This window comes from Cervus canadensis, chromosome 29 (assembly GCF_019320065.1).
Source record: "Cervus canadensis isolate Bull #8, Minnesota chromosome 29, ASM1932006v1, whole genome shotgun sequence".
NCBI lineage: Eukaryota > Metazoa > Chordata > Mammalia > Artiodactyla > Cervidae > Cervus > Cervus canadensis.
Window position 1 is genome coordinate 36,333,918 of NC_057414.1, and position 68,576 is coordinate 36,402,493.

At 42.2% G+C, this 68,576-nt stretch overlaps 1 pseudogene; it reads right to left on the reverse strand.

Moving 5' to 3' along the window:
- Positions 1–15,300: 15,300 nt before the first annotated feature.
- Positions 15,301–60,122, reverse strand: LOC122430730 (annotated as a pseudogene).
- Positions 60,123–68,576: the final 8,454 nt, after the last annotated feature.

The window sequence follows — 68,576 nt, forward strand, 5'->3', positions numbered from 1 at the left end:
GCGAGGGGTAGCTCCTCACGTCCACGCTTCTGTGTGCTCCATCACAGCCAGCGCACTTCTGCGTGGTCTATTGCAGCCTACACGCTTCCAGAGGGTTTTCTTCCAGAGACTATCCTAAAGCTGGATACATTATTGTTATATAATCCTAAGGAATGTAGAGGGACAAGAAAAGTTTGTCCTTTCTTCCTCCTTGAGAATTCCAGACCTCTCTCTCTTTGGGGACCCCTGGACTTCTTATCAATCTGCCTAGGAATTGACTCTCTCATTCCCCACTTTTCTGTTATGAAAATTATGTTGCCAAGGGACAGGGCCTTCGTTTTCATTCCATAACTACTTCCTGCTGTTTAGGGGTGTGGCCCCTAAATTGTTAAGGCAACATATTCTCCTAACACTCATATTGAGGGTCTCTGATCCAGGGACCCCAAATAATAGTTGGAGGAGGCTGTGGCACTCATAAGAGCTCAGGCTTTGTAACTTAAAAGCCTTCATTCAACTAGAAACAAATCCAATAATGTAGTTACAGAGGCAGGGAACAAAAATAGAACAATCAGAATTATTGTCATTAAGATAGTTTTCCACCATGGGGAACTAGTTAACATCTCCCAAAGTAAGGCAATTGAGGCTTCAGGAGTCTCCATAGCCCCAGTCATCTTGGTCATGTGTTTAGTAAAATGAGTAACATCAGTGCTCATATCAGGTATATAAGTATAGCATTGGGTATGAATAATGGTGCAAGTTCCTCCTTGCACAGCTGGCAGAATATCTAAAGCTAATCTGTTTTGTAAAATACCTTTTTAATTCGTGCTTGTTCAGCGTTAAGAGCTAAAATAGCTTTTTGAGAATCTTGTAATGCCTGTTGAGTAAAATTAGTCAAAGCATCTACTCATAGCATAACATCTGTAGTTCCCAAAGAGGGGACAAACACTGCAGCCAAATAATCATACCAGTGAAATACAGACCTTGCCCACTGGCTTTTAAGGTGGGGTAAATTAGCAGGTTTTTCCGGACGCTCTGAAAATATAAAGCCGTGAGTAAAGGCTAGACCTAGGGTGCATCTCCCTATCCAACCAGGGGTAGCCATGCCCATAGGTGAGAGCCACATATCCAATAAGTCCCGATTGGAGCAAGCCAGTGTGACTGATATATCCAGTCCCAATCAGTGCCTGGCCAGACAAGGGAGGACGTGAATTGGGGTTGAAACACATGGGGATGATTATACTGCATATTTCCTGAGGCAAAAATCCCAAGCGTTTCGTATCACTGTAATTAAGTTGCTAACTAACTTCTGGGGATGGCTCTCTTTGTTCAAATAGGGGCAGTAGATATTAGACGTCCTTTTTCAAGAGTTAACCATATAACCTCATCCCATATTTGATAGATGTCAGGTAAAAAAACATTAGATCTAGACCTATTTGCCTTATATGTGGCAAACTCGTCATTGAACTGAGACAATGAATAATCAAAATTAAAAGTCACATTATATCCATAGTTAAAGCACAACGTGTTGCACCCGTCCATTTTAGGGTTCTTAAATGTCTTCAGATGAAGAAGAGGCACCGCATATGATTGCTTTCAAAGGTATTCACAGACTTCGAGAAAGTATTTCCTTGAAGTAGAGATGTTCCCCATGGGAAACCTTCCACTGATGAGGACGGGAGTGCTCCACAGACCCAGCAGTTAGACTGATTGTGAAATGCTGTATAGGAGTGAGCCCAGGACATGAAGGCTTTGTCTTGAGGATCAAACAACAGACTCAGGGTTTTTGGAATCAGCATAAGTAGACTCACATAGATTATCAGGCCCATCTGAAAAGTACAAAGTCAGAGCAGAGAAAGTAAAGACATAAAATGAAGTCACTTTGTTCTGGTCAGGGCGCCACGTCTAACTCGAGTGTGATGTACCCATGAATCCATTCCTGACACTTTGACAGCTATGGGAGAAGAAAGAATAACCTGGTAAGGGCCTTCCAGCAGGGCTCGAGGGATCGGCCCCTAGGCCCGATTGTTTTTATGGGGACCTCTGTTCCTGGCTCAAATAGAGGCTTGCTTGACTCAGAGGCTGGGTCAGGAGTCGTCTCTGGGAGTTCTGTTAATGCCTGTTGAAAAACTGAGAGCTGAGTTACATAACTTGTTAATTCCAAGGCTTCAGGGTCTATAACAATGTCTGTGCATAAGAAAGGCCTTCCATAAATAGTTTAAAAGGGGGACAGTCCTTCCTTTGTAGAGGCAGTTCAAGCCCTCATTAAAGCTATGGGTAGGGCTTTAAAACAATTGTCCTGGGTCTCTTGAGTTAATTTGCACCCATGTCTTTTGATCATGTCATTAGCTTTTTCAACTTTTCCTGAGGATTGGGGTCTCCAGGAACAGTGTAAGTGATACTCTATTCCCAGAGCTTTAGACATCCCCTGAGTTACAGCAGCTTTAAAGGAGGAGCCATTGTCACACTGAAGGCTTGGTGGCAGTCCAAACCTGGGGATAATTTCATGGATTAAAATCTTTATAACCTCCTTAGCTTGTTCACTACGACATGGAAAAGCCTCAATCCATCCAGTAAAAGTATCCACCCAAACTTTTAAGCAAAAATATTCGTTAGCTTTTGGCATATGAGTAAAATCAATTTCCCAGTCCTCTCCAGGATACTTTCCACTTCATTGTAATCCAGATTTTGCCAGCTTTTCAGTCTTTGGGTTATTTTTCTGACATACCTCACACCTTTTGATAATGGTCTTTAAAGTTTTCATTACATTTTTACCTTCAAACAAACGAGAAACCATTTGGTAAGTACTCTCGGCACTCAAATGAAAACTCTGGTGTAAACCCTTAAGAAGTTCCCATTGAGCACTTTCAGGAATTATTAATCGTCCATCCTCAGACTGTAACCATCCTTTATCAGTAAGCTTTGCTCCTGTTTTCTCACATCTTTCTAATTCTTCCTCAGTATATTGTGGTTTTTCCTGTTCCACAGGACCTGTCCAGATCAAAGGCATCTGTAGTGAGGGGTTTTGTAAAGTGCCGCTTTTCTGGCTTGACAGTCACCCAACTGATTCCTTTCAGCTACTTTTCTCCCATCCCTGTTGTGTCCTTTGCAATGCACAATAGCTACTTCTTTAGGGCAATATATAGCAGTTAAAAGTCTCTCAATCTCTCTGAAATGTTTAATAACTTCTCTTGTTGCTGTTTTAAACTGTCTTTTTTCCATATTGGACCATGAGCATGTGAAAAAAAAACCAAAACTCTAGAATCAAAAACTCTAGAGCTCGGGTCAGAGCCACAAGCTCCGCTAACTGAGCACTGGTTCCCTGGGGGAAAGATTTTGCTTCTAAAACCTGTTCATCAGTCACCACGGTGTAACCTGCTTTATGCTTTCCATCTGGAACAAGAGAGCTGCCATCACGTCAGGATGGTCTAATGGGGTATCCATTAGATCCTCCCGAGCTGCATAGGTTAAAGTTAGGAATTGGAAACAATCGTGATCAGGTGTTTCATTTTCCTTCTCAGTAAGGAAAGTGGCAGGATTTAAATTTCTACAAACTTTAAGCTTAGTTACTGGTCCTTCTAAGAACAATGACTAATATTTAAGAAGCCTACTGTCTGTCATCCAAATATTAACCTTAGAATTTAAGATTCCACTCACACCATGAGAAGTCAATACAGCAACGTTTTGCCCATTAATTATTTTAATATTAATTAATATTTAATTAAATTAATTAATATTTATTTAATTAATTAAATTAAATTAATTAATATTTATTTAATTAATTAAATTAAATTAATTAATATTTATTTAATTAATTAAATTAAATTAATTAATATTTATTTAATTAATTAATATTTATTTAATTAATTTAATTAATATTTATTTAATTAATTTAATTAATATTAATTATTAGCTTCAGGTGCTAATAAAGATTTTGCCCCAATTACTCTTAGACAGTGAGGCCACCCACATGAAATTACATCTAATTCTCTGCATAGATAAGCAATAGGTTGCTGGTTAGGCCCTCGGGGTTGTGTCAAAACTCCCAAAGCCACACCTTTTCTTTCAGTGACAAACAAATTAAATTCTGACCCTGTGGGCAAGCTCAGAGCAGGAGCTTGCAGGAGGGCAATCTGAAGAACCTTAAAAGCCTTCTGAGTTATCTGGAGACCAAACCAGTTTGTCAGTTTGGGCCTGCTGACTTTCAGCTATAAGTTTATATAAAGAATGGGCAGGTTACCCATAAGCTGGAATCCACATGTGACAGTAGCCAGTGATTCCCCAAAATCCTCTCAATTCTCTTAAAGTCATAGGTAGGGGATGATTTATTATAGGTTTAATTCTCTCAGGGCCTATGGCCCTAGTCCCTTCTGATATGATTAGGCCCAGATATCTAACAGATTGTTGACAAAGCTGAGCCTTCTTTCTTGATACTTTGTAACTGCAACCTGCCAGAAAGTTTAAGAAGTCTTCTGAGGCTGGTGAACAAGCTTCCTGTATCTCAGTACAGAGCAAAATGTCATCTACAAATTGTAACACCACCGCTTCGGAGCTTTTAAATTTGTGTAGAGCCCGTGAGAAACTTTGTCCAAATAAGTGAGGGCTGTCACGAAATCCCTGGGGGAAAACTGTCCAGGTTAACTGAGAAGCTGGCTGTGTAGGGTCCTCAAGGGCAAATAGAAATTGACTTACCAAAGGCACTGAATAGAAGGCATCTTTCAAATCAATTACCGAGAAATATTTGACATATTCAGGAATTTCAGACAATAGCATATAAGGATTAGCCACCATGAGGTGTAAAGGAACTACAGCCTCATTTATTATTTTAAATCTTAAATGAGTCTCCATTTACCATTTGATTTATTTATACCCAAAATAGGAGTATTGCATCAACTCTTACACTGAATTAATCGTCCCTGCTACTTTAAATTCTCAGTGATGGATTTTAACCCTTCCTTAACCTCAGGTTTCAGTGGATACTGCTTCTTATGTGGAAATAAGTGTGAGTCTTTGAGCCTGACAACTACAGGAATAGCATTTTTTGCTCGACCCGCAGATTTTCCATCAACCCATACTCCAGGATTCTCATTTTGTTCAATCAAAGGGAGAGAAAGGGAAGGCTCCATATTCATGAAAACAGGCATGGACCTTGCTCAGTATACACCCCCCCTCAAAGGGGTGAGGGAAACTCTGGCACAACCAGAAACACATGTGAAAATAGCACAGAGTAACTAACAACTTACAAAAAACTGAAGGAATACCTTTTGGCTCATCCAGACAGTCCCATTACGGAAGCAGATAGGGAAGAAAGTGGGCCAGGAGCTTCAATAAGCAAGGAGTAAGTTGCCCCAGTATCTAAAAGGAAATCAATGGTTTGGCCCCACACAGTTATTAATGTCCAGGGTTCCTCAGGTGTAATTAGGAAGTGAGCTTGTGTGGGGACCTGCGGGCACGTTCAGTCCTGATTGTCTTGAGAGTCTGACCCCTGAAAACTATGCCTCTGGGGGCCATCTCTTCCAGTGTGGTCCCTTGCGGACCCAACATGGAGCCGGGGGCGGCTTGGATGCTTGAGGGCAATCCTGCTTGAGGTGTGCCTCTTTTCCACAGTAATAGTAAGCCCATCCCTTTTCACCTAGATCCCTCTGTGCATTTTTCTCAGGCTGTTTAAGAACGGTTTTCATAGCCATTGTGAGGGCTTCTGCCTGTCCCCTTGTCCTTTTCTGCCTTTATTTCGTTTCCTCATTTTCCCTATCATAATAGAGTGTCTAAGCCAGTTGTAACAGAGCATGTAAAGACTGATTTAGTCCATACGCACGTTTTAGTAGCTTACAGCAGATATCTAGAAGCAACTGAGTGACAAAACTATCCTTTAAGATGACTTGTCCCTCTTCACTTTTGGGATCAATCTCGGTGAATCTGCAAAGGGGTTCTCTCAGTCTATATAGGAATTTACCTGGAGCTTCCTTCTCCTCCGGTTCTATGTCTGCTAATTTGCCATAATTTAAAGGTCAAGCCAGGCTTCAGCAATTCGTGAACTGTGAACTTCCAGATGTTCAAGCTGGTTTTAGAAAAGGCAGAGGAACCAGAGATCAAATTGCCAACATCTGCTAGATCATAGAAAAAGCAAGAAAGTTCCAGAAAAACATTTATTTCTGCTTTATTGACGACACCAAAGCCTTCAACTGTGTGGATCACAATAAACTGTGGAAAATTATTCAAGAGATGGGAATACCAGGCCACCTGACCTGCCCATTGAGAAATCCGTATGCAGGTCAGGAAGCAACAGTTAGAACTGGACATGGAACAACAGACTGGTTCCCAACAGGAAAAGGAGTACATCAAGGCTGTATATTGACACCTTGCTTATTTAACATATATGCAGAGTACATCATGAGAAATGCTGGGCTGGAAGAAGCACAAGCTGAAATCAAGATTGTCAGGAGAAACATCAATAACCTCAGATATGCAGATGACACCACCCTTATGGCAGAAAGTGAAGAGGAACTAAAAAGCCTCTTGATGAAAGTGAAAGAGGAGAATGAAAAAGTTGGCTTAAAGCTTAACATTCAGAAAACTACAATCATGGCATCTGGTCCCATCGCCTCGTGGGAAATAGATGGGGAGACAGTGGAAACACTGTCAGACTTTATTTTGGGGGGCTCCAAAATCACGGCAGATGGTGACTGCAGCCATGAAATTAAAAGACGCTTACTCCTTGGAAGGAAAGTTATGACCAACCTAGATATCATATTATAAAGCAGAGAAATTATTTTGCCGATAAAGGTCTGTCTGGTCAAGTCTATTTTTCCAAGAGTCCAGTATGTATGTCAGAGTTGGACTGTGAAGAAAGCTGAGTGCCCCCAAATTGCTGCTTTTGAACTATGGTGTTGGAGAATACTCTTGAAAGTCCGTTGGACTGCAAGGAGATCCAACCAGTCCATCCTAAAGATCACTCCTGGGTGTTCATTGGAAGGACTGATGCTGAGGCTGAAACTCAAGTACTTTGGCCACCTCATGCAAGGAGTTGACTCATTGGAAGGGACCCTGATGCTGGGAAGGATTGGGGGCAGGAGGAGAAGGGGACGGCAGAGGATGAGATGGCTGGATGGCATCACCGACTCGATGGACATGAGTTTGAGTAAACTCCAGGTGTTGGTGATGGACAGGGAGGCCTGGCATGCTGCAATTCATGTAGTTGCAGAGTCGGACACAACTGAGCGACTGAACTGAACTGTATTGAACTGAACTGAAAGGCTTAGCATGTGCCTGCCTGAGTCCTTCAAGAACACATCTGACAAAATGACTCTGATCCCATCTTCCTTTAGCTGTGTTGTAGTCCCAGTCTGGTTCTGTAGTTCAGACTGCCTGATTTCCAGTGGGGGGCGGGGGGCAGTTATCTCATCCTCTCTCTTCCGTACTGATTCATTAACAAACTATTCATCCCCATAAGCATCCGCTTTCCCCAAAATTCAAGTCTTTGATTCAGGAGTCAGTGTTTGCCCCAAGACATACATCACATCCTTCCAAGTAAGGTCATAAAGCAGAGTAACACCTTTAAAAGCTCTAACATATTTTTCTGTGTCCTCTAGATAGTCTCCCAGATTCTCCTTGATTTTTTTGTATTTCTTGATAAGAAAAAGGCTTATTAACTCTCATAGACTGATTATTTCTCCTGGTGGGTACTTCCTGAAGAGGCAACAATTTGTGTGGCTGTTCCTCAGTCTCTCTGGCTGCTCTGTGCATATGATCCTAGGGATAGATTGGAGAAACCTGCCTTTCTTTATCTCTTTGTCTCCTGTCCTCCATCTCATCTAGCAAAATAGGAGGACAGGAAGGAGCTGAAGAGGTCACACCCAAATTTATACCCTTAGGACCTAACTCTTGCATATTTCTCAGACAGAAAAAGGGCAACACATATGCTACGTCTACCCATTTTCCTTGTTTTCTACAGAATTGGTCTAATTGTAAAACAGTATTATACTTAAGAGACCCTCCAGTTGGCCACCATTTGCTGTCCTCCAATGGATACTGTGGCCATGAAGTATCACATAGGAAGACAAGGTGTGTCTTCTTTAAGCCCTGGGGATCAAATCTATCCCAGTTTTTCAGGATACAGTTCAAAGTAGTGAGGCTGGAATTGTTAGATCCCATCTGTAAGAGAGAAAAAAAGCGACCAGCACCCTCTTTCTACCAGAGGCATTCCTCCCTGCTCTAGATGGGAGTATAGAAAGATTTCACACCAAAGCGTTTCTTTCCTGGTCGAACTTAGTCTGTCCCTTACTGACTCAGGCAACCTACTCATCCCTCCCGGTTCTACCACTGAGATGGGGTAGAGATGCACCAGGGGCAGACCTGATGGCATCCCTTACTGACGTCCAGCTCCTAAACATAAAAACCTTGATTGCCTCTGATGCCACCTGGGGTGCAATCAGAGTAACCATCCAGAATGCCTCCCAGGCTTAACTGCTGGGGGGACAATTCTCGTCACCTGAGTGCCTGTGTACGACCCTGAGTACATTCCTGACCACAATACTACTGATATGAACATAAAACTGAGGTGTTCCTTCCAAGCCTCACCATACCAATATAAGAGCCTCCTAAGTGTCACCAAACCAGTATAAGAGTCTCCTCTGGCCCACTAAAAGCCAGCGTTACCAAAGGGGGGAAAAAAAAAAAAAAACATTGCCGTTCCAATCTGAGTAACCTTTAACCTCAGAGATGTTCTTGAAGCTAGAGTTCCATCTGGCTTCCAAACTTTGCATGCCTAGCAAGGCTAGGCACTTCCTGACCACCAATCCAAGTTTGGGTCCAAAGTCATCATACACAGTAATAGCATAGATCACAAGTCCCTTGACAGTCTATGATCCGAAAGATTAGGTTAGTACTTCTAATTCCAAGGAGTTCTGAAATGGTCAAAGAGACCAAAAAATTTGACTGGAAAGGAGAGTTCAGTCCACACGCTTTGCCCGTTTCTAGTGGGTCCCCCAAAGGAGCTATGGGTGTCTCTTGGCATTGACAGGTCGGTATAAACCCCCAACAGGTATCTGCCATAAGCTGTGTGAGGTCACGACGGACCCACAGAGCAGGGCTTCACACGTGCTTTGTGCAGGGCGTGTCATTCATTCACACAAGCACACCATAGAATGAGTAAAGTAGAGCAGGAAATATGTTCGCTAGGAGAACAAGGAGCTAGAGCTCCAAACATCCTTACCTTATCCTGAAGAATCCCCCCCAGGATGAAAAGTTGTTGCTGAATCATGCAAAGATGCCGGGATTCTTGGACTCCAGAGGAGGAGAATTCAATCCGGGGCCCAAGATGACTCTTGAACACTCAAAACTTTTGTGTAATAAAGTATAAAGTATAAAAAAAAGTATAAAATATAAAGGAGATAGAGAAAACTACTGACATAAGCATCAGAAGGGGGCAGAAAGAGTACCCCCTTGCTAGTGTTAGCCATGGAGTTATATACTCTCTTATTAGTTATTACAGTGAATCAAAAGAATGTCTGGAGGTTGTAAAGACTTTAGTTGACCTACTCCCATAATGTACACCTTAAGATAACAGGATTAGCCAGAAGGTTTTTTTATTTTTATTTTTTTTTTTCCCCAGAGACTGTCCTCAAGTAAGATACATTATTGTTATATAATCCTAAGGAATGTAGAGGGACAAAGGAAGTTTGTCCTTTCTTCCTCCTTGAGAATTCCAGACCCCTCTCTCCTTGGGGATCTCTGGACTTCTTATCAATCTGCTTAGGAATTGACTCTGTCAACAATATACAGCCTTTACATACTCCTTTCCTGATTTGGAACCAGTCTGTTTTTCCATGTTCAGTTCTATCTGTTGCTTCTTGACCTGCATTCAGATTTCTCAGAAGGAAGGTAAGATGGTCTGGTATTCCAATCTCTGTAAGTTTGCCAGAGTTTGTTGTGATCCACAGTCAAAGGCTTTTGCATGGTCAATAAAGCAGAAGTAGGTGTATTTCTGGAATTCTCTTACTTTTTTTCTGATCCAGTGGATGTTGGCAATTTGATCCCTGGTTCCTCTGCCTTTTCTAAATCCAGCTTGAACATATAGAATTTCACAGTTCATGTACTATTGAAGACTTGCTTGGGGAAATTACTTTGTTAACACGTCAGATGAGTGCAAATGTGTGGTAGTTTAACATTCTCTGAAATCGCCTTTCTTTGGGATTGCAATCAAAACGACATTTCCAGTCCTGTGTCCACTGCTGAGTTTTCCAAATTTGCTGGCATATTGACTGCAGCACTTTAACTGCATCATTTCTTAGGACTTCAAATAGTTCAACTGCAATCACCCCCACTAGCTTTGCTTGTAGTTATGCTTCTGAAGGTCCCCTTGACTTTGCATTACAGGATGTCTAGCCCTAGGTGAGTTATCACACCATCGTGGTTATCTGGGTTATTAATATCTTTTTTGTATAGTTCTTCTATATATTCTTTCAACCTCTTAACATATTCTCCTTTGCTAGAACCATGCCATTTCTGGCTTTCATTGTGCCCATCTTGCATGTAATATTCCTTCCCTAGCTCTAATTTTCTTGAGCAGATCTGTGATCTTTCCCATTCTATTGTTCCTCTATTTCTTTGCACTGATCACCTAGGAAGGCTTTTTTTTTTTTTTTTTAATCTCTTCTTGCTATTCTTTGGACTCTACATTCACAGGGTATGTCTTTCTTTTCTCTTTTGACTTTTGCTTATATTCTTTCATAAGTTATTTGTAAGGTCCTCACACAATCATTTTGCCTTTTTGCATTTCATTTTCTTGAGCATGTCTTTGATGTGGTATGTACAGTTCAAACAACAAGGATAATTGCATCCAGTTTCATTACTTCATGGCACATACAGGGAGAAAAAATTAAAACAGTGAAAGACGTTAATTTCCTGGTATCCAAATTCATTGCAGATAGTGACTGCCGCTGTGGGGGGAAAAAAAAAAAAAGGCACTTGCTCCTTGGGGGGTGGGGGGAAACTATGAAAAACCTTGACAGCATACTAAAATGTAGAGACATTCCTTTACCAGTAACCCTCTGTATAGTCAAAGCTATGTTTTTTTTTTCATAAGTCGTGGGTGGATGTGAGAGTTGGACCATAAAGAAAGCTGAGTACCAAAGAACTGATGCTTTTGAACTGTCGTGTTGGACAAGACTCTTGAGAGTCACTTGAACTGCAAGGAGATTCAACCAGTCCATCCTAAAGGAAATCAGTCATGATTATTCTTTGAATGGACCAATGCCGAAGCTGAACCTCCAATACTTTGACCACCTGATGGGAAGAACTGAATCATTAGAAAATACCCTGATACTGGTAAAGATTAAAGACAAGAGGCAAAGGGGAAGACAGAAGATGAAATTGTTGGGTGGCATCACCATGAGTTTGAGAAAGCTGTGGGAGCTGACAATGGACAGGAAACTCTACCGTGCTGCACCCCATGATATAGAAAAGAGTTGGACATGACTGAGAGACTGAACTGAACTGATGTACAGAGGACAATCAGGGAGCAGGTAAAAGTCTTTGGGGAAGGAGGAGGGAACAATTCCTAGATAGCTGACAATGATGGGTCAGCAGGACGTTTCAAGCTGGAGAAGCAGAAAGAAAGCAATTTATGCCAGGTAGAGAGAATGGTAAGAGAAAGGCAGGGCAGCAGTGCTGGGATTACCCAGAGGACAAGATCCTTGTTCTGTTAAATTTTATCAATGCTCAATTTTGTTAGATGATTCGAAACATGAGTTTTGTTTAGGAAGTGGTGAGCAATATTCAGTGGAAGGACTGATGCTGAAGATGAAGCTCCAACACTCACACCATCTGCTGTGAATAACCAGTTCATTGGAAGAGACCCTGATACTATGAAAGATTGTAGGCAGAAGGAGAGGGATCAAAGGGATGATATGGTGAGATGGCATCACCGACTCAATGGACATGAGTTTGAGGAAAAACTACACAAAATAGTGAAGACAGGGAAGCCTGTTCTGTTGCCCTACATGTAATCACAAAGAGTCAGACATGACTTAGCAACTGAATAATACCAATGAAAAGAGAGGGTCCAGTGAAGCCTCTGGCCCTGGTGGGAGTGGAGAAAGATTTAGGTGGAAGGGGAGGCTCCCCATTCTCTGGTGCAGGTCCTTGAATCCAAGGCAAGGAGCACAAGATATTGAATGTGTTACCAAACATTATTTTCTAAACAAACAAACAAACAAACAAAAGTCTCCTGCAGGAGTGAGAGCTTTGAATGGGATTGTGCTCTAGATTTTACTGAGGGAATGTGGAAGGAAACTGGAGTGGGCTGAGTCTGCAAAATGCAGGTGACCAGCTACTGGAGGGTGAGGCATTTGGTAAACATTCTTCACTAGGTTGAAAACGAATCCAGAAAAACGTCCCTTCTGGAGTGTACATGCCAACGTTTCCCTTTGTTGCAGCAGATCACTTCAATGGTATTTTGGGGCAAGTGAGAAATGCATGATGGGTGGTTTGCTTTTGTCAATTCCTGTGGGTAGTTAGTTGACACAGTGTCTGGTTACTTCACTACATGGTTGGAATCATGCTTGGGAAAGAAAGCTAGATGAGGTCCACACATATTTTGTCATTAAACAGCAAGCATAGGAAGGTTTCTAAGGCAACTGTAGGTACTTTCAACATAAGGGGCCAAATAGGGGTAGTTTCATTTAACAGGCTGAGATTGGACTCTACAGGTTGCCATAGTTGTTGCTATGACAAGTAGCCAAAACAGCTACTTGTTGCTATGCTGGAGATGTGGGAAACTGACAAGAGACCAAAAGCCTTACAACTCTCCGTGCACTGTGTTTTTAAACCAGAAGTAGTTGGCAAGGAAACGCTGACAGGTAAGGCTGGGAAGGGAGTAATCTGAGCCAGTAGTCATTAGCTCTTGTTGGAGCCCAGAAAACAGAAGCATCGACTCAGTCAGAATTCTGTGTCATGGTTCAGAAATAGAGGTCATTTGGCTTGAATAAATATTTAGCCTTGGGGATGGGAGCCATAGCCTCTAAACAGAAAATTTCCTTCTCCCCAGGTGGGAGGATAATTCATATTTGTTCCAGACTCAGGAACCCAGAAAGCCCTATCAGCACCACTTGTTCTTAGCAGGCACACATGCAATCTAAATGGTGGAATTATCATCATGGTGCCCATTTTCCAGATGAGACAACTGAGGTTAAGGGACTTGATCAAGTTCACACACCTATACACATGGATCGCCAAGCAAAAACCCAGAGCAACAGTCCTCAATTTGTGTGTTTTTGCTCCACACCCACTGGGAGTGGTGGGTGGTGATCTGGCACCAATGTATACGCAGAAGCAAGCAATATTAAGGCTTAAATTGAAGAAAGTAAGGAAAACCACTAGAACATACAGCTATGACCTGAATCATATCCCTAATGATTATATAGTGGAGATGAAAAATAGATTCATGGGATTAGGTCTGGTTGCCTGAAGAACTATGGTTGGAGGTTTGTAACATTGTAGGGCGGTGGTCACCAAAACCATCCCCAAGAAAACCAAATATGAGAAGGAAAAGTGGTTGCCTGAGGAGGTCTTAAAAACAGCTGAGAAAACAAGAGAGGTGAAAGGCAAAGGAGAAAGGGCAAGATATACCCAATGGAATGCAGACCTCCAGAGAAAAGCAAGGAGAGATAAGAAAGACTTCGTAAGTGAACAGTGCAAGAATTAGAGGAAAATAATAGAATTGCCAGCATGGCGTGGCATCTCCACATTTATTTCAGGATGATCAGTGTCCCAGACGGCCCTTTAGTCCCACTTAGTTGGTTTTGTGAGAGGCATTGGCCCAGCCACAAGGCTCAGCAGCATCTGCAATGGTGTGACATGGCCTGCAGAGGGCGCCCTCCCCCCAGCAGCAGCACAGGGGTTCCTGCAAGCTCCAGTTTGAGAACCAACCCTTAGTATTTTCCCCTCACCTTGATGGTGTAAGCTTGAGCTGGCAGTGGGTAGTTGATGCCTTTGATGGAGAAGATAATAGAGGGCAGGGTATTGATAGCAAAACATGAAACGTAGTGCTGTTAGAGAAGGAGAGAGAGATGTTGGCCTTGGAGATGCTTGTTGTATGTGGAGACTGGGAGTGACCCTGGGGCATGACCTTTCAGCTCAGAACCCTGTGGCGTGGCACCGAGGAGTCTCAGGATGTTATTGACCAGTCTTCATGGGCCAATGATCAGTGACGTCCTGGTGTCCACAAGGGCCTCAAAGCCACCATTACAGCAAAAATATATCTTCCCATGGAGATCCTGAGAGACAGTGGAACAAAGTGGGCACCATGGTCACTCTGAGTCTCCCCAGAGCTGCCCCCTTCCTGACTGTCTCCTAAACAGCCCTTTGTCTCTTGCCCTGACTCTCTTCATCTGCTCTCGACACGGCACCTCTCTTGACATCCTTGAATGCAGTTCTTGAATACACCAGGATTTTTTGTACCTTGACACAAGCTGGCCTTCCTTCCTAGAACACTCCCCTCCCCTTTGACTAGCAAAGTTCTTCTCATCTTGCAGATTCCAGCTTAATTGTATTGTTTTCAAGGAAGACTTTCCCCCGGAGTTTATCAGTCTCCTCTCTTGGTCACTCTCTGTAGACCCTTCCCCACGACTAGCATGTACCAAAGTCACAATTCACTAAGTGTGTGTGTCATTTCTGTGCATCTGCCTTCTTAGATGTGAGGGCAAGTTTTATTTTCATTGCCTCCCTAAAGTGCCTGGCACACAGTGGATGCCCAATATTTGTCTGTTCAATAAGTGAATGAAGACTTTGAAAATAATGAGGAACATCTAGAGAGCTGTATCTGGTGGGGAACAAATAATGGATCGAACACAGAGTGAAGATGGAGATTTTCAGGGGCAGCAGATTCTCATAGTGGGGGGAGAGAGGGGCTCCTCTGGGGGAGGGAGTCTCCCATCACTGCTCCTACAACCAGCTCAGACCCTGAGATCCTGGCCAGGAAATACATGACTAGCCCACGGAAACTCCAAAGGACAGGTCAGCATTTGTCTGAGCGTATCACACAGAATCCTATCAGTTATTGACTCTTGTCCTCAGGTCACCCCTGGATCCCACCTTCCTGATTCTCTCAGTTATAGCCCCTGTCCCACTCTGTGCCCAGGGACGTGGGGTGCCTTTTTTATTAGTTGCTTTCACATCTTAAGACTTCAGCCAACCTCTCTCCACTGCTGGGTAGCTTCTCCATAAGGAGAACAGTTTTCCCCATTTTCTCAGGACTTTCCCTGTTTTTAAACTGATATTTATCTGTATTGAGAACTTGCTTGGTCCCAGGTAGCCCTGGACAGTTGGTCATCTTGTAACTCTGTCCAGGCTGGTGAAATCCTCCCTGATCCTGTTCACCACACTGCAGAGTCCTCTGACCATGCTCCCCGCCTCACAGGGCAGCAGGTTTAGTGCTCTCCCAGCTGCACAGACCTCTCTGGACCCTGTGAGGACCGTGGTCAGAGCCCTGGTCAGGAGGCCTGGGGATTATGAATCCATGGGCTGTTTGTATATCTGTGTGCTTGCATGTTTGTTTGTATAAGTGTTTGTATGTGTCTCTGTGTCTTCTTCTGTGTCTCTGACTAGCTACGCATGTTTGTATGTGTCTCTGTGTATGTGTATATGTGTCTGCTTGTGTGTTTCCATATGTCTGTGTGCCTGTTTGCATCATTGTGGATGGTGTATATATTTGTGTGACTATGTGTCTGAGAATCCATTTGTGTATGTCTGCCTGTGTCCATGTACTGATGTGGAGCATCCCTTGGGCTGGCCCTCAGAGGGAGAGACTTTCCAGTCCATGTGTACATGCCAGTCGCCTGCTTGGATCAATGGTACCCAGTTGAGCGCTCCCTGGTAGTAGGATTCATCCACTCCACCAAACATCACCACACTCCCCTCTGGCTTACCTCTGTAGAGAGAAGACTGTGGGGGGTATCCTTGGAAGACTGTAACAACAGCACTGTCTGAGAGCTTTGCTTCTCCACCCATCAAGACCCTAATAAGGTCCCCATCTACAGATGCAGAAAAGAGGCTAGGAGCAATTGAGAACCAGACTGAGGTCGGTTACTGGCTAATGAGTGGCACAGATGAGGGTAGAACCTGAGTCACCTGGCTGGGCTCCACCCACTATATCTTCTGAAGATGCCCTGGACCTCCTCTGACATGAGTGCTCAGACACTCTCAGAGGACAGGGTGCTGAAGCATTTTGGCTTTCCCCTTGTCCACTTTGTCATTTTTCATGAAAATCAAGGCCTGGGAGTGCTAAGGGTGTGGGATCAGGTCACCCAGAGTTGGCTTCAATGGCCTGTGACGTCCACTGTCTAAAGGGCCCCAAACTCAGAAGGGACCCCACCTCTGCTCTCATGTCTTGAAATGCCTAATATTTCTTGAACAAGGGGTCTCATATTTTGTTTTGTGTCCCACATTTTCGTTTCTCACTGGCTCCTGCAAATTGGGTAGCTGGTCCTGGGCTTGCAGTGAAATGCTTATGAGGAAGGAAAGGTATCCACCATCCTTCTCCTTCCATATCAAATCCATAAGCAAATCCTAATGCATTTTCCATCAGCTTGTTTCCTGTTGACTTCCATTAGTTTTCCTCCTCACTCATCCCCCTAGACCAAGGTACTGATCTTCAGCCCAGGAGCAGGGTTATGTTCCAAACAAACATTATTTATAAAAGCCAGTGGTGAAGCCAGGTAGAGCCCTGGGACCATAGTTATCCTGGATTAGATTATCTCTCAGGATACTTCTTTATCAAGTTTTCTATAAATTTCCTACAACTGAAAGTAAATTACAGCTAATTTGGATAAACGAATTGTCCATCTCAGACTTACTTGCTCAGGCAGAAGGCAAAAACAGGCTCAGAAACGGCACCTTGATTCTTCGGGTTGTCAAAGATGGGGATGCATCCAGTGAGAGATATGTTGGGGTAGCTCAAGCCCAAGATACCATCAAAAGGCTTTCCCTCAAACCCAGAATGATTCACGTTTAGAATAAAAGGCTGGTCAGTACTTACAAGTTCCCCAATCTGTGGGAGAGAAGAGTGATCCCACTTACAGATACGTGAAGTGGGGCTACGACTGGGCTGGGGTGCATTGGCATTAGATCCTCAGAGAATAATTGAGGCTGGTATGTGTCTTCAGTGGACCTCATGCGTTTAGACCAAACTGGGAGGGGAATTTGGGTTCCATTGGAAAGAGGCTGTGAATTTTAAAACATCTGCCCCTCTGAAAAAAACCACCCAAGTGAATCAAATTGGCCTCGTGGCTTCTGTACAGGTGGGGCAACCAAGAGTCAGGCCAGGACCCACTGGTGTCCCCTTGTGGACAAAATGCGCCAAGAGCAAGGTAGCCTTCTCTTTGGCATCACTGTGACCTAACGACAGTAATGGACTGCATTCTCTGTAAGGTACTGTGGATTCTGCATCTGTCCAGGAAGACAGAAGCCGAAAACACATTCTTGCTTGCAGGGATCTATGAAATGACTGCCTGGGGATTCACTTTTGGGGATATGTGTGTCTTTGTGTGAGTGTGTATGAGAGAGAAAGAGAGAGAGGAATTACTCAAGTACTTTGTGGGGGGCAGGCCATAAGTTTTGTTGGACACTCAAAGGCCCCCTAGAGTGAGAACTCAATTATCAGCCCCCTATCTTCTCAGGCCTCCAGTTTCCCAGTTTGGATACCTGAAGCCCTTGACTGCACAGAGGGTCCCCAGATCAGTTTTATCCTGTCCCCAAACACCCCACAGCAACTTCAGTCCTGAAAAGCCAGCCGAGCTCCACTGTTTACCACATGTGTGTCCTCAGCAAGGCCCTTGCTGTCTGCACCTCAGGTTCCTCATATGTCTCATGAGCTAATCAGAGTAACTGCTGTGTGGGGTTGTTGCAGGACTAAACCACTTATCACCTGAAAGTGCCTGGAACAGTCTGAGAATATAAAAGTGGGTGCTTGTCCCCCTCTTCTTGCTCCCAGCCAAATGAACCTTGAACTGCTCATGGGTAGAGATGCTGCAAGTCCCCATCTCAAGCCACTCTCTGGGTTAGCTAATCTGTGTGCTCCTGTGTCAACATGGGCACTGCCTCCCCAGGGACAGGATCCTGTGTGTAAGATGGCCAATATCTATGGGAGTTAGGCTAGGAGGGTCCTGCCAGAGGGTGCTGCATCTGTTTTGCTAGAGGTGACCATTTCATTTGACCTGTATTTTCTAATATGCTTATCTCTCAGGATGGCATGAGCATTCTTGAAGACAAAATAAGCCCCTTTTCTAAGCTAAAAACAGTAAAAACAGTGTTAGATACTTATGGCCTTACATGGAATACGGGTTCAGTAACTTTTTACGGCTGTGGTTCTTGCATCTCTGGAAACTGAATTCCTCGGCCTGGGGATTCACAATTGCTTTGCCATTGGCTCTACCATTTGATCAGTGGTGGGTCACTCTTCATCTGTAACTGATTGACTCACTTATTTCAGAAGGAACAATCTCCCTCAAACTAATGACACATCTTGGACACAGAAATGGATATTTACCTGCCACCTGGGAATTGTCGGGCCCAGTCACAAAGACCAACAGTTGAGGATGAGAGTGTGTTCTCCTCTGGGTGTGGTCCCTGTTTTCCAGTGTTTCTGCCTCCGGCAGGAACCCCAACCCCACATCCCACCTGGCACCTCCAGATGAGGCGCAGTGCTAGGCTAGAGCACGAGGTGGCGCTGTGGAGCACCATCCTCTGAAAATACTCACATCCTGGATGTTTCTCAGGGGGTGTGTAGCTATATTTGAGCCAAGAGAAGAAGTCAGGTACAGTCTGTAAGCATGTTCCTTCAGGAAAATGTTCAGCATGTTTTTTTTCACTGTGGGTTTTTCTCATGATCTTCATTCTCGTTATAGGTATTCTTTACTGAGCATTTGACAAAGAAAACAAAGAAGAAGCTACAATTAGCCTGTCAGTGTTCAGGTAAAACTGTGGTTGTAATGGCCCTGTGTATTTTCTAATCATTTTTATGAGGCACATTATTATCAGAATTTTATTCATATACCATGGCAAAGACATAGGTTTGATTACAGGTTCTGTTCTGCAATCTGGGATAAGCCATATGACCATGTGGTTTCTCAGTCTCCCCCTCGGTAAAATGGTGGAATGTAACAATACAAACCCTCCAAATAGAATATCTTGGGGATAAGTGAAGTGACGGATATAAGGTACCTGATAAATAGGAAGTCTCAACAATGACAGCCATTAGCATCGCTGGTGCCATCACACTGTATCCTTCTCATAGAACCTCGAGGAAGGAGGTAGAAGGGGAACTCGTGCTATTTTACAATGGAACTATTTGAAATGCAAGGGGTACTGAGTTGGCTGTGGTCACACTGCTTTTCAGGTATAAAACTGAATATAAATCAGTGTATCTTTCTCCAAGTTGAAAGAGAAGAGGGAGCTGAAAGAAGAATCCAGGAGATAGGGAACAAGTAAGGGAAATTCAGGGGCTCGAGAAGGAAGGATGAGTTAAATGAAAAATTTAAAAAAAAAAAAAAAACAACAACAACACAGAGAGAAATACACTCACAGAGAATTCCAAAGAGACAGAGAGGTAAATGATAGTGATACAGAGATGCAGACATAGACATATACACATTGAAGTAGAGAGGGAACAAAGAGGACTTGTTGAAGAAAATGTAGAAAAGTGCTATTCCACAGGACCACACCTACATCTGCATAGACTGTACACTGAACAGTTGTAAGGAGTTGAATTTTCAATAGGTCATGACTGGACACCAAGAGATGTGCAACCATGCAAATCTACACCAAAACCCTTGGGATCCACAGTTCCTAAAGCAAGGTACTTATCAATAAGGGTTGAACTTTAAGACTGTCAGGGAAATATTCCATTCCCATCTAAACCTGATGGGTGGGAGAATAATCAGATGGAAAGAAAAATCCGACACAGGAAGATGATGCAGCTTACAGTCCCCATACTTACTTGACTATGCACTCTGAGAAAACCACCAGCCCGAGGAGCACAAGCCACTTCATGCTTCTTTCCTGGCTCCATGTACTTGGGAAAGTTCGGGTTCTTAACATGTAGTGGTGACCGGGAGCCCCTAGTTATATATGCTCTGACTTACCCAATTTTCCCCTTTACACTACTAATAGATCTGATAAAAACACAAAGCTTTTGATAAAATCCAGACCTTCATCAGTGTCCTCGGTAAGTGGACTTTGAAGCTTCTCAGAACACAAACAATTGAACTGTAATGTCTTCCTTGAAGCTTGGTTGGAAAATCAAACTGATCTGCATGGACATCTAAGGAGACAGAGAACCTTGCCTACTTAGAGAAAAATCTGCTAAGAACTTCATGAAAATGGTAACGAGGGGCCATACTCGACATTCGTGGTTTCATGTCATCTTCCTAGACACTTCATGAGATGTGCATTGCTGTCTTCATTGGAGAGGAGATTGCTAGGAGGATAAGTTGTCAAATGCAAAGTGAAGACTTCAGGGACAGCCCAGGGACATGCAACTAGCCTTAGGTAGTGGGTCTATGGCAGAGATCAGGGGCACCTGTGATGTCAGTCGGAATCAAAGATTTAAGGTAGAGCATTAGTTCTATTGCATGGGTTTCAGTATTGGAAAAATTGTCATATTCATCCACAAGATATTTTATATCATCCATCAAACGTACAAGGAAGAACTGTGTGCTGGCTTCTAGGTTAAAGGATTCAAAATCAAAGTTGATCAAAATAAAAGTAGTCTTTATCTTAAGAGAGCCAGCAGTCTAGTTCTCACAAACTCATGGCTCCAGGAGCCAAGAGAAATGATAATAGGATTAGGTGCTGATGCTGGACCCTGACCCCTGGGAGCAGCCTTTCCTCCACTTCAACCATGCTGATAAGCAGGCCATGTTTTCACGAGAATCAGAAGGTTGGATATTTATGTACAATCTACTGATTATAATGTTAGCAACTAATTTGTTTTTTGTTTGTTTGTTTGTTTGTTTGTTTTCGAAAAAACAGTGGGAACGAAATATTCACAATGATGTGCTGGAATCAGCCTTCAGTCTCTGCAGGTTTTTATTTCCAGCCTAGTCTTGGGAGTGCAGTGGGGACAGTATTTAAGTTGGTCGGTTTAAAAAGAGATTGAATGCACACTGAACATGTTTGTTTCCTTTCTATTTATAAAGAAAGATCATACAAACCAACAAATTTAACTGCTAAAGATAAATGGATATATTTCTAATATAATTTCTTCCATAGGGTCTATACCATGAAAATTTTTGTCTGTGAAACAAACATACAAAATAATAATAATAATAATAATTTTGAAAGGTCTTCCCAATCAAAGAAGGCAAAAGAGCTATGGCAGCCAAAGTAAAGACAGTCGTGTTTAATGATTCATCCCGGACTGCCAGGGCCTATTCCTGCATGAGATCTATCCAGGCCTCTCACTTGAATACAACAGGACCCTCTCCTGTTGCCAGGTGTATGTAGGTGGGGCACTGTGTCTTAATTCTCATTTTTGCATATTGTTTAATTCAGTTTTGGTGGTTAAAATCCCAACAGGGGGAATACGATGTCACTGAAAAATGACACACATATATGCCCTTTGAACTATGGCCTTGGAGAAGACTTTTTTTTTTTCATTTATTTTTATTAGTTGGAGGCTAATTACTTTACAAGATTGTAGTGGTTTTTGCCATACATTGACATGAATCAGCCATGGATTTACATGTGTTCCCCATCCTGATCCCCCCTCCCTCCTCCCTCTCCATCCTATCCCTCTGGGTCTTCCCAGTGCACCAGTCCTGAGCACTTGTCTCATGCATCCAACCTAGGCTGGTGATCTGTTTCACCCTTGATAGTATACTTGTTTCAATGCTATTCTCTCAGAATATCTCACCCTTGCCTTCTCCCACAGAGTCCAAATGTCTGTAGTATACATCTGTGTCTCTTTTGCTGTTTGCATATAGGATTATCGTTACCATCTTTTTATATTCCACATATATGTGTTAGTATACTGTATTGGTGTTTATATTTCTGGCTTACTTCACTCTGTATAATGGGCTCCAGTTGCATCCATCTCATTAGAACTGATTCAAATGAATTATTTTTAACAGCTGAGTAATATTCCATAATGCATATGTACCATAGGTTCCTTATCCATTCATCTGCTGATGGGCATCTAGGTTACTTCCATGTCCTGGCAATTATCAACAATGCTGTGATGAACATTGGGGTACACGTGTCTCTTTCATTTCTGGTTTCCTCGGTGTGTATGACCAGGAGTGGGATTGCTGGGTCATATGGCAGTTCTATTTCCAGTTTTTTAAGGAATCTCCACAATGTTCTCCATAGAGGCTGTACTAGTTTGCATTCCCACCAGCAGTGTAAGAGGGTTCCCTTTTCTCCACACCCTCCCCAGCATTTATTGCTTGTAGACTTTTGGATAGGAGCCATCCTGACTGGCATGTAATGGTACCTCATTGTGGTTTTGATTTACCTTTCTCTGATAATAAGTGATGTTGAACATCTTTTCATGTGTTTGTTAGCCATCTTTATGTCTTCTTTGGAGAAATGTCTGTTTAGTTCTTTGACCCATTTTTTGAATGGGTCATTTATTTTTCTGGAATTGAGCTGCAGGAGTTGCTTGTATATCTTTGAGATTAATCCTTTGTCTATTGCTTCATTTGCTATTATTTTCTCCCATTCTGAAGGATGTCTTTTCACCTTGCTTATAGTTTCCTTTGTTGTGCAAAAGCTTTTAAGTTTAATTAGGTCCCGTTTGTTTATTTTTGCTTTTATATCCAATATTCTGGGAGGTGGCTCATAGAGGATCCTGCTGTGATTTATGTCGGAGAGTGTTTTGCCTATGTTCTCCTCTAGGAGTTTTATAGTTTCTGGTCTGACATTTAGATCTTTAATCCATTTTGAGTTTATTTTTGTGTATGGTGTTAGAAAGTGTTCTAGTTTCATTCTTTTACATGTGGTTGACCAGTTTTCCCAGTACCACTTGTTAAAGAGGTTGTCTTTTTTCCATTGTATATCCTTGCCTCCTTTGTCAAAGATAAGTTGTCCATAGGTATGTGGATTTATCTCTGGGCTTTCTATTTTGTTCCATTGTTCTATATTTCTGTCTTTGTGCCAGTACCATACTGTCTTGATGTCTGTGGCTTTGTAGTAGAACCTGAAGTCAGGGAGTTTGATTCCTTCAGTTCCATTCTTCTTTCAAATTACTTTGATTATTCGAGGTTTTTTGTATTTTCATACAAACTGTATAATTATTTGTTCTAGTTCTGTGAAGACTTGATAGGGATTGCATTGAATCTATAGATTGCTTTTGGTAGTATAGTCATTTTGACAAAATTGATTCTTCCAATCCATGAACACGGTATATTTCTCCATCTGTTTGTGTCCTCTTTGATTTTTTTCATCAGTGTTTTATAGTTTTCTATATATAGGTTTAGTTTCTTTAGGTAGATATACTCCTAAGTATTTTATTCTTTTTGTTGCAATGATGAATGGTATTGTTTCCTTAATTTCTCTTTCTGTTTTCTCATTGCTAGTGTATAGCAATGTAAGGGATTTCTGTGTGTTAATTTTATATCTTGCAACTTACTATATTCATTGATTAGCTCTAATTTTCTGGTAGAGTCTTTAGGGTTTTCTATGTAGAGGATCATGTCATCTGCGAACAGTGAGAGTTTCACTTCTTCTTTTCCTATCTGGATTCCTTTTATTTCTTTTTCTGCTCTGATTACTGTGGTCAACACTTCCAAAACTATGTTGAATAGTAGTGGTGAGAGTGGGCCCCCTTCTCTTTTTCCTGACTTTAAGGGAAATGCTTTCAATTTTCCCCCATTGAGGATAATGTTTGCTGTGTGTTTGTCATATATAGCTTTTATTATGTTGAGGTATGTTCCTTCTATTCCTGCTTTCTGGAGAGTTTTAATCATAAATGAATGTTGAATTTTGTCAAAGGCGTTTTCTGTATCTATTGAGATAATCACATGGTTTTTATCGTTCAGTTTGTTAATGTGGTGTATTGTTTGATTTGCAGATATTAAAGTATCCTTGCATTCCTGGGATAAAGCCCACTTGGTCATGATGTATAATCTTTTCAACATGTTGTTGGATTCTCTTTGCTAAAATTTTGCTAAGGATTGTTGCGTCTATGTTCATCAGTGATATTGGCCTGTAGTTTTCTTTTTTTTTTATGACATCTTTGTCTGGTTTTGGTATTAGGGTGATGGTGGCCTCATAGAATGAGTTTGGAAGTTTGCCTTCTTCTGCACGTTTCTGGAAGATTTTGAGTAAGATAGATGTTAGCTCTTCTCTAAATTTTTGGTGGAATTCAACTGTGAAGTCATCTGGTTCTGGGCTTTTGTTTGCTGGAAGATTTCTAATTACAGTTAGGATTTCCGTGCTTGTGATGGGTCTGTTAAGATTGTCTATGTCTTCCTGGTTCCGTTTTGGAAAGTTATACTTCTCTAAGAATTTGTTCATTTCTTCCAAGTTGTTTGTTTTATTGGCATATAGCTGCTGGTAGTAATCTCTTATAATCCTTAGTATTTCAGTGTTGACCTTTGTGATCTCTCCATTTTCATTTCTAATTTTGTTGATTTGGTTCTTTTCCTTTTGTCTCTTGATGAGTCTGGCTAACGGTTTGTCAATTTTATTTATCTTTTCAAAAAACCAACTTTTTTATTTTTGCTATGGTCTCTTTTGTTTATTTTGCATTTATTTCTGCCCTAATTTTAAGATTTATTTCCTTCTACTAACCCTGGGGTTCTTCATTTCCTCCTTCTCTAGTTGCTTTAGGAGTAGAGTTAAGTTTTTATTTAATTTTTCCTTGTTTCTTGAGGTTAGCCTGTATTGCTATGAACCTTCCCCTTAGCACTGCTTTTACAGTGTCCTATAGGTTTTGGGTTGTTGTGTTTCCATTTTCATTCGTTTCTATGCATATTTAATTTCTTTTTTGATTTCTTCTATGACTTGTTGGTTATTCAGAAGCATGTTATTTAGCCTTGATATGTTGGAATTTTTAATAGTTGTTGTTTTTTTTCCTGTAATTGAGATCTAATGTTACTGCATTGTGGTCAGAAAAGATGACTGGAATGATTTCAGTTTTTTTGAATTTACCAAGGCTAGATTTATGGCCCAGGATGTGATCTATCCTGGAGAAAGTTCTGTGTGCTCTTGAGAAAAAGGTTAAATTGATTGTTTTGGGGTGACATGTCCTATAGATATCAATGAGATCTAGCTGGACCATTGTGTCATTTAAAGTTTGTGTTTCCTTGATAATTTTCTGTTTAGTTTATCTATTCATAGGTGTGAGTGTGGTATTAAAGTCTCCCACTATTATTGTATTATTTTTAATTTCCCCTTTCATTCTTGTTAGCATTTGCCTTACATATTATGGTGTTCCTATGTTGGGTGCATATATTTTTATAATTGTTATAACTTCTTGGATTTATCCTTTGATCATTATGTAGCATCCCTTTTTGTCTCTTTTCACAGCCTTTATTTTAAAGTCAATCTTATCTGATATGAGTATTGTGACTCCTGCTTTCTTTTAGTCTCCATTTGTGTGAAATATTTTTTTTCCAGCCCTTCACTTTCAATCTGTATGTGTCCCTTGTTTTGAAGTGGGTCTCTTGTAGACAGCATATATAGGGGTCTTGCTTTTGGATCCATTCAGTCAGTTTTTGTCTTTTGGTTGGGGCATTCAACCCATTTACATTTAAGGTTAATTACTGATAAGAATGGTCCCATTGCCATTTGCTTTGTTGTTTTGGGTTTGCATTCATACAACCTTTCTGTGTTTCCTGTCTAGAGAAGATCCTTTAGCATTTGTTGAAGAGATGGTTTGGTGGTGCTGAATTCTCTCAACTTTTGCTTGCCTGTAAAGCTTTTGAATTATCCTTCATATCTGAATGAGATCCTTGCTGGGTACAGTAATATGGGTTGTAGGTTATTCTCTTTCATTACTTTAAGTATGTCCTGCCTTTCCTTTCTGGCCTGAAGAGTTTCTATTGAAAGATCAGCTGTTATCCTTATGGGAATCCCCTTTTTGTGTTATTTGTTTTTTCTCCCTTGCTGCTTTTCATATTTGTTCTTTGTGTTTGATATTTGTTAATTTGATTAATATGTGTCTTGGGGTGTTTCACCTTGGATTTATCCTGTTTGGGACTCTGAGTTTCTTGGACTTGGACTTCACTATTTCCTTCCTCATTTTAGGGAAGTTTTCAGCTATTATCTCCTCAAGTATCTTCTCACAGCCTTTCTTTTTGTCCTCCTCTTCTGGGACTCCTATGATTGAATGTTGGGGCATTTCACATTGCCCAGCAGTCCCTGAGTTTGTCCTCATTTTTTGCTGTTGTTGTTGTTTTATTCTTTTTTTTTTTTTCTTTTTTCCTCTCTGCTTCATTTATTTCCACCATTTTATCTTCTACCTCACTTATCCTATCTTCTGCCTCCGTTATTCTACTCTTGGTTCCCTCCAGAGTGTTTTTGATCTCATTTATTGCATTATTCATTTTTAATTGACTCTTTTTTATTTCTTCTAGGTCCTTGTTAAACATTTCTTGCGTCTTCTCAATCCTTGTCTCCAGGCTATTTATCTGTAACTCTATTTTGTTTTCAAGATTTTGGATCATTTTTATTATCATTATTCTAAATTCTTTTTCAGTTAGATTCCCCTTCTCCCCCTCTTTTGATTTGCTTTGTGGCCATTTTTCATGTTCCTTTACCTGTTGGGTATTTCTCTACCTTTTCATCTTATTTAGAATGCTGTGTTTGGGGTGGCCTTTCTGTATTCTGGTAGTCTGTGGTTCCTTTTTATTGTGAAGGCTTCACCCAGTGGATGGGCCTGGACTTTTGGCTTGTCGAGGTTTGCTGGTTAGGGAAGCTTGCTTTGGTGTTCTGGTGGGTGGAGCTGGATTTCTTCTCTTTGGAGTGCATTGGAGTGCCCTGTAATGAGTTTTGAGATGCGTCTATGTGCTTGGTGTGACTTTGGGCAATCTGTATATTGATGCTCAGGGCTATGTTCCTGTGTTGCTGGAGAATTTGTGTGGTATGTCTTGCTCTGGAACTTATTGGCTCTTGGGTGGTGGTTGGTTTCAGTGTAGGTATGGAGGCTTTTGGATGATCTCTTATTTAATTTAATGTTCCCTGTAGTCAGGAGTTCTCTGGTGTTCTATGTTTTGGGCTTAAGCCTCTTGCCTCTGGATTTCAGTCTTATTCTTCCTGTAACCTCAAGACATCTCCATCCATACAGCACTGATAATAAAACATCTAGATTAATGGTGAAAGTGTTCTCCACAGTGAGGGACACCCAGAGAGGTTCACAGAGTTACATGAAGAAGAGGAGAGGGAGGAAGGAGATAAAGGTGAGCAGGAGGAGAAAAAGGGGGATTGATGAGAGGAGAGACAGATCTAGGTTGTACTGTGTTCCCTAAGTGTTCTCTGCAGCCCAGGACACCCACAGAGAGTCACTTATTTGGATTGAGTCGAAAAGGGGGAGGGAGAAAATAGAGGTGATCTGGGGGAGAAAAAGGAGAGTTAAAAGGGGGAGAGAGTAATCAAACCAGTAATCACACTCCTGAGTAAAAATGGGTATTAAAGGTTGGATTCTTAAATGTCCAAAATTGATATCAAATACTGAAAAGCAAAGATTAAAAATCTAGAGTAGAGGTTAGACTCTAAAAAATACAATATTAAAAAACAAAATACAAAATTTTAATAAATATATATGAAGTTCCCTTTAAAAATAGGGTCCTGTGAAACAGATTGCCAGTCCAAGTTGGATACATGAGACAAGTGCTTGGGGCTGGTACACTGGGATGACCCAGTGGGATGGGATTGGGAGTAAGGTGGGAGGGGGGTCCAGGATGAGGAGCACATGTAAATCCATGGCTGATTCATGTCAATGTGTGGAAGAAAACACTACAATATTGTAAAGTATTTAGCCTCCAACTAATAAAAATAATTGTTGAAAAATAAATAAATAAAAATAGGGTCCTTTTTTTTGGCCAGGTTATAGCGCCTTATAAAAATGAAAATTAAGGAGCAACAGATGAGTAATAGAGGACTTTAAAAAAAAAAAGAAAGAATTTTTTTTAATTAAAAAAATAAATACAGTAAAAATATATCTTGAAATTTCTCTGGAGTTTTGCAGGCAGTGTGGGTTCAGTTCAGTTTCAGATAGCTCCTTGTTCCAGCTTACACTTCTCAATATCTATAGGCCCCTTCCAGTAAAGTCAGTGTTACCTACAGGGATTTTAATCCATTTCACCTGTCACTTCTGAGGCGATTCCCTTTGTTTATTTGGCTTCAGTGTCTAATTTCCACTCTGACACAAGTGGCTGGAGGTGGTATCTTGTTTAGGTTCGCTGTTCAGTCATGCTGTGGGGAGGGAGGGGCAGTGCATACAAATATCACTGGCGTGTGTGGGGAGTACTCGCAATGTTCCAGCCACACTGGGTTTGACCCCGCTAACCGTGTGTGTGCTTTCCCCGTCTACACTGCTCTGGCTCCAGTCTGCTCTACAGGGAGTGGGCCCTGAGTTGTGTGCACTTCCTTGGCCTAAGCCGCTCAGGTTCAGGTTCTTAGCTACTCCACAAAGGCCCAGACTCGGTTGGGCCTGCGTTTTGTGCCTTCCCCATTCCAGCAGCTCAGACAACCAGGAGCTTGATGACCACTCTGCCCGGGTGTAGCATGCCTTATTCCCTCTGTGGTCTCAGCCTCACTTCCCAGGCACGCTGGTCAGGTTCGCCTTGTGTCTCGTCTGGGGAGCTGATTTCTGGCTGCGACCCTCCCAGTGGATGTCAACCATCCAGAATCTCAGGAAATCTTTGGAAGCCTGTTTGCAGTCTGGTAGGGGATGCCGTCACTGGGGCCGAGTTTTCCCCTTTATCCTCTCTCCTGCCTCCTGCCTCTGGTGGGGGATTGGCCCATCTGAAGCCGGCTAGGTCATCTCTGGTATTGGCTCAGTCCTTTTCTCTTGGAACGGGTGGGCAGGCCTAAGCTAGGACTTTTCCCAGGTTATTTCTCTCTCTCTTGCTACCCCACAGTTTAAGTTGCCATCTCTTGTTAGCTCCTTCAGATTGCCCTCAGGGCTTTCAGGCCCGGTGCTTCCCCTAAGCAATGTCACCACATGCTCTGCTCCATTCAGCCCCCACTTGCTGGTGGTGGATGCGAGCATCTGGGGTACTTTTCTGCTGGGAGTTGTTTGTACACATGTAATCTGTGGGCTTTATTTATTTTTCCTCCCATTTAGGTTGCCCTCTGAGATTCAAAAGCTTCCCCCAGACCCGCCGGTGAGAGGGTTTCCTAGTGTTTGGAAACTTCCTCTATTAAGACTTCCTTCCCGGGATGTATCTCTGTCCCTACTCTATTGTCTCTCTTTTTATCTTTTATATTTTGCCCTACCTCCTTTCAAAGTTAATGGGCTGCTTTTCTGGGTGTCTGATGTCCTCTGCTAGAGATCAGAAGTTGTTTTGGGGAGTTTGCTCAACATTCAAATGATCTTTTGATGAATTTGTGGGGGAGAAAGTGGTCTCCCCATCCTATTCCTGTGCCATCTTAGCTCCTCCCTCTGTAGAAGACGCTTGAGAGTCCCTTGGACTGCAACGAGATCAAACCAGTCCACCCTAAAGGAAATCAGTCCAGAATATTCACTGGAAGGACTGATGCTGAAGTTGAAGCTCCAATTAGTTGCCCACCTGTTGGGAAGAACTGACTCATTGGAAAAGACCCTGATGTAAGGAAAGAATGAAGGCAGGAGGAGAGGGGAAGGCAGAGGATGAGATGGTTGGATGGCATCACCAACTCGATGGACATGAGCTTGAGCAAGCTCATGTTAGTTATGGATAAGGAAGTTAGTGATGGATAAGGAAGCCTGGCATGCCGCCGTCCATGGCGGTGCAAACAGACTGACAAGACTGAAGGACTGAACTGAACTGAACAAATTGAGAACAAACACTAATAAATCTAATTAAATCAAGTTGGTGACTAGCTGCATATAACAACACATTATTTAAGTGGCTTTAAAATTCAGGCTTATGACTACATTCAGAGTGGAATATCTTCTAAGGAAAAACAAAAACACTGCCCATCAAAAGCCAAACCAAAGAAAACCAAAAGAAAAAAAGGAAAGAAATATGAAACTATATTCAACAGCTTCAATTCTGTTCAGTCACTCAGTCATGTCCAACTCTTTGTGAGCCCATGAACCACAGCTTGCCAGGACTCCCTGTCCATCACCAATTCATGGAGTCCTCACGAGCTCATATTCATTGAGTCAGTGATGCCATCCAACCGTCTCATCCTCTGTCATCCCCTTCTCCTCCTGCCCTCAATCTTTCCCAGCATCAGGGTCTTTTCAAATGAGTCAGCTCTTCGCATCAGGGGGCCAAAGTATTGGAGTTTCAGTCTCAGCATCAGTTCTTCCAGTGAACATTCACAACTGATTTCCTTTAGGATAGACTGGTTGGATCTCCTTGCAGTCCAAGGGATGCTCAAGAGTCTTCTCCAATACCACGGTTCAAAAGCATCAATTCTTTGGGTCTCAGCTTTCTTTATGGTCCAAATCCCACATCGATACATGACCACTGGAAAAACCATAGCCTTGACTAGACGGACCTTTCTTGACATAGTAATTTCCCTGCTTTTCAATATGCTGTCTAGGTTGGTCACAACTTTCCTTCCAAGGTGTAAGCATCTTTTAATTTCATGGCTGCAATCACCATCTGCAGTCATATTGGAGCCCATAAAAATAAAGTCAACCACTGTCTCCATTGTTTCCCTATCTATTTGCCATGAAGTATTGGGACCAGATACCATGATCTTAGTTCTATAAATATTGAGCTTTAAACCAACTTTTTCACTCTCCTCTTTCACCTTCATCAAGAGGTTCGTTAGATCTTGCTCACTTTCTGCCATAAGTGTTGTGTCATCTGCATATCTGAGGTTATTGATATTTATCTTGACAATCATTATTCCAGCCTGTGCTTCCACCAGTGAAGCGTTTTCATGATGTACTCTGTATCCAAGTAAAATAAGCAGAGTGACAACATACAGCCTTGACATACTCCTTTCTTATTTGGAACCAGTCTGTGGTACCATGTCCAGTTCTAACTGTTGCTTCCTGACCTGCATACAGGTTTCTCAAAAGGCAGGACAGATGGTCTGGTATTCCCATTTCTTGAAGAATTTCCCACATTTTATGGTGATCCACACGGTCAAAGGCTTTGGCATAGTCAGTAAAGCAGAAGTATGTGTATTTTTTTTTCTGGAATTCTCTTGCTTTTTTGATTATCCATTGGATATTGGCAATATGATCTCTGGTTCCTCTGCCAGTTTATAAAACCAGCTTAAACATCTGGACGTTCACATTCACATATTGCTGAAGTCTGACTTGGAGAATCTTAAGCAATACTTTACCAGTGTGTGAGGTGAGTGCAATTGTGCAGTAGTTTGAACATTCTTTGGGATTGCCTTTATTTGGGATTGGAGTGAAAACTGACCTTTTCCAGTCCTGTGGCCACTGCTGAGTTTTCCAAGTTTTCTGGCATATTGAGTGCAGCACTATAACAGCATCATCTTTCAGGATTTGAAATAGCTCAACTGGAATTCCATCACCTCCACTAGCTTTGTTCATAGTGATGTTTCCTAAGGCCCATTTGACTTCACATTCCAGGATGTCTGACTCTAGGTGAGTGATCACACCATTGTGATTATCTGGGTTGTGAAGATATTTTTGTACAGTTCTTCTGTGTATTCTTGCCACCTCTTCTTAATATCTTCTGTTTCTGTTAGGGCCATATCATTTCTGTCCTTTATTGAGCTCATCTTTGCGTGAAATATTCCCTTGGCATGTCTAATTTTCTTGAAGAGATCTCTAGTCTCTTCCATTCTATTGTTTTCCTCTATTGCTTTACATTGACCACTAAGGAAGGCTTTCTTGTCTCTCCTTGCTATTCTTTGGAACTCTGCATTCAAATGGGTATATCTTTCTTTTTCTCCTTTGCTTATTGCTTCCTTTCTTTTCACAGCTAACTGTAAGGCCTCCTCAGACAGCCATTTTGCTTTTTTGCATTACTTTTTCTTGGCGATGATTTTCCTGTCTCCTGTACAATGGCATGAACCTTTGTCCATAGTTCATCAGGGACTCTGTCTATTAGATATAGTTCCTTAAGTCTATTTCTCACTTCCACTGTATAGTGATAAGGAATTTGATTTAGGTCATACCTGAATGGTTTAGTGGTTTTTTCCACTTTCTTCAATTTCAGTCTGAATTTGGCAATAAGAAGTTCATAATCTGAGCCACAGTCAGCTCCCAGGCTTGTTTTTGCTGACTGTATAGAGCTTCTCCATCTTTGGCTGCAAATAATATAATCCATCTGATTTCGGTGTCGACCATCTGGTGATGTCCATGTGTAGAGACTTCTCTTGTGTTACTGAAAGAGGATGTTTGTTATGACTAGTGCATTCTCTTGGTAGAACTCTATTAGCCTTTACCCTGTTTCATTCTGTACTCCAAGGCCAAATTTGCGTGTTACTCCAGGAATTTCTTAACGTCCTACTTTGGCATTCCAGCCCCCTGTAATGAAAAGGACATCTTTTTTGGATGTCATTTTTTTTTTTTTTTTTTTTACTAGAACGTCTTGTAGGTCTTCATAGAACTGTTCAACTTCAGCTTCTTCAGCGTTACTGGTCGGGGCATAGACTTGAATTACTATGATATTGAATGGTTTGCCTTGGAAACAAACAGAGATCATTCTGTCATTTTTCAGGTTGCATCCAAGTACTGCATTTTGGACTCTTTTGTTGACTGTTATGGCTACTCCATTTCTTCTAAGGGACTCCTGCCTGCAGTAGTAGATATAGTGGTCATCTGAGTGAAAGTCACCCATTCCAGTCCATCTTAGTTCACTGTTTCCTAGAATGTCAATGTTCACTCTTGGTATCTCCTCTTTGACCACTTCCAATTTGCCTTGATTCATAGACCTAACAATCCAGGTCCCTATGCAATATTGCTCTCTATAGCATTGAATCTTGTTTCCATCACCAGTACCATCCACAACTGGGTGTTGTCTTTGCTTTGGCTCCATCCCTTCATTCTTTCTGGAGTTATGTCTCCACTGATCTCCCAGTAGCATATTGGGCACCTACCAACCTGGGGACTTTTTCTTTCACTGTCCTTTCTCTTTCCCTTATCATACTGTTCATGGAGTTCTCAAAGCAAGAATACCGAAGATGATTGCCATTCCCTTCTCCAGTGGACCACATTCTGTCAGACCTCTCCACCATGACCCCTCTGTCTTGGGTGTCCTCACATGGCATGGCTGAGTTTCATTGAGTTTGGCAATGCTGTGGTCCATATGACAGATCGGCTAGTTGTCTGTGATTGTGGTTTCAGTCTGTCTGACCTCTCTCAGTGCCTACTGTCTTACTTGGGTTTATCTTACCTTGGATGTGGGGCCCCTCTTCACGGCTGCTCCAGCAAAAAGCACCTGCTGCTCCTTACCTTGGAAGTAGAGTAACTCCTCTAGGCTGCCGCCCCTGATCTTAGATATGGGGAAGCTCCTCTCCAATGCGATTCTGCACTGCCCTTGCAGCCGCCACACTTTTGCACCGCCAACGCAGCTGTGGCTAGCAATAATTCAACAACTTATTCTTCCTGATATTGTTTCTGTTATTGTGACAGAATCGTATGTATGTTAATAGGTAAAATCAAGACAATAATTAAAACTCATATTCTGATGTAAGCCTTTCAGTGGCTAGAAAAGAGGTTCACACATAACATAAAGCAGTTTAATTAAAACCCTGCTGTCTTAAATCTTGAACTGAAAGCTTAAGTTTGTATGAACGAATTATATTCTGTTTTATTTTACTTTCTAAGGAAAATGTATACTTCTTCCTGTGACCACTGTAAAGCCTAGAAGCAAGACAACTTGATAACAGTGACTGTTCTGAGGTCTAACTTCAAGCTTCTAAAGACATTTCCCATCAGACGATCTTAAAGAGATGGTTGATTTCAGGACTGGCTCAAGAAATGCACAGAACAATCTTTTGAATCTTGAATGACAGGAACGTGAGGGACTTCAAAGACCTGTGGGGACTGGACAGAAATTTTAGGAATCCAAATGGAAAGGCCAAACATCTACCAGTTTATTGGGAGAATGATGTTTCTTCTTCTTGATGCACTGTTTATTTTTGCCATAGCTTTCCTGCCAAGAAGCAAACTTCTTCTGATTTCATGGCTGCAGTCATCATCCACAGTGGTTTTAGAGACTAAGATGAAGAAATCAGTCACTGCTTCCATCTTTTCTCCTTCTATTTGCCATGAAGGATGGGGCTGGATCCCATGATAAGAATTTTTTAATATTTAATTTAAAGCTGACCAAACGTGTCCAAATGTTAATAGGCAACATCTAATTTCTCACTGTGATAGATTCCTAAGGCACCAATACACTATTCTGTTCACTGAGAAAGCAGATAATCATCAATATTTTTGCTATTTTTGTTTCTATTAAGCATATGTTATGCAACTACAAATGGTCCCAGGTAAACAAGCTAGACTCTCTCTTCTGGAGGTGATGAGAGAGTGACAGGAAGCAGCTATAATACAGATGAAGCCTCACTCACTGGCCTGCAGCTCTCCTTCTGCTGGGGAGGTCTGGTTCCTAGTGGACTAAGGACTGGTACTGGTCCTGGCCCACTGTGCTGGTATTGTGGACTCCTGCTCTAAACCCAACAGTGGGACATTCTGTAAGACAAACTACCCTGCTTCCTCCCAGTTTCTGAACAAATAAATGGCATTAAAATTGGGAGAGGAAGAGTTATTTTGTCTTAAAGGAGAACAACCAAGTGCAACAAATGAGTACATTGTTTCAATGAACTGTGAAAAGACAACTGCTTTTTGAGAATCAGGGAAATTTGCACATGGACTGGATATAAGATGTTCATTTTATTGGGAAAAAAAGAGCAATTTTTTCACATTATGATTTTACCCCAGATACTCATTATGTACATTTTGTGAAATGTTCATCTCATCCCTAAAATACTTCACAAAAAAAAATGAATACAGAGTAAAAGAAAGAGTCAGTTGAGGGTCTCTCTTGATTTAAAAACAGATCTGCATAGCTGCTATGGATTGAATTGTGTCCACCCTTGACTCCTAATGTGATGGAATCAGGAAGTAGGGTCTTTGTGGGGTACACAGGTTGACATGGGGTTTTGATGGTGGTCCCTCATGATGGGATTAGCCTCTCCTCTTTTTCTTTCTTATTCTCCCTCTTCCTCCTTCCCTTCCCCCACCACAATTGAGAACATAGCAAGAATAGAAAGAACTGATGCAACTCAAGAATGCCTTTACTGGGAACTCAACAGTCTACCACCTTGATGTTGCATAGTCTCCAGTCTATGACAACCTGTGGGACAAAGAGGCTAATTTTGTAGTTATTGATGCCAAATGATGAAATATAGGGTTGATGACACACTTCGTTCTTCTATTTGTTATGTTTGAAATTGTTTAGTAGTAAGAAGTTTATAGAAGGTCCATTTTGAAGTTTCTATCTTAGTGATACAATGAAGAGCCCAAGATAGCAGATTCAGTCAGGTACCCAATGAATGAGTGGTTGGAGGACCACATGTTCATTACTCCATCTCATCTCTTGTCATCTGAAAACTGTCCCCCACACCTGAAAACCTTACAGCACCCACCCACCCCCACCATCTGCATATCCATTTCCTTGCTAAGCTGAGTCATCTAGCTGGAGATGTCTATTCAGGACAGGGTCTGGAAGCAGAAGGAATGTGGACATTTTTAGAAACAATGAACTGGGCAGACCCCTCCTTGGTTTTCCCTTCTTTAGTGCCATCTTCAGGTGAGGGATTCAGCCCGGGTAGGGAGTGAGCCACAAGTGGGACTGTGTAAATATCTGCAAGTGAAGAAGGAATTCAGAACCCAGTAACCAGGAGGTGGGCAGCTTGCACAGGACCCAGGATTGAAAGAAGAAGCACTGGGAAAAGAATAGTGCCTAACAGAGAGCCAGACCTACCTGAGTCTTCTGGATAAACTTGAAGGTCACGTCCTTCCTGCTGGAAATCTTACTCCAGATGTGGAGGGGAAAGAACTGTACTCACTGCCAAGCAGTCATGGGGAGACGGAAAGCCTCCCCCAGGGGCCCTTTGATTCCACTCTAACTGTGGGTGTCCTCCCAAGCCAGAGAGCAAATGGCAGGTCATCCAAAAGATGACCTACTTGACATAGTATTCAAAATAATACAAAATTTGTTTAAGAGTCCTGGCATATTTTGTTCCCAGAGTTTTTTAGGAGAGAGGATTCTTCACCTGAATTTGTGTTTACACTGAAGAATCTACACACTTCAGCATTAGTATCTTCTGACTTATAACGACCTGATCTCATCCCACAGAAACCAAACGATGGTAATTTCCAGTGGGCAAGGCCTCTAAGGTCCTCGGTGTCACAGCAGCTGTGTGCCAGGTGGTCTATCACTCCCAGTCCTGAGGCCAGGATCCAGGAATATCACCAGACAATTACAGCCCCCGGCCCACCAGAGGCAGCCTCAGCATCCTCAGCAACACACACCTCTGAGCCATTTGTCCACTGATTGGCACTGAGCTTCAGTCTGGAGCAAGTCCAGTCTCCCTCATCCAAGAGATGGGAAACTGAACCCTGGGGTGTATGACTCAGCTTAAGCTGCAGGCAAGTTAGTGAAGACTTTGGACCCAGGAACTCTGGTTCCCAGGCTAGGAGACTTCCAGGAAGGGCAACTTTAGGGAAGTTCAATTGTATCCACTGCTGGGGAGCTCTCAGATGTCTGCAAGCACCAGAGTAGAAGTTCATTTCACGTCGCCCCTCAAGTCTGGCTCCGATTTTATCAGCAGACCTGCCTCCATGTAGCAGCAGGAAAGCAATAGTCAGGGCTGTTTCTTCTCTGTTCAAGGCACAGTGTGGAAACCCCAGCTGTAGTGACCCCAGTAGGCAGTCGTGCATGTGGTGACTGACTCACTCCAAACTCAGAATCCAAAGAGCTCCCGCTCCTCATTCACTCACGACAGACCTTTGGCTGCCTGGGTGACATGAACCTGCATTCACAGCGAGAAGCATTCTCTTCTCAGCCTTCTAGCAAATAAGTTAAGTGTCTTATGTTTCCTCAGGGAAACCCTGGCTGAGCGAAGTTGGGGTTTCAGACTATCCTGGATGAAGGGGATGTGTTCCCTCTTTGATGTTCCAAGAGACCTTGGAGCATCAAAGGCCTTGAGTAGGTTACAATCACATTTATGATTTTCAGGGACATTGCTTTATGAATCTCATTGGAGACAAAGGACAGAAACACAGGACAAGGCTGGACATCTCTGCGCCCCAGCATGTTTTGAGTTGAGTTTCAGCCACCAGGCTTCAGAGTCAGGTGCTGATGTTATTCACAAGCCACCTTTGAAGAAGGAATAGAGGAAAGAGTTTTGGGCAGAGAGCAGTGTGGTCAAAGGGCCATGGGAATCACACAGGGCAAGATGAAACAAGAGTGATTACTTGTTTCTTTGCTCTATCAGTTCCTTGGAGTTTCTACTCCTAAAAACAAGTACATGGAGATAGTCGGAGGCATTGGTGGTGCCCCTGGCACCTGATGTTCCTGGTGATAACCAGTTTGTGTACACGTCCCTGAGTCCAGAGCCAACTCACCCTTGTGATAGCCCCAGGTTCTTCCTTCTTGGGAAGGTTGATATGGCTCATTGCTGCTAACTCACAACTGATTTATGGGATAAGGCCATGAATGTTGGCCCGTAGGCCAAGTTCCAAGCATGGAAGGTTGGTTGGCAGTGGAAGAGTAGCCATTTATTAAGGTTGGTTACCTTGGTTCTTAGCAATGGCTACTTCCCACATCTAAAATGCTTTTCTCCCAGCTTTTTGCATGGCCGGATCTTCTCAACATTTAGCATCATCTCAAATCAGTGTCTCTCAGGTTTGTTTTCCCTGGCCACTGCACTCTCACAAGCACAGACTCTGATCCAAAAAGTGCCTAGACACTTCCCTCTGTCAAAACAATAATTATAGTTACCACAGTGGCAATGTGGAAGAGGGATAAATTGAGAGTTTTAGATTAATATATGTATACTACTACATTTAACAGATAATCAACAAAGACCTACTTTATAGCACAGGAATTCTGCTCAGTAGTCTGTAATGTCCTGTATGGGAAAATAATCTAAGAAAGAATGGATACATGTGTATGTATAAGGGAATTAATTTCCCGTGCAAATAATATTAATACAATACTGTATAACACACTATACTCATATATAAATTAAAACCTCAATTTAGAAAAAGGAAAGAATGGATACATGTGTATGTATAAGGGAATTAATTTCCCATACAACTAATATTAATACAATATGGTAAATACACTATACTCCTATATAAATTAAAACCTCAATTTAGAAAATAAAAGAGAGACCCATGGGGTTCTATAGACATGCAGTATTCCAGATATGATGCTGGAGATGGCAGAGTGGTTGCAGACATCTAGAAATGATCTGAGGTTTCATTTTCCTGAGGTTTGGTGTCTTCTGCTTCTAGTGTCACCTCTGATTTGTCTTTGGAGGATCTAAATCAAGGGCTGAGAGACACCAGCTGGGTGTAGTTGCAGGAGGAGAGGGAGTTGCTAGTAGGAGAGTGAAATCCCAGCTCCCTAGCCTTGGTTTGGGGCACATTTGAGGCACAACTTGTGTCCCAAGTTCCCTGTGAAAACAGACTGTAGCTTCCTTCTCCATGATTTGCATGAAATCAGACCCAGACTGGTGTCATCCTTTGTCATGTCCTGCTTCCCCTGAGACCACACTGGTTTTCTGGGACAATTTTTTTTTTCTTCATTAGGTCTACTGCTCATGACTTCTCTATTTGCAGCAATCAGGGGCTACTCTGTAATTGCAGCACACTGGTTTTCAATCCTGTGCTTCTCTTGAGCAGACCACAGGCTCTAGGGCACTCAGGCTCAGTAGTTGTGGGCCACCAGATTAGTTGCCCTGGGGAATTTGCAGTCTTCCCAAACCAGGTCTCAAATGTATATCTTAAGCACTGGATCAAAAGGGAAAACACTCTGGAAAGAATTTGAAATGCATCACTTTTACATGAAACTTGGCACCATGGCCTATTTATGAGGAGACTGATAGAGGACTGTGCCCTGCTTCAGGCAACCTCCTGAGACCAGGACTGATTTAGGTTCCCCTCCCAAATGTCCCTACAGCATCTTGACTGTCCTGCCATGTGACTTTGTTCTTACTTGAGTTTCTGAAACCCACACTAGACCACAGCTTCCAGAGGGCAGGGCCGTCACTTGACTCACTTGTAAGTATATGTCAGTAGATCTTGTCTCACCCAGACTCTAATGTCAAGACAAGGCTAACACAAAGATCAGTTATTCTATTATGAGTGTTAGGTTACAGTTTCAACTACTCTAATCAAACCTTAAATAACATTGTCTTACATAGAATACAATTTCAATTATCTTTCATATAATGGTAGTGCAGGTCTCTCCAGAGAGATGGGGACCCACTTCTTTCTTGTCACACCTTCACCTGTGCTACTTGCCTCTGGTCTAAAATGGCTACTCCAGCTCCTGTCATTACAGCTGCATCCCAGCACATGGGACAGAAAACCATACTTCCATTTGGAAGTGACTTATCAACTCTACTCAAATTCCACTGGCCGAAGTATCTTCCATGGTTATGGCAAACCTGGAGGAGGTGGGTCCACAGAAGGGCAAGGGAATGTGATCCTACTACAGAGCATTTATGATGAGTCACAAGGGCCACCATCCTTCACTCATGCCCCCATAGTTCATTCTTCTTTGGTTCTCCCCACACACCTCTCAGTCAGTTTTGGCCTGCAGACATGGATATGGATGAGGTTATAAGAGAGGAAATGGCCCAGACTGTTCAAATACGGAGAAAACAAGAAAGGAAAGAATATAAGAATGTATAAAATGCAAAATCTATAGGAAAGCATGCTTGTAATCATAATTTTGCATTTATACAATTTAGGTATACCTGGGCTTTATGAATCAATTTATAAAATAAAAAGTAAGAGGAATGTAAAATATAAATATATTCACGAAACACAACAAAATAATAAGGCTATATCATATTAAACACATAGTAGTATCAGGATTAAGTTTGGATACACATTGTGAGAAACTAAAATAACCATAACTTTAGCAAGATAAACTTGATTTTTCTCTCCCAGTGAAACAAAGCTGAAGGTGGGCCAGCCAGAGCTTGGGTGGTATCCATCTACAAGGTTACATGATCGTCCAGTACAACTACAGGAGTTCCAGCCATCACAACTAAAATCCAGACAACTGTTAGGAAATAGGTGGGGAAGGGAAGAGTCTCATCTCTCAGCTAAATCAGCTCCTTGAAAGCAGTCTTCCAAGAAATCCCTCTTCTACATCTGATTGCATCTCAAAGTCACCTGTCATGACTAAGAGCAAGGGTGGGCAGGAAATGCAGTCCTGCCGCTTCTGGGGTCATAGCTATATAAAAAACGATTTTCAGTTTTGAAAGAGAAGCAGAGAATAGGTCATCTTGTAGGTAGCCACAAGCACCTGCCTTAAAGAACAAACCGTTTCTAATGGATGAGGCTGAATGGCTGGGCACAGTGTGGGAGCCAGGAGGAAGGAGCAGCGATGAGAAACAGCTAGATGAATCTGAACTGTCCTCCAGAAAAAGGAGACAGACTGGCCCGTAGAGATCTTCTAAGGACTGAAGTGAGGATTATACATACCACGTGACCCAATTTGTTTTGAAAACTGCATTTCCAACTCAGGGCCCAAATCTCTCTCAATTCTTCAGCTTCTAAATACCTTGTCTTTGTTACCTCACATTCTGACTTACCTGTCTCACCTTCCTTATTTCTGTTCACATCACTTCTCCATCTAGTCCACCAGCATTATAAGATCCAGTACCAAGGCGTTAGCAACACTTTCTAGAAGTGGGTAGAAACACAATGACTATTTCTACTATAGTATTTGTTTGTCCTGATCAAGGTCTTTTGAAGGACTGAGATGGCTAGAATTATGGAGATCTCATGTTTCCTCTAAAATCTCAACCAAGAATGTGACTTCCTTGGACCTGGAAGGGATGCGTTCACTTTTGCATCCACAGGTCTTAGCAGAACAGTAAGTCCCCTGTGTATGAACAAGTTACATTTCAAAAGGGTATTCAAAAATCCCAATTTCTTCATAAGTCCAGCAAATTTACTTAGGTAGCCAACTTAGACAATTGCTTATATATTAGTTTAAAATAGTAGTTTAATAGCTTTATGATACTTTTCACACAAGTAATGCATAAAATAAGAAACACCAACAATAAAACAAACATTTTTAACCTTGCAGTACCTGGATAGGGCATGACAACCCACTCCAGTATTCTTGTCTGGAGAATCCCCATGGCAAGAGATGCCTGGAGGAATACAGTCCGTATGTTGCCAAAGTTGGACACAGCTGAGCAACTAAGCACACCTTTAAAAGTAGAGTAGTAGTACCATCTACTTCACCACTGCATTTATGCTTCCATCAAGACAGCGTAGGCTTGAAATAAAAACACCGCACTATTGTCCTCCATACACTTCTGTACAATAAAGTACACAAAGCACATGCACTTCTCTGGGATGTGCCCACGACAGTGTGTGTCAGATCTGTGAACTAACTGATGGGATTGCACATGCAAATGCACTTTACATGTTTGAAAGTTTTCAACTTGAAGGTTTGTATGTAACAGACTTGCTACACAGGCTTTCAGTGAATGTATGTAGTTAAGGAACACGAGAGGAGTGTAAGGACCTGCCAATTCTTTCCCTTTTTGCATGTATTATGGCCATTCTGAATAGAAATTTCACTGGGTATAATTGAGGCCCAGTGTATGGGAACATGGCTGCAAGTGCCAGAGGACCAGGATCCCAGGAGGTAGGACAAGAGCCATGGTAGGTTGAAAAGAGCCTTGAAAAGAGGCTGAAATAGGAGGAAACAAGTTTTCACTGGTTTATGTGAAAGACTCGGCAAATATCATCTGGACTTGTTTGTAGTGGTTGAGCCGTGGTATAGAGGAGCAGTCCCTGTTGCCCATGGTGTGCAAGAGGGGAGAAGAGAGTGGAGACTGAACCTTGAAAATCAAACATGTATCCCAGGTCAAGTATGTCTAGTATTGAAGAGATGTAAGTCCTGTCAATTTATATGCTCCCTCCTGAGAAGAATTAGAGTAGTAAAAGCGGGAAGGTCCACACTATGGTATCACCTAGTTCTTCTTCTGTCCAGTGAACATTGATTTCCAATGCAATTTCTTTATAAACACAGCATATACTTTGTATGATGGAAGACTTCTAATTTACTATCCCATATAAACTTTTGGGGCTGTTCTGTGCCCAGGCACATTGGGGCCCTGGAGACTGGCAGGCTCTGTTTAGGCAGCAGAGTGCAGTGTATGGGGATCTGCTGTCATCTGGGCCGGGGTTATATCTTCAGTATGGGTTCATATCTGAGGGTTCAACTCTAGTTGTGTTTAATTCTATCATCTTGCTCGTCATTTTCAATTTGTCCCATGTTCTTTCTTTCAACGTCTCTTTCTACCCCTGACTTCTTTGTGACTGAATAGTTTTTATTATTCCCTTTTATATCGTTTGTCACTTTATTAACTGTAACCGTTTTTGAAGTAGTTTTAAGATCCATGGTATGCATCTTTAACTTGCCCATCTATCATTATTAATCATGATAATTGTTAATAATTATTAAATTATTTACTTATTTGTCATTTCTTTGAATGTGTTCGTTCCTAGTGTGGAATGCAGGTCTTCCTTGTGGTAGGGACTCTCTATTTGAGGAGGGCAAGCTCAGTACTTGCAGCATGTAAACTCTATTTGAGATATGCAGGCTTTGTACTCAGTGGCATGTGGGATCTTAGTTCTTCGGCAAAGGAACAAACCAGCATCCCATTCAATGCAAAGCAGTTCCTTAACCATTGGACCACCAAGGAAGTCCCTATATTTACATTTTAATACATATTGCATGTTTATCATTTTGGGTACTGTTCATTCCCCTGGAGATCCATATTTCCACTTACTTTTAAATTCATTCTGACTGGAGACCTTTTATAAAACATTTATTACATTGGTCTGTTGGTGGTGATGCAGTCTTGTAGTCGTTGTATGTCTAAGAAAGTATTTTATCTTGTTTTTCATATGTATTTTTCTTGGGTATATAATTCTGAGTCAATTTTATTTCTCTCAGCATTTTAAGATGTGGTGCCAGTGTCCTCTGGCTAACAATGTTTCATATGCCTAATCTGCTGTCATTCCCATTTTTTGTTTTACTATTTCTGTTTTTCCTTCTGGTTACATTACTTTGGTAGATTGTTTTAAACAATGAATTATGATATGCCTTTTTTTAGTTGTCATATTTCTTGTCCTTAAATTAATTGAGCTTCAATTAATTTTAATTACTTTACAGTATTGAGATGAAACTAGGACCAATATTTTCACAATTTATATGGAAATTTTAAATTGGATTGTAGATGTGATCACTTTTACCCTTTGGATCCTGGATATTCTTTACTTTTTATAAATTACTCCTTTCACCGTTTGCAAACACTGTTAATTTCTTGGAAACAATTGCATTTATTGAAGGCTTGCTGTTCTTCACCAGCTCCTGGAGCTTGGGCAAACTCATGTCCATTAAGTCAATGATGCCACCCAACCATCTCATCCTCTGTCTCCTCTTCTCCTCCTGCCTTCAATCTTTCCCAGTAACAGGGTCTTTTCTAATGAGTCAGTTCTTCATATCCTTTGGCCAAAGTATTGGAGGTTCAATTTCAGCATCAGTCCTTCCAATAAATATTCAGAATTGATTTCCTTGAGGATTGACTGGTTGAATCTCCTTGCAGTTCAAGGGACTCTCAAGAGTCTTGTCCAACACCACAGTTCAAAACCATCAATTCTTCATCACTCACCATTTTTTATGGTCCACCTGTCACATCCATACATTACAACTGGAAAAATCATAGCTTTGATTAAACTGAACTTTTTCAGCAAAGAAATGTCTCTGCTTTTAAAAAATTTCTATAGGTTTGTCATCTATTTTCTTCAAATGAGCAAGCCTCTTTTAATTTCATGGCTGAAGTCATCATCTGCAGTGTTTTGGAGCCCCAAAAAATAAATCTCTCACTGTTTCCATTGTTTTGCCATATATTTGCCATGAAGTGATGGGGTCAAATGTCAAGATCTTCATTTTCTGAATGTAGAGTTTAAACCAGATGTTTCACCCTCCTCTTTCACTTTCATCAAGAGGTTCTTTAGTTCCACTTCAATTTCTGCCATGAAGGTGGTGTTTTCTGCATATCTGAGGTTATTGATATTTCTCCCAGCAATCTTGATTTCAGCTTCTACTTCATCCAGTTGGCATGATGTACTCTGCATATGAGTTAAATAAGCAAGGTGACAATATAGAGCCTTTACCTACTCGTTTCCCTTTTGGAACCACTCCATTGTTCCATGTTCAGTTCTAATTGTTGCTTCTTGACCTGCATACCGATTTCTCAGAAGGCAAGTAAGATGGCCTGGTATTCCCATCTCTGTGAATTCTCCACAGTATGTTGTGATCCACACAGTCAAAAGCTTTTGCATGGTCAATAAAGCAGAAGTAGGTGTTTTTCTAGAATTCTCTTGCTTTTTCCATGATGGCCTTTTGATCTCTGGTCCCTCTGCCTTTTCTAAATCCAGCTAGATCATATGGAATTTCACAGTTTATATACTGTTAAAGACTTGCTTGGAGAAATTACTTTGGTAGCATGTGAGATGAGTGCAACTATGTGGTAGTTGAACATTCTTTGAAATCACCTTTCTTTGGGATTGCAATGAAAACGACCTTTCCAGTCCTGTGGCCACTGCTGAGTTTTCCAAAGTTGCTGGCATATTGAGTGCAGCACTTTCACAGCATCATTTTTTAGGATCTGATATAGCTCTACTGCAATTCCATCACCTCCACTAGCTTTGCTGGTAATGATGCTTCTGAAGGCCCATTGACTTCGCATTTCAGGATGTCTAGCTCTAGCTGAGTGATTACACGATCGTGCTTATCTGGGTCATTAATATCTTTTTTGTACAGTTCTTTTATGTATTCTTTCAACCTCTTCTTAATATATTCTGCTTCTGTTAGGTCTGTATCATTTCTCTCTTTTACTGTGCCCATCTTTGCCTGAAATGTTCCCTCCCTATCTCTAATTTTCTTGAAGAGATCTCTGGTATTTACCATTCTAACGTATTCCTCTATTTCTTTGCATTGATCACTTAGGAAGGCTTTTTTTAAATCTCTTCTTGCTATTCTTTGGAACTCTGCATTCAGATGGGTATATCTTTCTTTTCTCCTTTGTCTTTTCCTTCTCTTCTTTTTAAGTTATTTATAAGGCCACCTCAGACACCCATTTTACCTTTTTTCATTTATTTTTCCTGGGGATGGTCTTGATGTAGCATGTACAGATCAAAAAACAAAGATCATGGCATCCAGTTCCATCACTTCATGACAAATCCCTAGATAAACAATGAAAACATTGACAGCCTTTATTTTCCTGGGTTCCAAAATCACTGTAGATAGTGACTGCAGCTGTGAAAAAAGAGACACTTGCTCCTTGGAGAAAAGATATGAAAAACCTGACACCATACTAAAAAGCAGACACATTACTTTACCAGCAATGGTCTGTATAGTTAAAGCTATGGTATTGACAGAAGTTGTGACTGGATGTGAGAGTTGGACCATAAAGAAAGCTGAGCACCAAAGAATTGATGCTTTTAAACTGTGGTGTTGGACCAGACTCTTGAGAGTCCCTTGAACTGCAAGGAGATCCAAGCAGTCAATCCTAAATGAAATCTGTCCTGAATATTCTTTGGAAGGACTATTGCTAAAGCTGAACTTCCAATACTTTGGCCAGTTGATGAGAACTGACTCATTAGAAAAGGCCCTGATGCAGGGAAAGATTAAAGGAAGGAGGCAAAGGGGAAGACAGAAGACGAAATTGTTGGGTGGCATCACTGACTTGATAACATGAGTTTGAGCAAGCTACGGGAGTTGGTGATGGACAGGGAAACCTGGCATGCTGCACTGCATGAAATAGCAATGAGTTGGACATGACTGAGAGACTGAACTGAACTGATGTACAGAGGACATCAGGGATCAGGCAGAAGTCTTTGGGGAAGGTGGAAGGATCAATTCCTGGATAGCTGACAATGATGGGTCAGCAGGCCTTTTAAAGCTGGAGAAGCTGTAGGGAAGGAATTCTATGCCAGGTGAAGAGAATGGTAAGAGAAAGGCAGGGTGGCAGTGCTGGGATTTCCCAGAGGACAAGATCCCTGTTCAATTAAACTTTATCAGTGCTCAATATTGTTCCACGATTGGAATCATTAGTTTTGTTTTGGAAGTGGTAGATCAATAATCAATGGAAAGACTGATGTTGAAGATGAAGCTCCAACACTTAGGCCACCTGATGTGAAGAGCCAGCTCATTGGAAGAGACCCTGATGCTGGGGAAGATTGTGGGCAGAAGGAGAGGGGTCAAAAGGATGAAATGGTGATTCGGCATCACTGACTCAATGGATGTGAGTTTGAGGAAACTCTGCAAAACAGCAAAAGCCAGGGAAGCCTGTTCTGTTTCCGTACATGTAATCACAAGGAACCTGACATGACTTAGCAACTGAACAATACCAATGAGAACAGAGGGTCCAGTCAAGCCTGTGGCCCTGGTGGGAGTGGTGAAAGATTTAGGTGGAAGGGGAGGCTTCCCATCCTCTCCTGCAGGTCCTTGAATCCAAGACAAGGAGCACAAGATTTTGAATGTGTTGCCAAACATTGTTTTCTGAAAAAAATTTTAAAAAATATCTTCTGCAGGAGTGAGAACTTTGACTGAGTTTGTTCTATAGATTTTACTGAGGGATGTGAAGGGATATGGATTGGGCTGAGTCTGCAAAAACCAGGTGACCAGCTGCTGGAGGGTGAGGCATGTGGTAAACCTTCTGCACTAGGTGGAAAACGAATCCAGAAAAAGTGTCCCTTCTGGAGTGTACATGCCAATGTATCAGATTGTTTCAGCAGATCAGTTCAGTGGTGTTTTGGGGCAAGCAAGAAATGCACGATGGGTGGTTTGCTTTTGTCAATTCCTGTGGGTAGTTAGTTGACTCAGTGTCTGGTTACTTCACTACATGGTTGGAATCACGCTTGGGAAAGAAAGCTAGATGAGGTCCACACATGCTTTGTCATTAAACAGCAAGCACAGGAAGGCTTCTAAGACAACTGTAGGCAATTTAAACATGAGGGGCCAAATGGGGGCAGTTTTATTTAACAGGCTGAGATTGGACTCTACAGGTTGCCATAGTTGACGCTATGACAAGTAGCCATAACAGATAATTGTTGCTATGCTGGAGATGTGGGAAACTGACAAGAGACCAAGAGCCTGTTTGGCTTTCCTTTCAGTGTGATTTCAGGGGAGAAGTAGTTGACAAGGAAAGGCTGACTGGTAAGGCTGAGGAATGGATTAATCTGAGCCAGTAATGATTAGCTCTTCTGGGAACCCGGAAAACAGAAGCATCGGCTCAGTCAGAGTTCTGTGTCATGGTTCAGAAATAGAGGTCATTTGACTTGAATATATATTTAGCTTGGGGATGGCAGCCATAACCTCTGAACAGAAGATTTCCTTCTCCCCAGGAGGCAGAATAATTCATATTTCTTCCAGACTCAGAAACCCAGAGAGCTCTCATAGGGCCACTTGTTCTCAGCAGCACACATGCAATCTAAATGGTGGAATTATCATCATGGTGCCCATTCTCCAAATGGGACAACTGAGGTTAAGAGACTTGACCAAGGTCACACAGCTAAGCATGTGAAAAGCCAAGCACAAACCCAGGGTAACAGTCCTCAAATTGTGAGTTTTTGCTCCACACCCACTGGGAGTGGTGGGTGGTGATCTGGCACCAATGCTTAGGCAGAAGCAAGCACTATTCTGGCTTAAATTGAAGAAAGTAAGGAAAACTACTAGAACATTCAGGTATGACCTGAATCATATCCCTTATGATTATATAGTGGAGATGAAAAATAGATTCAAGGGATTAGGTCTGGCAGCCTGAAGAACTATGGATGGAGGTTTGTAACACTGTACAGGGAGTGGTCACCAAAACCATCCCCAAGGAAAACAAATGCAAGAAGGCAAAGTGGTTACCTGAGAAGGCCTTAAAAACAGCTGAGAAAATAAGAGAAGTGAACAGCAAAGGAGAAAGGGAAAGATATACCCAATGAAATGCAGACTTCCAGTGAATAGCAAGGAAAGATAAGAAAAGTCTTCACAAGTAAACAGTGCAAGGTTACTGGAAAACAACAGAATTGTAAAGAGTATAGATCTCTTCACGAAAATTGGAGAAACCAGAGGAACATGTCATGCAAACTTGGGCACAATAAAGGACAGAAAACTCAATGACCTAACAGAAGCAGATAGATTAAGAAGAGGTGGCAAGAATGCACAGAAGAACTATACAAAAATGGTCATAATGACCGGGATAGGGAATATTCTGGGGTCACTCACATAAAGCCAGATATACTAGAGCATGAAGTCAAGTGGGCCGTAGGAAGCATCACTACAAGCAAAGCTAGGGAAGGTGATGGAATTCCAGCTGAGGTGTTTAAAAATCCTATAGAATGAGGCTGTAAAAGTGCTGCATTCAATATGCCAGCAAATTTGGAAAACTCAGCTATGGCCACAGTGCTGGAAAAGGTCAGTTTTCATTCCAATCCAAAAGAAAGGAAATTTCAAAGAATGTTCAACCTATCATGCAATTGCGCTCATCTCACTTGCTAGCAAGGTAATGCTCAAAATCCTTCAAGCTATGCTTCAACAGTAGATGAAATGAGAAATTCCAGATGTACAAACTGGTTTGAGGAATCAGAGGTCAAATTGCCAACATCCATTGGATCATAGAGAAAGCAAGGGAATCCCAGAAAAACATTTTCATCTGCTTCACGGACCATGCTAAAGCCTTTCACTGTGTGGACCACAACACACTGTGGAAAATTCTTAAAGAAATGGGAGTACAAAATCATCTTACCTTTCTCCTAAAAAGTCTGTATGTGGATCAAAAAGCAGCAGTTAGCATCAGACACGGAACAACTGAAAGATTTAAAATTGGGAAAGGAGCATGACAAGGTATACATTGCCACTCTGGTTATTTAATTTTTATGTAGGATGCATCATTCCATATGCTAGTCTGGATAATTCCCAATCTGGAATCAAGATTGCTGTGAGAAGTATCAACATCCACAGATATAAAGAAGACACCACCCTAATAGCAGAGGGCAAAGAATTAAAGACCCTCTTGATGAGGAGAGGGGATGAAAATACTGGCTTAAAACTCAACATTCAAAAAACTATTCACAAAAAGATACTCACCATTCATAGCACCCAGTCCCACCACTTCATGGCATATAGATGAAGGAAAAGTGGAAACGATGGCAGATTTTATTTTCTTGGGCTCCAAAATCACTATGGACCTTGTTTGCAGCCACAAAATTAAAACACACTTGCTCCTTGGAATAAAGGCTATGAAAAACCTGGACAGTGTATTAAAAAACAGAGACTCACTTTGCTACAGAGGTCTGTAGTGTCAAAGAATGGTATTTCCAGTAATCATATACAGATGTGAAATCTGGACCATAAGACAGGGTGAATGCCAAAGAATTGAGCTTTTGAACTGTGGTGCTTGAGAAGATTCTTGAGAGTCCCTTATACAACAAGGGGATCAAACTAGTCAATCTGAAAGGAAATCAACCTCTGACCCCTGCTATCTCAGCTGAGGCATCTACTGAGGGCCTCCAGGTGGAAAGAACGGATACTTCTGCAAAAGTGCCTAACCATGGCAGCTCCAAGCAGAGTTTGTAGCTCCACCCCTGGAGGAAGCTCAGAAAGGCTGAAGGCTCTGTGGACCCTGGGACCCCTGATATAAGCTTTGCATTATCCCCAGCAGCATTGGAGGCCAAAGAAGGGGCATTTTGGGCCCTGGAGGAGGGGGATGGCTCAGGGATCCACTGGGGCCACCACTTAACAAGTAGGACTGGAAAGGACAGAGCAGGTATATGTGGCAGAGAGCTGGTGACTGGGGTGTGGTCACAAAAGGGAACCAGCTCTGCATGAAGTACCTCACCCAAACTCCCCTGGGGGAGAAGCCCAGTGATAAGTTCATCTGAGATGGGATGAAATCAGTCTATATCATTACCCCTTAGAATTCCTCTGAATGAGGAGGTGGTGGAGTTGGTGGGTCATCACGAACTCTTCCATGGCCTACACCATCCCCCAGTTGCTATCCTTGGGGCTGCCTCTCCCCAGCTTCAGTCATGTAGTTCTGGAGGAAACTGAGAATCATGTGTGTCCTCTGGGTCAGGGCCAATGACCATGTAATGCCAATCATATGACCCCATGTCCTTGCCAGGTTGGCTGACCTAGAGCTGTAAAGGTGATCTGAGGTGGGTCATTCAGAGAACACACTTGAACTCTGATGTCTGCAATCTTTTTCCTTATTGGAGATTTCTTCAGGATATAAAACCCTAGGGCAGGTAGCTTGGACTCCCTCACTAGGTGTAGAAGCATTAAGAAAGAAAGTTGTCAGGTTAAGACCCCCAAAGAAGAGTGAAGGGAAAGAGCGAGGGTGAGAAAGAGAAAACTGATGACTTCTGATTTCTTGGGTCCAGTCACTGATATCTTTACATTTGCTCTGAGTCTTGTGTCGTGGATTATCAGAATCATTTCAGTGAATCTCCACATTCTTCCAAGCTGGTTGCTGTTGTCTCCCCTCAACTGTGATTCAGACTTTGTTCTAAATCCTTCCTGATCATTGTACACCTCCAAGGCGCGAACATAGGCACCCATTTGTTTCAGCACCATTTTGAGTGAAACCCTTTATTCTTTACTGAGAATAGGGTGTGCAGACCACCAGTTACAGTTCACCAGCATCCTGGGCAGGAGTGCCCTAAGTGTGAGTGAGTGTTTGTTAGGGGCGGCCGTACTGATTCCTGTGCCACTCCAAGCATGTACACTGCCTGTGCCGGGCCAATCCTGTCATTTCCTCGATCAAAGACTGAGAAATGCAGTCTCAGGAAGATGTGACCCAGGATCCACGTCTCTGTAGATGTACTCGCTGTGTTCTCTTTAAAGGTGGTATGGCAGTGGCCTCTAGAATCCTGGGGGAGTCAGAGACACACACCAGTCAGCCTGAGCCCTTATGTGCGACTCCCACAAATATCTAGACCCAGCACACTTGGTTTTATTTCCCTCTTTTGGTAAGTATCAAGGGATTTTCCCTTTAGCAGGGGATATATGAGAGCTCATCCAAACGAAAAAGGGCCTGTACATGCAGTTGCCATGAGGAAGGGTGTGGAGAAACAGAGGAATGATAAAAAACAAAGTCCTACTGTACAGCATAAGGAACTCTATTCAATATCCAGTGATGAACCACATGAAAGAGAATAAGAAAAAGAATATATATTTTTTTATGTGTATAACTGAGTCACATTGCTGTGCAGCAGAACTTAAGGTGACACTGAAGTTCAGCCACACTTCAGTACAATTTTTAGAAAAGAACAAGAGTGTCCCTTGGTTCTCCTCACTCCCTGTTTCTTTCCTCCTGACCGTTTTCTCTGCAGAGAATGCTGGTTCTCCTCATGCATCCCTGCAATCCATACTTTATTTTGAAACTACATTTTGTATTGCAGTATAGCTGATTAACAATAATCTGGGTTTCAGGTGGACAGTAAAGGGACTCAACCATATGTATCCGTGTATTCTGGTCCCAGAGATACCCCTCCCATCCAGGCTGTCATAAAGCTGAGCGGAGTTCCCTGTGCTACACAGTAACTCTTTCTTGGTTATCCATCTTAAATATGGCAGTGCCCACAACACATTCTTGAAGACTTAATTCAGTAACTCTGGGAAGCCTCCTTTGGCCCACAGTCACCCTTTTTGGCCACTCCAGGCTTGGGGTAACATACTCTGGCTCCGCATTCCCACCAGTCAGTCCGTAGACATCATCACCCCTAGTAAGTCCCCAGTGCCCCAATGCAGAGCACCTTGGGATGCCATTTGACTGGAATCCAGTGCAGTGTTGCCTAGAACCAAGCAACCCTCCATTTGGCTCCATGAGTTTGTGGTTTTAGAATTCCTGAAATTCCCTCTGTTCCTCAAAGCCTTCTTTGAGCCCACCAGCCTGCTCTGAACTCCCACAGGGAGCTGACATGAAGCCTCCACCCTGTGCCGGGGCTGAGCAGTCACCATGCACTCTTTATTCACCTTAGCATCCAACCTCCCCACAGAGGGGTCAGGTACCCCAACTCACAAAGGGGGCACCTGGCCAGAACAAGGCGAAGATGGCAGCATAGAACTAGGCTGACCATGTTATTTATCATCTAATCAAGGAAAACTGCGAGAAGGGGAGGGAGAGGGTTAATCCCTGTGGTGGGACAGCACACTGGGACTTTTCCCAGCCATTCTCCTTGTCACATGGCTTATTTCAGGGACTGCTAGTGCTGACTTCCCGGGTTCATGCATCTGAGGTTTCCTTTTGAACTGAAGTTCCTTGAACACTGAGGACCTTAGTGTTCCTCTCTCGTTGAGACTCCCACCATGCCAGCATGGTGGGGCATCTCCGCATTTATTTCAGGATGATCATTGTCCCAGACGGGCCTTTGCTCTCAAGTTTTTGGTGGTGTGTGAGGCTCTGGCCCAGCCCAAGGGCTCAACAGCATCTGCAATAGTGCGAGATGGCCTGCAGAGGGCGGCCTCCTCCCAGCAGCAGACCAAGGGTTATTTCGAGTTTCTATTCGAGAACCACCACTCAGCGTCCTCCCCTCACCTTGAGGATGTAGGCTCGAGCTGGCACTGGGTAGTTGATACCATTGATGGTGAAGATAATAGAAGGCAAGGTATTGACCACAAAACATGAAATATAGTGCTATTAGAGAGAGAGAGAGAGAGTTTGGCCCTGGAGATCCTTGTTGTGTGTGGAGACTGGGAGTGACCCTGGGGCATGACCCTTCACCTCGGAACACCATGGCGTGGCACCAATGAGCTTCTGGATGTTATTGATCAGTCTTCTTGGGCCAAGGATCAGTGATGTCCCGGTGCCCACAAGAGCCTCACAGTTTCCAGAACAAGCAGTAACCTGTCTTTTCATGAAGATGCTGAGAGACAGTGGAACAAAGCATGCATCAAGGTCACTCTGAGTCTCCCCAGATCTTTCCGCTTCCCGACTGTCTCCTAAACAGCCCTTCGTCTCTTGCCCTGAGTCTTTTCACTTGCTCTCGACATGGCACTTCCTTGACATCCCTGAATGCAGTACTTGAATACACCAGGATCTTTTGTACCTTGACACAAGCTGGTTTTACTTTCTAGAAGATTCCCCTCCTCTTTGACTAGCAAATTTCTTCTCATCTTCCAGATTCCAGCTTAATCGATATGGTTTCAGGGAAGTCTTTCCCCCGGTGTTTATCAGTTTCCCTTCTTGACACTGTCTGTAGAGCCTTCCTCACGTCTAGCATGTACCAAAGTCACAATTCACTATGTGTGTGTGTCACTTCTGTGCATCTGCCTTCTTAAAAGTGAGGGCGAGTTTTGTTCTTATTGCCTCCCTAAAGTGCCTGGCACACAGTGGATGCACAACGCTTGTCTGTTTAGCGAGTGAATGAAGACTTTGAAAATAATGAATGAGAAACATCCGGAGATCAGTATCTTGTGGGGAGCAAATAACCAGTCAACCACAGGGTGAAGATGGAGATTCGCAGGGTAGCAGATTCTCATAGCGGTAGGAAAGAGGGGGTTCTCTGAGAGAGGGTGTCTCCCAGCATTGCTGCTACAACCAGCTTGGATCCTGAGACTCTGACCAGGAAATACATGACTAGCACACAGAAACTCCAAAGGACAGGTCAGCATTTGTCTGAGGGTACAACACAGAATCCTCTCAGTTATTGCCTCTTTTCCTCAGGTCACTCCTGGTTATCACCTTTCTGATTTTCTGTTATAGCCCTTCCCCAGTGTATGCCCAGGTATGTGGGGTGTCTTTTTTATTAGTTGCTTTCACGTCTTAAGACTGCAGCCAAGAATCTCTCCACTGCTGGGTAGCTTCTCCATAAGGAGAACAGTTTTCCCCATTTCCTCAGGACTTTCCCTTTTTTTAAACTGACATTTATGTGTACTGAGAACTTCTTTAGTCCCAGGTAACCCTGGACAGTTTGTCATCTTATAACACTGTCCAGGCTGGTGAAATCCTCCCTGATCCTGTTCATCATGCTGTAGAGTCCTCTGACCATGCCCCCCACCTCACAGGGCAGCGGGTGCAGTGCTCTCCCAGCTGCACAGACCTCTCTGGACCCTTTGAGGACCCTGGGCAGAGCACTGGTCAGGAGGACTGCGGTGGTTATGAACCCATGGGTTGTTCGTGTATCTATGTGCTTGTGTGTTTGTTTGTATGTGTGTTTGTATGTGTCTATGTGTTTTTCTGTGTGTCTCTGACTAGTATGCATTTTTATATGTGTCTCTGTGTATGTTTATATGTGTCCGCTTATATGTTTCCATGTGGCTGTGAATCTCTCTGTGTCATTGTGGGTGGTGTATATGTCTGTGTTACTATGTGTCTGAGAATCCATTTGTGTGTGTCTGCCTGTGTCCATGTATAGTAGTGGGAGCATCACTTGGGCTGACCCTCAGAGGGAGAGGCTTACCGGTCCATGTTTACACGCCAGTCACCCGCTTGGGTCAATGGTACCCAGTTGAGCTCTCCCTTGTACTAGCGGTGGTCCACCCCTCGAAACATCACCAGACTGCCTTTCACCCTGCATCTATAGAGAAAAGAGAGGAGGGGATCTTTGGAGGACAGTAGCAACAGCACTGAGAGCTTTGCTTCTCCACCCATCAAGGCCCTAATAAGGTCCCCATCTACAGATTCAGAAATTGAGTCTAGGAGCAATTGAGAACCAGACTGAGGTTGGTTACTGGCTAATGAGTGGCACAGATGAGGTTAGAGGCTGAGTCACATGGTTGGGTTCCGCCCACTATGTCTTCTGAAGAGGCCCTGGGCCTCCTGTGACCTGAGTCCTCAGACATCCTCAGAGGACAGGCTGCTGAAGTATTTTGGCTCTCTCCTTGTCCAGATGTCATTTATTCAAGAAAATCAAGGCCTGGGAGTGCTAAGGGTGTGGATTCAGGTCACCCAGAGTTGGTTCCACTGGCCTATGACCTCTACAGTCCAAAGGACCCCACACTCAGAAGGGAACCCACCTCTGCTCTCCCTGTTTTGAAATGCCTAATATTTCTTGAACAAAGGGCCCCACACTTTTGTTTTGTGGTGTCCCACACTTTTGTTTTTCACTGGCTCCTGCAAATTGGGTAGCTAGTCCTGAGCTCACCATGAAATGCTAATGAGGAAGGAAAGCTACCCACCATCCTTCTCCTTCCTTCCTTATCAAATTCATAAGCAAATCCTATTGCCTTTTCCTTCAACTTGTTCCCTGTTGCCTTCCATTAGTCTTCCTCCACACTCAGTCCCCTAGACCAAGTTATTGGTCTTGAGCCCAGGAGCATGGTTATGTTCCAATAAAACATTATTTATAAAACCAGTGGTGAAGCTAGGTATGGCCCTAGGGCTATAGTTATCCTGGGTTAAATTATCTCTCGGAATATTTCTTTATCACTTGTTCTATAATTTTCATGCAACTGAAAGCATCTTACAGATAATTTAGAAAAAGGATTGTCCATCTCAGACTTACTTGCTGAAGTAGAAGGCAAAATCAGGCCAAGAAATGGCTTCTTGATTCTTCAGGTTGTCAAAGATGGGGATAGCTCCAAAGATGGATAGGTCAGGGTAGTTCAAGCACAAGATGCCATCAAAGGTACACCCTCACACTCAAATTTTACCACGCTTAGACCAAACAGATGGTCAGTACTTACAAGGTCCCCAATCTGTGGGAGAGAAGAGTGTTCCCACTTACAGATATGTGAAGTGGGGCTAGGACTGGAATGGGGTGCATTGCCATTAGATCCTCAGAGAAGAATTGAGGCTGGGCTGTGTCTTTGGTGGACCTCAGATTGTTAGACCAACCTGGGAGGGGAATTTGGGTTCCGTTTGTGAGAGGCTCTGAATTTTAAAACATCTGGCCCTCTGAAAAACACCACCTGAGTGAGTCAAATTGGCCTCGTGGCTTCTGTACAGGTGGGGCAACCAAGAGTCAGGCCAGGTCCCATTGGTGCTCCCTCTGGACAAAATGAGCCAAGAACAAGGTAGCCTTCTCTTTGGCATCACTGTGGCCTAATGACAGGAATGGACTGCATTCTCTGTAAGGTACTGTGGATTCTGCATCTGTCCAGGAAGACAGAAGCTGAAAATACAATCTTGCTTGCAGGGATCTATGAAATTACTCCTGGGAAATTCACTTTTGGGGATATGTGTGTCTTTGTGTAGGTATGAGAGAGAAAGAGAGAGAGGAACTACTCAAGTGCTTTTGTGAGGCAGGCCATAGGCTTTATTAGACTCTCAAGGGTCCTCTAGAGTGAGAACTCATCTATCAGGGCCCCTGACTTATCTGGCCTCCAGTTTACCAGTCTGGATACCTGAAGCCCTTGACTGTCCCAAGGATCCCTAGACCAGTTTTATCCTGTCCCCAAACACCCCACAGCAACTGCAGTCCTGAAAAGCCAGCCTAGCTCCATCATTTACCATATGTGTGACCTCAGCAAGGCCCTTGCTGTCTGCACCTCAGTTTCCTCATATGTCTCATGAGCTAATCAGACCACCTGCTATGTGAGGTTGTTGCAGGATTAAAACAATTATTACATGAAAGTTCCTGGAGCAGTCTGAGAATAAAAAATGGGTGTTCTTTTTTCCCCTCTTCTCGCTCCCAACAAAATGAACCTTGAACTGCTCATGGGCAGAGAAGCTGCAAGTCCCCATCTCAAGTCACTCTCTGGGTTAGCTAATCTGTTTACTCGTGTGTCACCATGGGCGCTGCCTCCCCAGGAACAGAATCCTGTAGGTAAGATGGCCAATATCTATGGGAGTTAGGCTAGGAAGGGTCCAGCCAGAAGGTCCTGCATCTGTTTTGCAAGCATTGGTCACTCCATAGGCAGTCCTGACTCAGCTTCTGTTTACACTGTTACCCGAATGGTGTCATAAACAAGAAATGCCTTCATGCTCCTAGATCCATAGGCGATGCTGAAGGTCTTTTGCTTAGGCCGGAAGGTGGAACACTCAAGATGTCTGAACCTAACTTGTGTAGCTGCAGACAAAAGAAATGAGTGTCATCAGGGCCAAGGGTGCAAAACAGGGTGGCAAGGCAAGTGAAAGATTCTCCAGGTACAGGGTGTCTGTACCCACAACAGGTTGGGCTTGTGCAAAAGAGGGAGGGTACCCACAAGTCAGATAAGCCTGTGTCAAAGATAACCTGGAATTCCTGAGGGGGTGTTCCAATGGTGATGTTACCCACGTACACCAACTACAGGGAAAAGGAGGGAGTGGTTTAGTGCAGAACTGGCTACCCTCTATTCCCACATTCATGCCTGCCTCTGGATGTCACATATCTCTTGAGATCACTTTCCAACCACTGTGCAGCTCACAGCCTTTAATCACAGAGGTGCTTGCATTTGATATTTTGTGTGTGTGCTACATGGTATGCAGGATACTGACTCTATAACAGGGCATTGAAGTGGTACCTCCTGCATTGGAAGTGCAGAGGCATGACCACTGGACCTCCAGGACCACTGGACACGCAGGGAAGTTCTGATGCCTTCGTTTGAGATACTCTGTAGTCTCTTCAAACCCAGCCTTAGCACCCCCTTCTCCAGGAGGTCCTTCTTGATCAACCTCAGCCACTCCCTCTAAACTCAGAACACATCCAATCAACACCGCACAGGTGACCCTTTATTTTGACATGTATTTACTGTTTGCCTATCTCTCAGACCGGCATGGGCATTCTTCAAGACAAAATAAGCCTTTGTTTTTCTAATCTAAAAACAGTAACCAATGTGTTAGATTCTTATGGCCTTACACAGAATACAGATTCAGTAACTTTTTATGGCTGTGGCTCTTGCATCTGTGGAAACTGAATTCCTCTGCCTGGGTACTCACAATTGCTTTGCAGTTTGTTCTACCTTCTGATCAGAGATGGTTCACTCCTCATCTGTAACTGAGTGACTCACTTAGTTCAGAAGGAACCATTGCTGCTGCTAATGTTGCTGCTGCCGCTGCCACTAAGTCACTTCAGTCATGCCCGAGTCTTTGCAACCGAATAGACTGCAGCCCACCAGGCTCCCCCTTTCCTGGGATTTTCCAGGCAAGAACACTGGAGTTGGTTGCCATTTCCTTCACCAATTCAGGAAAGTGAAATGTGAAAGTCAAGTCACTCTGTTGTGTCTGACTCTTAGTGAACCCATGGACTGCAGCCTTCCAGGCTCCTCCATCCTTGGAGTTTCCCAGGCAAGAGTACTGCAGTGGGTCACCATTGCTTTCTCCTCAGAAGGAACAACCTCCCTCAAACTAATGACACATCTTTGACACAGAAATGGATGTTTACCTGCCACCTGCTAATTTCTGGGCCCAGTAACCAAGATCAGGAGTTGAGGATGAGAGTGCCTTTTCCTCTGGGTGGGGCCCCTATGCCCAGGGTTTCCATGTCCTGCAGGAGCCCTGGCCCCAACAACCCACGTGGCATCTCCAAATGAGCCCCAGTGCTAGGCTAGAGCATGAGGGGTGCTGGGTAGCACCATCCTCCCAAAACACTCACTTCCATGATGTTCCTCAGGGGGTGAATAGTTATATTTGAGCCACGAGAAGAAATCTGACACCGTCTATAAGCATGTTCCTTCACGAAGTTGTTCAGCATGTTTTTTTCACTGAGGGTATTTCTCATGGTCCTCATTTTCGTTAGAGGTATTCTTTACCAATCATTTGACAAAGAAAGCAAAGAAGCTACAATTAGCTGTCAGTGTTAAGGTATAACTGTTATTGTAATGGCACTGTGTATTTTCCAATCATTTTTATGAGTCACCTTATTATCAGAATGTTATGCATATACCATGGCAAAGAATAGGTTTGATTACAGGTTCTGTTATGTAATGTTAGGTAAGCCATATGAGTGGGGTCTCAGTCTCCCCTCAGTAAAATGGTGGAACGTAATGATTAAAACCCTCCAAATAGATTATTTTGGGGATAAGTGGAGTGATGTATTTATGGTATTTAATAAATATGAAGTCTCAACAATGACAGCCATTGGCATTGCAGTTGCCATCCCAATGTATCCTTCTCATAGAACCTCAGGGAAGGAGGTAGAAAGGGGATTCCTATCCTCTTTTACAAGGGAGGTATTTGAATTGCAAGAGGTTTGTGAATTGGCTCTGGTCACACTGCTTGTCAGATATAAAACAGTGTATAAGTAGCTCTTCCAATCTTTCTCCAAGAAAGAGAGGAGAGAGTTGAAAGAAGAATCCAGGAGATAGGGAACAAGTTAGGGAAATGTAGAGGCTTGAGAAGGAAGGATGAGTCAAATGAAAAATTAAAAGGAAACAATACAGAAACAAATGTACTCACAGAGACTTCCACAGAGATGGAGAGATAAATGATAGTGATACAGAAAATCAGACATAGACATATACACACTGAAGTAGAGAGGGAACAAAGAGGACATGTTAAATAAAAGGTAGAAAAGTGCTATTCCACAGGACCACACTTACATCTGCATTGACTCTGCACTGAACAATTGCAAGGAAGCCAATTTCCATAGGTCATGACATGACTGGACCCCAAGAGTTGTGCAACTCTGCAAATCTACACCAAACCTTGGGACCCACAGTTCTTATAGCAAGGTACTTATTAATAAGCAAGTGTTGAACTTTAACACTGTCAGGGAAATATTCCATTCCCTTCTAAACCTAATGGGTGGAAGAACAATCAGATGAAAAGAAAAATCACAGAAAGAAATACGATGCGGCTTACAGTCCCCATACTTACATGACTCTGAAATCTGAGAAGGCCATGAGATCGAAGAGCACAATCCAATTCATACTTATTTCCTGGCTCCAAGTACTCAGGGAAGTTCAGGTTCTTAGCATGTAGTGGTGACCAGGAGCCCCTAGGTATATATGCTCTGACATGCCCTAGTTTAGCCCTTTAGGCCAATAGTAGATCTGAAAAAAACACAAAGGTCTCGATAAAATCTGTACATTCATCAGCGTCCTTGGCAGGTGGACTTTGAAGCTTCTCAGAATACAGAGAATTGAACTGTAATCTCTTCCTTGAAGCTTGGCTGGAAAATCAAACTAATTTGCATGGACATCTAATAAGATGGAGAATCTTGCCTACTTGGAGAAAAAAAAAAAAAAACTGCAAAGAACATCATGAAAATGGTATCTAGGGGCCATAGTCAACATTCATGTTTTCATGTCATCTTCCTAGCCACTTCATGAGATATGCATTGCTGTCTTCATTGGAGAGGAGATTGCTAGGAGGATATGTTGTCAAATGGCAAAGTGAAGATTTCAGGGACAGCCCAGGGACATACAACTGGCTTTAGGTAGTGGGTCTAATGGCAGAGATCAGGGGCACCTATGATGCCAGTCTGCATCAAAGATTTAGGGCAGAGCAGTACTTCAATTACATGGTTTCAGTATTGGAAGAAATGTCATATGCATCCGCAAGATATTTCATATCATCCAACAAATGTACAAGGAAGTACTGTGTGTTGGGTTCTGGGTTAAAGGCTTCAAAGTCAAAGTTGATCAAGACAAAAGTAGTCTTTATTTTAAGAGAGCCAGCAGTCTAGTTCTCACAAACTCATGGCCCGAGGAGGCAAGAGAAATGATAGTAGGACTAGGTGGCCATGCTGGACCCAGGGCAGCACAGGCCTGACCACTGGGAGCAGCCTTTCCTCCACTTCAACCATGCCGGAAGGCATGCCAGTTGTCCATGTTTTCAGGAGAATCAGAAGGTTGGATATTTATGTACAATCTACTGATTTTAATGTTAGCAACTAATTTTTTTCCCAGAAAAAAACAGTGGGAACGCAATCTCCACAATGATGTGCTGGGATCAGCCTTCAGTCTCTGCAGGTTTTTATTTCTGGCCTAGACATGTGAGTGCAGTGGGAACAGAGAGGAATTTAATTCAAGTTGGTTGATTTACAAAGAGACTGAATGCATACTAAACATGTTTGTTTCCTTTCTATTTATAAAGAAAGATCATCAAGGACATACAAACCTATGAATTTCACTGCTGAAGATAAATGGATATATTTCTGATATAATTTCCCCATAGGGTCTATGCCATGAATAATTTTGTCTGCCAAAGCAAACATACAAAAAAATAATTTTGAAATGTCTTCACAATCAAAGAAGACAAAACAGCTGTGGCAGCCAAAGTAAAGACAATCGTGTATAATGACTCATCCAGGACTCCCAGGGCCTATTCCTGCATGAGATCTATCCAGGCCAATCCCTTGAATACAACAGAAGCCTCTTCTGTTGCCAGATGTGTTTAGATGGAGCACTGTGACTTAATACTCATTTTTGCATATTGTTTAAACTCAGTATTGGTGGTTAAATCCCAAAAGGGGAATATGAAACCAGTGAGAAATGACACACATATATGCCCTTTGAACTATGGTGTTGGAGAAGACTCTTGAGAGTCCCTTGGTCTGGAAAGAGATCAAACCCGTCCATCCTAAAGGAAATCAGTCCTTAATATTCACTGGAAGGACTGATGCTGAAGCTGAAGCTCCAATTATTTGCCCACTTGGTGGGAAGAACAAGCTCAATGGAATAGCACCTGATGTTAGGAAAGTTTGAAGGCAGGAGAAGGGGAAGACAGAAGATGAGATCGTTGGATGGCATCACTAGCTTGATGGACATGAACTTGAGCAAGGTCTGGGAGTTGGTGATGGATAGGGAAGCCTGGCATGCTGCAGTCCAAGTCGTTGCAAACAGAAGGACACGACTGAGCAACTGAATTGAACTGTTCAAGTATAGAACAAAGACTGATAAATCTAATTGCATCAAGTTGGTGATGAGCTGCCCAGAACAACACATTACTTAAGTGGCTTTAAAATTCAGAATTGGGAGGAGCCAAGATGGTGGAGGAATAGGACGGGGAGACCAGTTTCTCCCCTACAAATTCATCAAAAGAACATTTGAACGCTGAGCAAACTTCACAAAACAACTTCTGACTGCTAGCAGAAGATTTCAGGTGCCCAGAAAAGTAGTACATCCTCTTCAAAAGGAGGTAGGACAAAATATAAAAGCTAAAAAGAGAGACAAAAGAGCTAGGGATGGAGACCCATCACAGGAAGGGAGTCATAATAGAGGAAGTTTTCAAACACCAGGAAACCCTCTCACTGGCAGGCCTGGAGGACCTCCAAGTTTTCAAATCTTGGAGGGCAACCTAACTGGGAGGAAAAATAAATAAAACCCACAGATTACAGGCCTAAAAGCAACTCCCAGCAGAAACATACCCCAGATGTCCGCATCTGCCAGCAGCAAGTGGGGGCAGAACGGAAAGGTGTGGGCGGCATTGGGTAGGGTAAGGAGCAGGCCTGAATGCCTTGAGGGCAATCGGAGGGAGCTAATGTGAGATAGCAACTTAAATTGTGGGATAGCAAGACAGAGAGAGAAAATTAACCAGCCTGAACACACTGCCGGCAGTTTGCAGAACAAAGGGACTGAGCAATTCCAGAGAAGAGCTAGCCAGTGGTGGACTGGCCCATCCTCCGCTGGAGGCAGGAGGCAGGAGGGAGGGGAAAGGGGCAAACTTGGCCCCAGAGACAGCACCCCTACAAAACTGCAAACAGGCCTCCAGTTTCTAACCAAAGACTTCCTGAGATTCTGGATGGTCGACATTTGCCGGGAGGGTCACAGCTAGAGGCCAGCTCCTGAGAATAGACACAAGGTGCACGCATGGGACTGGTGCACCCAGAAACTGAGGCTGGGACCATGGAGGGGAGAAGGCGCACCGCACCCTGGGAGAGTGCACCCCTCAAGCTCCTGTCCACCTGAGCTGCTCGGGCCGGGGAAGGTACAAAACGCAGGCCCAACTGAATCTGCACTTCTGTGGAATACCCGAAAACTGGAACCTCACGCAATGCAGGGCCCGCTCCATATAGAGCAGCCAGGACCTGAACAGTGTAGATGGGGAAAGCACACACCCGTGAGTGGGGGCAAACCCAGTGTGGCTGGAACACTGTGAGTGATACCCACACACTCCAGTGATATTCGTCTGCAGCGCCCCTCCCTCCCCGCAGCACGGCTGAACCAGTGTACCTAAACAAGAGACCACCTCCGCCTTCCTGTGTCAGGGTGGAAATTAGACACTGAAGAGACCAGCAAACAGAAGCCAAATAAACAAAGGAAACTGCTTCAGAAGTGACCAGTGCAACAGATTAATCCCTGTAGGTAACACTGACTACACCGGAAGGGGCCTATAGATACGGAAAAGTGTAAGCTGGAATGAGGAGGTATCTGAAACTCAACCGAATGCACACTGACCACAACAGCTCTAGATAAATTCCTAGATATATTTTTACATTTTTTTAAATAAAAAAAAAGTTTTAATTTAAAAAAGTTTTCCTTTTCTTTTCTTTTTTTTTTGTTTTTAAACTTTTATTTTCTTTTAAAGTTCCCTATTACTCCCTTATTACTCCTTAACTTTCATTTTCATTTTCATATATTTTTACTATTTCTTTTTAATTAGAAAGAAATTTTTTTTCTTGTTGTATTTTTTTTCTCTTATTTTCCTTTAAAGTCCTCTATTACACCTCTATAACTCCTTAAATTTCATTTTCATTTCACTATAACCCTGCAAAAAAAAGGAGAAGCCCTATTTCTAAATTGAAATTCATATATATTTCTAAAATTTTTTGTGTTTTTGTTTTTGTTTTTAATATTATATTTTTAAGTTTCTAACCTCTACTCTAGATTTCCAATCTTTGTTTTGCAGTTTTTTATATCAATTTTAGACATTTAAGAATCCAATATTCAGTATCCATTTTTACTCAGGAGTGTGTTGATTACGCTCTCCCCCTTTTGACTCTCCGTTTTCTACCTCAGAAGACCTCTATTTCCTCCCTTCCCCTTTTCTTCCCAATCCAATTCTGTGAATCTCTGTGAGTGTCTGGGCTACAGAGAACACTTACAGAACAGAGAACTGCATAGAACTGCCTCTCTCCTCTTGAGTCCCCCTTTTTCTCCTCCTGCTCATCTCTATCTCCCTCCGCCCTGTCCTCTTCTTCATGTAACTCTGTGAACCTCTCTGGGTGTCCCTCACGGTGGAGAATCCTTTCACCATTAACCTAGAAGTTTTATTATCAGTGCTGTATAGTTGGAGAAGTCTTGAGACTACTGGAAGAATAAAACTGAAATCCAGAGGCAGGAGACTTAAGCCCAAAACCTGACAACACCAGAAAACTCCTGATTACATGGAACATTAAGTAATAAGAGACCATCCAAAAGCCTCCATACCTACACTGAAACCAACCACCACCCAAGAGCCAATAAGTTCCAGAGCAAGACATACCACGCAAATTCTCCAGCAATGCAGGGACATAGCCCTGAGTGTCAACACACAGGCTACCCAGAGTCACACTAAACACATAGACGCATCTCAAAACTCAGTACTGGGCACTCCATTGCACTCCAGAGAGAAGAAATCTAGTTCCACACACCAGAACACCGACACAAGCTTCCCTAACAAGCCAGTCGTCCAACTCCACCCACTGGGTGAAACCTCCACGATAAAAAGGAACCACAGACCACCAGAATACAGAAAGCCCACTCGAGAAACAGAAATCAAAACAAGATGAAAAGGCAGAGAAATACCCAACAGGTAAAAGAACATGAAAAAAGCCCACTAAGTCAAACAAAAGAGGAGGAGAAGGGGAATCTACCTGAAAAATCATTTAGAATAATGATAATAAAAATGATCCAAAATCTTGAAAACAAAATAGAGTGACAGATAAATAGCCTGAAGACAAAGATTGAGAAGATGCAAGAAATGTTTAATAAGGACATAAAATAAATAAAAAGAGTCAATTAAAAATGAATAATGCAATAAATGAGATCAAAAACACTCTGGAGGGAACCAAGAGTAGAATAACAGAGACAGAAGATACAATAAGTGAGGTAGAAGATAAAATGGTGGAACTAAATGAAGCATAGAGGAATAAAGAAAAAAGAATCAAAAGAAATGAGGACAACCTCAGGGACCTCTGGGACAATGTGAAACACCCCAACATTCAAATCATATGAGTCCCATAAGAAGAAGACAAAAAGAAAGGCCATGAGAAAATACTCGAGGACATAATAGCTGAAAACTTCCCTAAAATGGGGAAGGAAATAGGGACACAGTCCAAGAAACCCAGAGAGTCCCAAGCAGGATAAACCCAAGGTGAAACACCCCAAGACACATATTAATCAAATTAACAAAGATCAAACACAAAGAACAAATATGAAAAGCAGCAAGGGAGAAACAACAAATAACACACAAAGGGATTCCCATAAGGAAAACAGCTGATCTATCAATAGAAACACTTCAGGCCAGAATGGAATGGCAGGACACACTTAAAGTAATGAAAGAGAATAACCTACAACCTAGATTACTGTACCCAGCAAGGATCTCATTCAGATATGAAGGAGAATTTAAAAGCTTTACAGACAAGCAAAAGCTGAGAGAATTCAGCACCACCAAACCATCTCTTCAACAAATGCTAAAGGATCTTCTCTAGATAGGAAACACAGAACGGTTGTATAAACATGAACCCAAAACAACAAAGTAAATGGCAACAGGACCACACCTATCAATAATTACCTTAAATGTAAATGGGTTGAATGTCCCAACCAAAAGACAAAGACTGGCTGGATGGATACAAAAACAAGACCCCTATATGTGCTGTCTACAAGAGACCCACCTCAAAACAAGGGACACATACAGACAACAAGTGAAGGGCTGGAAAAAAAGTATTTCACACATATGGAGACCAAAAGAAAGCAGGAGTGGCAATACTTATATTAGATAAAATAGACTTTAAAATAAAGACTGTGAAAAGAGACAAAGAAGGACACTACATAATGATCAAAGGATCAATCCAAGAAGAAGATATAAAATTATAAATATATATGCACCCAAAATAGGAGCACTGCAATATGTAAGGCAACTGCTAATGAGTATGAAAGAGGAAATTAATAGTAATACAATAGTGTGAGACTTTAATACCCCACTCACAACTATGGATAGATGAACTAAACAGAAAATTAACAAGTAAATACAAACTTTAAATGACACAATGGACCAGCTAGACCTAATTGATATCTATAGGACATTTCACCCCAAAATAATCAACTTCACCATTTTCTCAAGTGCACACGAACCATGTCTAGAATAGATCACATCCTGGGCCAAAAATCTAGCCTTGGTAAATTGAAAAAAATTAAAATCACTCCAGTCATCTTTTCTGACAACAGTACAGTAAGATTAGATTTCAACTACAGGAAAAAACATTATTAAAAATTCAAACATATGGAGGCTAAATAACACGCTTCTTAATAACCAACAAATCATAGAAGAAATAAAAAAAGAAACCAAAATATGCATAGAAATGAATGAAAATGAAAACACAACAACCCAAAATGTATGGGGCACTGTGAAAGCAGTGCTAAGGGGAAGGTTCATAGCATTACAGGCTTACCTCAAGAAACAACAAAAAAGTCAAATAAATAACCTAACTCTACACCTAAAGCAACTAGACAAGGAAGAAAAGAAGAACCCCAGGGTTAGTAGAAGGATAGAAATCTTAAAAATTAGGGCAGGAATAAATGCAAAAGAAACTAAAGAGACCATAGCAAAAATCAAGAAATCTAAAAGCTGTTTTTTGAAAAAATAAACAAAATTGACAAACTGTTAGCAAGACTCATTAAGAAACAAAGGGAGAAGAACCAAATTAACAAAATTAGAAATGAAAATGGAGAGATCACAACAGACAACACTGAAATACAAAGGATCATAAGAGACTACTACCAGCAGCTCTATGCCAATAAAATCGGCAACTTGGAAGAAATGGACAAATTCTTAGAAAAGTATAACTTTCCAAAACTGAACCAGAAAGAAATAGAAGATCTTAACAGACCCATCACAAGCACAGAAATCAAAACTTTAATCAGAAATCTTCCAGCAAACTAAAGCCCAGGACCAAATGGCTTCACAGCTGAATTCTACCAAAAATTTAGAGAAGAGCTAACACCTATCTTACTCAAACTCTTCCAAAAAATTGCAGAAGAAGGTAAACTTCCAAACTCATTCTATGAGGCCACAAGCACCCTAATTCCAAAACCAGTCAAAGATGCCGCAAAAAAAGAAAACTACAGGCCAATATCACTAATGAACATAGATGCAAAAATTCTTAACAAAATTCTAGCAAACAGAATCCAATGACATATTAAAAAAAAATCATACATCATGAACAAGTGGGCTTTATCCCAGGAATGCAAGGATTCTTTAATATCCACAAATCAATGAAAGTAAAACACCACATTAACAAATTGAAAGATAAAAACCGTAAGATTATCTCAGTAGATGCAGAAAAAGCCTTTGACAAAATTCAACATCCATTTATGATTAAAACTCTCCAGAAAGCAGGAATAGAAGGAACATACCTCAACATAATAAAAGCTATATATGACAAACCCACAGCAAGCATCACCCTCAATGGTGAAAAATTGAAAGCATTTCCTCTAAAATCAGGAACAAGACAAGGGTGCCCAACTCTCACCACTACTATTCAGCATAGTTTTGGAAGTGTTGGCCACAGCAATCAGAGCAGAAAAAGAAGTAAAAGGAATCCAGATAGGAAAAGAAGAAGTGAAACTCTCACTGTTTGCAGATGGCATGATACTCTACATAGAAAACCCTAAAGACTCTGCCAGAAAATTACTAGAGCTAATCAATGAATATAGTAAAGTTGCAGGATATAAAATTAACACACAGAAATCCCTTGCATTCCTATACACTAACATTGAGAAAACAGAAAGAAAAATTAAGGAAACAATACCATTCACCATTGCAACGAAAAGAATAAAATACTTAGGAGTATATCTACATAAAGAAACAAAAGACCTATATATAGAAAACTATAAAACACTGATGAAAGAAATCAAAGAGGACACAAATGGATAAGGAAGGTGTGGTACATATACACCATGGAATATTACTCAGCCATTAAAAGGAATTCATTTGAAGCAGTTCTAATGAGATGGATGAAACTGGAGCCCATTATACAGAGTGAAGTAAGCCAGAAAGATAAAGACCAATACAGTATACTAACACATATATATGGAATTTAGAAAGATGGTAATGATAACCCTATATGCAAAACAGAAAAAAGAGACACAGATGTACAGAACAGACTTTTGGACTCTGTGGGAGAAGGCGAGGGTGGGGATGTTCGAAGAGAACAGCATCAAAACATGTATATTATCTAG